The 72,089-nt window shown below is 42.8% G+C and overlaps 1 protein-coding gene across 1 annotated transcript; it reads left to right on the top strand.

The window, feature by feature from the left end:
* The first annotated feature begins 30,609 nt into the window (after positions 1 to 30,609).
* On the top strand, positions 30,610 to 58,389 carry LOC146862150 (uncharacterized). Its single transcript, XM_085643059.1, has 4 exons — positions 30,610 to 31,276; positions 31,742 to 35,292; positions 47,534 to 48,325; positions 58,274 to 58,389. The coding sequence occupies exons 2-4, from the start codon at positions 32,055 to 32,057 to the stop codon at positions 58,387 to 58,389; spliced, it is 4,146 nt and encodes a 1,381-aa protein (XP_085499185.1). The 5' UTR covers positions 30,610 to 31,276; positions 31,742 to 32,054.
* Positions 58,390 to 72,089: the final 13,700 nt, after the last annotated feature.

The raw sequence follows: 72,089 nt of genomic DNA, 5'->3' as shown, positions 1-72,089 counted from the left end.
AAGGATAAGGACATTAGTGTGAGCAGGATCAACATATCCAGTGAGGCTGCGGCAATGTATAGCCCAGCTTCAAGAACTTTGGGGCATCACTAGATGTTTTGGGAGCCTACATCACTGTATGAGGTACCTCGTTGGACTGCAAGTACCATCATGCAGCTTACCTGAGTTCAGCAGTACTAACGATATTCACCTGGTTTAGTAGGAGGAGCTAAGAGACTGGTTTTAAGGAGTGGTCTCTTAGTCAAAGGCAAAGCTACCAGCCGTTGAGACCGGCACTGAAGAATGCCATCATGGCCAGAAACGCGTCTGCCTAAAATTTTCACGGACTGCACGCCAGCGCTGAAAAGCTCAATAAATTGCTTTTGTTTTATCCGGAGCTGTGTCCTGCTTGTTTTTCAACTAAAGCGAGCATTGGTGGTGGATGTATAGCCGGTTTGCTGATCCCGGCCTAGGACACGCCCTCCCGGTCAGGAGCACCGCGTCTTTCAGCAAAACTTTGTTGGTGCAGTACGAGGAGTACTAACGCAGTGCCCCGCCGAGCGAAAACTATTGCCACCAGGCTGTGATTTGCACGAGGGGAGAGAGGAGGCAGCGAGTGGCTGCCTGATAAGGATAAGGACATCAGTGTGAGCAGGATCAACATATCCAGTGAGGCTGCGGCAATGTATAGCCAAGCGCCAAGAACTTTGGGGCATCACTAGATGTTTTGGGAGCCTACATGACTGTATGAGGTACCTCGTTGGACTGCAAGTACCATCATGCAGCTTACCTGAGTTCAGCAGTACTAACGATATTCACCTGGTTTAGTAGGAGGAGCTAAGAGACTGGTTTTAAGGAGTGGTCTCTTAGTCAAAGGCAAAGCTACCAACCGTTGAGACCGGCACTGAAGACGGCCATCATGGCCAGAAACGCGTCTGCCTAAGATTTTCACGGACTGAACGCCAGCGCTGAAAAGCTCAATAAATTGCTTTTGTTTTATCCGGAGCTGTGTCCTGCTTGTTTTTCAACTAAAGCGAGCATTGGTGGTGGATGTATAGCCGGTTTGCTGATCCCGGCCCAGGACACGCCCTCCCGGTCAGGAGCACCGCATCTTTTAGCAAAACTTTGTTGGTGCAGTACGAGGAGTACAAACGCGGTGACCCCCCGAGCGAAAACTATTGCCACCAGGCTGTGATTTGCGCGAGGGGAGAGAGGAGGCAGCGAGGGGCTGCCTGATAAGGATAAGGACATTAGTGTGAGCAGGATCAACATATCCAGTGAGGCTGCGGCAATGTATAGCCCAGCTTCAAGAACTTTGGGGCATCACTAGATGTTTTGGGAGCCTACATCACTGTATGAGGTACCTCGTTGGACTGCAAGTACCATCATGCAGCTTACCTGAGTTCAGCAGTACTAACGATATTCACCTGGTTTAGTAGGAGGAGCTAAGAGACTGGTTTTAAGGAGTGGTCTCTTAGTCAAAGGCAAAGCTACCAACCGTTGAGACCGGCACTGAAGAATGCCATCATGGCCAGAAACGCGTCTGCCTAAAATTTTCACGGACTGCACGCCAGCGCTGAAAAGCTCAATAAATTGCTTTTGTTTTATCCGGAGCTGTGTCCTGCTTGTTTTTCAACTAAAGCGAGCATTGGTGGTGGATGTATAGCCGGTTTGCTGATCCCGGCCTAGGACACGCCCTCCCGGTCAGGAGCACCGCGTCTTTCAGCAAACCTTTGTTGGTGCAGTACGAGGAGTACTAACGCAGTGCCCCGCCGAGCGAAAACTATTGCCACCAGGCTGTGATTTGCGTGAGGGGAGAGAGGAGGCAGCGAGTGGCTGCCTGATAAGGATAAGGACATCAGTGTGAGCAGGATCAACATATCCAGTGAGGCTGCGGCAATGTATAGCCCAGCGCCAAGAACTTTGGGGCATCACTAGATGTTTTGGGAGCCTACATCACTGTATGAGGTACCTCGTTGGACTGCAAGTACCATCATACAGCTTACCTGAGTTCAGCAGTACTAACGATATTCACCAGGTTTAGTAGGAGGAGCTAAGAGACTGGTTTTAAGGAGTGGTCTCTTAGTCAAAGGCAAAGCTACCAACCGTTGAGACCGGCACTGAAGACGGCCATCATGGCCAGAAACGCGTCTGCCTAAGATTTTCACGGACTGAACGCCAGCGCTGAAAAGCTCAATAAATTGCTTTTGTTTTATCCGGAGCTGTGTCCTGCTTGTTTTTCAACTAAAGCGAGCATTGGTGGTGGATGTATAGCCGGTTTGCTGATCCCGGCCTAGGACACGCCCTCCCGGTCAGGAGCACCGCGTCTTTTAGCAAAACTTTGTTGGTGCAGTACGAGGAGTACAAACGTGGTGACCCCCCGAGCGAAAACTATTGCCACCAGGCTGTGATTTGCGCGAGGGGAGAGAGGAGGCAGCGAGTGGCTGCCTGATAAGGATAAGGACATTAGTGTGAGCAGGATCAACATATCCAGTGAGGCTGCGGCAATGTATAGCCCAGCTTCAAGAACTTTGGGGCATCACTAGATGTTTTGGGAGCCTACATCACTGTATGAGGTACCTCGTTGGACTGCAAGTACCATCATGCAGCTTACCTGAGTTCAGCAGTACTAACGATATTCACCTGGTTTAGTAGGAGGAGCTAAGAGACTGGTTTTAAGGAGTGGTCTCTTAGTCAAAGGCAAAGCTACCAACCGTTGAGACCGGCACTGAAGAATGCCATCATGGCCAGAAACGCGTCTGCCTAAAATTTTCACGGACTGCACGCCAGCGCTGAAAAGCTCAATAAATTGCTTTTGTTTTATCCGGAGCTGTGTCCTGCTTGTTTTTCAACTAAAGCGAGCATTGGTGGTGGATGTACAGCCGGTTTGCTGATCCCGGCCTAGGACACGCCCTCCCGGTCAGGAGCACCGCGTCTTTCAGCAAAACTTTGTTGGTGCAGTACGAGGAGTACTAACGCAGTGCCCCGCCGAGTGAAAACTATTGCCACCAGGCTGTGATTTGCGTGAGGGGAGAGAGGAGGCAGCGAGTGGCTGCCTGATAAGGATAAGGACATCAGTGTGAGCAGGATCAACATATCCAGTGAGGCTGCGGCAATGTATAGCCCAGCGCCAAGAACTTTGGGGCATCACTAGATGTTTTGGGAGCCTACATCACTGTATGAGGTACCTCGTTGGACAGCAAGTACCATCATACAGCTTACCTGAGTTCAGCAGTACTAACGATATTCACCAGGTTTAGTAGGAGGAGCTAAGAGACTGGTTTTAAGAAGTGGTCTCTTAGTCAAAGGCAAAGCTACCAACCGTTGAGACCGGCACTGAAGACGGCCATCATGGCCAGAAACGCGTCTGCCTAAGATTTTCACGGACTGCACGCCAGCGCTGAAAATCTCAATAAATTTCTTTTGTTTTATCCGGAGCTGTGTCCTGCTTGTTTTTCAACTAAAGCGAGCATTGGTGGTGGATGTATAGCCGGTTTGCTGATCCCGGCCTAGGACACGCCCTCCCGGTCAGGAGCACCGCGTCTTTCAGCAAAACTTTGTTGGTGCAGTACGAGGAGTACAAACGCGGTGCCCCCGAGCGAAAACTATTGCCACCAGGCTGTGATTTGCGCGAGAGGAGAGAGGAGGCAGCGAGTGGCTGCCTGATAAGGATAAGGACATCAGTGTGAGCAGAATCAACATATCCAGTGAGGCTGCGGCAATGTATAGCCCAGCGCCAAGAACTTTGGGGCATCACTAGATGTTTTGGGAGCCTACATCACTGTATGAGGTACCTCATTGGACTGCAAGTACCATCATGCAGCTTACCTGAGTTCAGCAGTACTAACGATATCCACCTGGTTTAGTAGGAGGAGCTAAGAGACTGGTTTTAAGGAGTGGTCTCTTAGTCAAAGGCAAAGCTACCAACCGTGAGACCGGCACTGAAGACGGCCATCATGGCCAGAAATGCGTCTGCCTAAGATTTTCACGGACTGCACGCCAGCACTGAAAAGCTCAATAAATTGCTTTTGTTTTATCCGGAGCTGTGTCCTGCTTGTTTTTCAACTAAAGCGAGCATTGGTGGTGGATGTATAGCCGGTTTGCTGATCCCGGCCTAGGACACGCCCGCCCGGTCAGGAGCACCGCGTCTTTCATCAAAACTTTGTTGGAGCATTACGAGGAGTACAAACGCGGTGCCCCCCCCCCGAGCGAAAACTATTGCCACCTGGCTGTGATTTGCACGAGGGGAGAGAGGAGGCAGCGAGTGGCTGCCTGATAAGGATAAGGACATCAGTGTGAGCAGGATCAACATATCCAGTGAGGCTGCAGCAATGTATAGCCAAGCGCCAAGAACTTTGGGGCATCACTAGATGTTTTGGGAGCCTACATGACTGTATGAGGTACCTCGTTGGACTGCAAGTACCATCATGCAGCTTACCTGAGTTCAGCAGTACTAACGATATTCACCTGGTTTAGTAGGAGGAGCTAAGAGACTGGTTTTAAGGAGTGGTCTCTTAGTCAAAGGCAAAGCTACCAACCGTTGAGACCGGCACTGAAGAATGCCATCATGGCCAGAAACGCGTCTGCCTAAAATTTGCACGGACTGCACGCCAGCGCTGAAAAGCTCAATAAATTGCTTTTGTTTTATCCGGAGCTGTGTCCTGCTTGTTTTTCAACTAAAGCGAGCATTGGTGGTGGATGTATAGCCGGTTTGCTGATCCCGGCCTAGGACACGCCCTCCCGGTCAGGAGCACCGCGTCTTTCAGCAAAACTTTGTTGGTGCAGTACGAGGAGTACTAACGCAGTAACCCGCCGAGCGAAAACTATTGCCACCAGGCTGTGATTTGCGTGAGGGGAGAGAGGAGGCAGCGAGTGGCTGCCTGATAAGGATAAGGACATCAGTGTGAGCAGGATCAACATATCCAGTGAGGCTGCGGCAATGTATAGCCCAGCGCCAAGAACTTTGGGGCATCACTAGATGTTTTGGGAGCCTACATCACTGTATGAGGTACCTCGTTGGACTGCAAGTACCATCATACAGCTTACCTGAGTTCAGCAGTACTAACGATATTCACCAGGTTTAGTAGGAGGAGCTAAGAGACTGGTTTTAAGAAGTGGTCTCTTAGTCAAAGGCAAAGCTACCAACCGTTGAGACCGGCACTGAAGACGGCCATCATGGCCAGAAACGCGTCTGCCTAAGATTTTCACGGACTGCACGCCAGCGCCGAAAATCTCAATAAATTTCTTTTGTTTTATCCGGAGCTGTGTCCTGCTTGTTTTTCAACTAAAGCGAGCATTGGTGGTGGATGTATAGCCGGTTTGCTGTTCCCGGCCTAGGACACGCCCTCCCGGTCAGGAGCACCGTGTCTTTCAGCAAAACTTTGTTGGTGCAGTACGAGGAGTACAAACGCGGTGCCCCCCGAGCGAAAACTATTGCCACCAGGCTGTGATTTGCGCGAGAGGAGAGAGGAGGCAGCGAGTGGCTGCCTGATAAGGATAAGGACATCAGTGTGAGCAGAATCAACATATCCAGTGAGGCTGCGGCAATGTATAGCCCAGCGCCAAGAACTTTGGGGCATCACTAGATGTTTTGGGAGCCTACATCACTGTATGAGGTACCTCGTTGGACTGCAAGTACCATTATGCAGCTTACCTGAGTTCAGCAGTACTAACGATATTCACCTGGTTTAGTAGGAGGAGCTAAGAGACTGGTTTTAAGGAGTGGTCTCTTAGTCAAAGGCAAAGCTACCAACCGTTGAGACCGGCCCTGAGGATGGCCATCATGGCCAGAAACGCGTCTGCCTAAGATTTTCACGGACTGCACGCCAGCGCTGAAAAGCTCAATAAATTGCTTTTGTTTTATCCGGAGCTGTGTCCTGCTTGTTTTTCAACTAAAGCGAGCATTGGTGGTGGATGTATAGCTGGTTTGCTGATCCCGGCCTAGGACACGCCCTCCCGGTCAGGAGCACCGCGTCTTTTAGCAAAACTTTGTTGGTGCAGTACGAGGAGTACAAACGCGGTGCCCCCCCGAGCGAAAACTATTGCCACCAGGCTGTGATTTGCGTGAGGGGAGAGAGGAGGCAGCGAGTGGCTGCCTGATAAGGATAAGGACATCAGTGTGAGCAGGATCAACATATCCAGTGAGGCTGCTGCAATGTATAGCCCAGCGCCAAGAACTTTGGGGCATCACTAGATGTTTTGGGAGCCTACATCACTGTATGAGGTACCTCATTGGACTGCAAGTACCATCATGCAGCTTACCTGAGTTCAGCAGTACTAAAGATATCCACCTGGTTTAGTAGGAGGAGCTAAGAGACTGGTTTTAAGGAGTGGTCTCTTAGTCAAAGGCAAAGCTACCAACCGTTGAGACCGGCACTGAAGACGGCCATCATGGCCAGAAACGCGTCTGCCTAAGATTTTCACGGACTGCACGCCAGCGCTGAAAAGCTCAATAAATTGCTTTTGTTTTATCCGGAGCTGTGTCCTGCTTGTTTTTCAACTAAAGCGAGCATTGGTGGTGGATGTATAGCCGGTTTGCTGATCCCGGCCTAGGACACGCCCTCCCGGTCAGGAGCACTGCGTCTTTCAGCAAAACTTTGTTGGTGCAGTATGAGGAGTACAAACGCGGTGCCCCCCGAGCGAAAACTATTGCCACCAGGCTGTGATTTGCACGAGGGGAGAGAGGAGGCAGTGAGTGGCTGCCTGATAAGGATAAGGACATCAGTGTGAGCAGGATCAACATATCCAGTGAGGCTGCGGCAATGTATAGCCCAGCACCAAGAACTTTGGGGCATCACTAGATGTTTTGGGAGCCTACATCACTGTATGAGGTACCTCGTTGGACTGCAAGTACCATCATGCAGCTTACCTGAGTTCAGCAGTACTAACGATATTCACCTGGTTTAGTAGGAGGAGCTAAGAGACTGGTTTTAAGGAGTGGTCTCTTAGTCAAAGGCAAAGCTACCAACCGTTGAGACCGGCACTGAAGACGGCCATCATGGCCAGAAATGCGTCTGCCTAAGATTTTCACGGACTGCAAGCCAGCACTGAAAAGCTCAATAAATTGCTTTTGTTTTATCCGGAGCTGTGTCCTGCTTGTTTTTCAACTTAAGCGAGCATTGGTGGTGGATGTATAGCCGGTTTGCTGATCCCGGCCTAGGACACGCCCGCCCGGTCAGGAGCACCGCGTCTTTCATCAAAACTTTGTTGGTGCATTACGAGGAGTACAAACGCGGTGCCCCCCCCCGAGCGAAAACTATTGCCACCAGGCTGTGATTTGCACGAGGGGAGAGAGGAGGCAGCGAGTGGCTGCCTGATAAGGATAAGGACATCAGTGTGAGCAGGATCAACATATCCAGTGAGGCTGCAGCAATGTATAGCCAAGCGCCAAGAACTTTGGGGCATCACTAGATGTTTTGGGAGCCTACATGACTGTATGAAGTACCTCGTTGGACTGCAAGTACCATCATGCAGCTTACCTGAGTTCAGCAGTACTAACGATATTCACCTGGTTTAGTAGGAGGAGCTACGAGACTGGTTTTAAGGAGTGGTCTCTTAGTCAAAGGCAAAGCTACCAACCGTTGAGACCGGCACTGAAGACGGCCATCATGGCCAGAAACGCGTCTGCCTAAGATTTTCACGGACTGCACGCCAGCGCTGAAAAGCTCAATACATTGCTTTTGTTTTATCCGGAGCTGTGTCCTGCTTGTTTTTCAACTAAAGCGAGCATTGGTGGTGGATGTATAGCCGGTTTGCTGATCCCGGCCTAGGACACGCCCTCCAGGTCAGGAGCACCGCGTCTTTTAGCAAAACTTTGTAGGTGCAGTACGAGGAGTACAAACGCGATGACCCCCCGAGCGAAAACTATTGCCACCAGGCTGTGATTTGCGCGAGGGGAGAGAGGAGGCAGCGAGTGGCTGCCTGATAAGGATAAGGACATTAGTGTGAGCAGGATCAACATATCCAGTGAGGCTGCGGCAATGTATAGCCCAGCTTCAAGAACTTTGGGGCATCACTAGATGTTTTGGGAGCCTACATCACTGTATGAGGTACCTCGTTGGACTGCAAGTACCATCATGCAGCTTACCTGAGTTCAGCAGTACTAACGATATTCACCTGGTTTAGTAGGAGGAGCTAAGAGACTGGTTTTAAGGAGTGGTCTCTTAGTCAAAGGCAAAGCTACCAACCGTTAAGACCGGCACTGAAGAATGCCATCATGGCCAGAAACGCGTCTGCCTAAAATTTTCACGGACTGCACGCCTGCGCTGAAAAGCTCAATAAATTGCTTTTGTTTTATCCGGAGCTGTGTCCTGCTTGTTTTTCAACTAAAGCGAGCATTGGTGGTGGATGTATAGCCGGTTTGCTGATCCCGGCCTAGGACACGCCCTCCCAGTCAGGAGCACCGCGTCTTTCAGCAAAACTTTGTTGGTGCAGTACGAGGAGTACTAACGCAGTGCCCCGCCGAGCGAAAACTATTGCCACCAGGCTGTGATTTGCGTGAGGGGAGAGAGGAGGCAGCGAGTGGCTGCCAGATAAGGATAAGGACATCAGTGTGAGCAGGATCAACATATTCAGTGAGGCTGCAGCAATGTATAGCCCAGCGCCAAGAACTTTGGGGCATCACTAGATGTTTTGGGAGCCTACATCACTGTATGAGGTACCTCGTTGGACTGCAGGTACCATCATACAGCTTACCTGAGTTCAGCAGTACTAACGATATTCACCAGGTTTAGTAGGAGGAGCTAAGAGACTGGTTTTAAGAAGTGGTCTCTTAGTCAAAGGCAAAGCTACCAACCGTTGAGACCGGCACTGAAGACGGCCATCATGGCCAGAAACGCGTCTGCCTAAGATTTTCACGGACTGCACGCCAGCGCTGAAAAGCTCAATAAATTGCTTTTGTTTTATCCGGAGCTCTGTCCTGCTTGTTTTTCAACTAAAGCGAGCATTGGTGGTGCATGTATAGCCGGTTTGCTGATCCCGGCCTAGGACACGCCCTCCCGGTCAGGAGCACCGCGTCTTTCAGCAAAACTTTGTTGGTGCAGTACGAGGAGTACAAACGCGGTGCCCCCCGAGCGAAAACTATTGCCACCAGGCCGTGATTTGCGTGAGGGGAGAGAGGAGGCAGCGAGTGGCTGCCTGATAAGGATAAGGACATCAGTGTGAGCAGAATCAACATATCCAGTGAGGCTGCGGCAATGTATAGCCCAGCGCCAAGAACTTTGGGGCATCACTAGATGTTTTGGGAGCCTACATCACTGTATGAGGTACCTCGTTGGACTGCAAGTACCATCATGCAGCTTACCTGAGTTCAGCAGTACTAACGATATTCACCTGGTTTAGTAGGAGGAGCTAAGAGACTGGTTTTAAGGAGTGGTCTCTTAGTCAAAGGCAAAGCTACCAACCGTTGAGACCGGCATTGAAGACGGCCATCATGGCCAGAAACGCGTCTGCCTAAGATTTTCACGGACTGCACGCCAGCGCTGAAAAGCTCAATAAATTGCTTTTGTTTTATCCGGAGCTGTGTCCTGCTTGTTTTTCAACTAAAGCGAGCATTGGTGGTGGATGTATAGCCGGTTTGCTGATCCCGGCCTAGGACACGCCCTCCCGGTCAGGAGCACTGCGTCTTTCAGCAAAACTTTGTTGGTGCAGTATGAGGAGTACAAACGCGGTGCCCCCCCGAGCGAAAACTATTGCCACCAGGCTGTGATTTGCGTGAGGGGAGAGAGGAGGCAGCGAGTGGCTGCCTGATAAGGATAAGGACATCAGTGTGAGCAGGATCAACATATCCAGTGAGGCTGCGGCAATGTATAGCCCAGCGCCAAGAACTTTGGGGCATCACTAGATGTTTTGGGAGCCTACATCACTGTATGAGGTACCTCGTTGGACTGCAAGTACCATCATGCAGCTTACCTGAGTTCAGCAGTACTAACGATATTCACCTGGTTTAGTAGGAGGAGCTAAGAGACTGGTTTTAAGGAGTGGTCTCTTAGTCAAAGGCAAAGCTACCAACCGTTGAGACCGGCACTGAAGATGGCCATCATGGCCAGAAACGCGTCTGCCTAAGATTTTCAGGGACTGCACGCCAGCGCTGAAAAGCTCAACAAATTGCTTTTGTTTTATCCGGAGCTGTGTCCTGCTTGTTTTTCAACTAAAGCGAGCATTGGTGGTGGATGTATAGCCGGTTTGCTGATCCCGGCCTAGGACACGCCCTCCCGGTCAGGAGCACCGCGTCTTTCAGCAAAACTTTGTTGGTGCAGTACGAGGAGTACAAACGCGGTGCCCCCCGAGCGAAAACTATTGCCACCAGGCTGTGATTTGCGCAAGGGGAGAGAGGAGGCAGCGAGTGGCTGCCTGATAAGGATAAGGACATCAGTGTGAGCAGGATCAACATATTCAGTGAGGCTGCGGCAATGTATAGCCCAGCGCCAAGAACTTTGGGGCATCACTAGATGTTTTGGGAGCCTACATCACTTTATGAGGTATCTCGTTGGACTGCAAGTACCATCATGCAGCTTACCTCAGTTCAGCAGTACTAACGGTATTCACCTGGTTTAGTAGGAGGAGCTAAGAGACTGGTTTTAAGGAGTGGTCTCTTAGTCAAAGGCAAAGCTACCAACCGTTGAGACCGGCACTGAAGACGGCCATCATGGCCAGAAACGCGTCTGCCTAAGATTTTCACGGACTGCCCGCCAGCGCTGAAAAGCTCAATAAATTGCTTTTGTTTTATCCGGAGCTGTGTCCTGCTTGTTTTTCAACTAAAGCGAGCATTGGTGGTGAATGTATAGCCGGTTTGCTGATCCCGGCCTAGGACACGCCCTCCCGATCAGGAGCAACGCGTCTTTCAGCAAAACTTTGTTGGTGCAGTACGAGGAGTACAAACGCGGTGCCCCCCCGAGCAAAAACTATTGCCACCAGGCTGTGATTTGCGTGAGGGGAGAGAGGATGCAGCGAGTGGCTGCCTGATAAGGATAAGGACATCAGTGTGAGCAGGATCAACATATCCAGTGAGGCTGCGGCAATGTATAGCCCAGCGTCAAGAACTTTGGGGCATCACTAGATGTTTTGGGAGCCTACATCACTGTATGAGGTACCTCGTTGGACTGCAAGTACCATCATGCAGCTTACCTGAGTTCAGCAGTACTAACGATATTCACCTGGTTTAGTAGGAGGAGCTAAGAGACTGGTTTTAAGGAGTGGTCTCTTAGTCAAAGGCAAAGCTACCAACCGTTGAGACCGGAACTGAAGACGGCCATCATGGCCAGAAACGCGTCTGCCTAAGATGTTCACGGACTGAACGCCAGCGCTGAAAAGCTCAATAAATTGCTTTTGTTTTATCCGGAGCTGTGTCCTGCTTGTTTTTCAACTAAAGCGAGCATTGGTGGTGGATGTATAGCCGGTTTGCTGATCCCGGCCTAGGACACGCCCTCCCGGTCAGGAGCACCGCGTCTTTTAGCAAAACTTTGTTGGTGCAGTACGAGGAGTACAAACGCGGTGCCCCCCCCCGAGCGAAAACTATTGCCACCAGGCTGTGATTTGCGCGAGGGGAGAGAGGAGGCAGCGAGTGGCTGCCTGATAAGGATAAGGACATTAGTGAGAGCAGGATCAACATATCCAGTGAGGCTGCGGCAATGTATAGCCCAGCTTCAAGAACTTTGGGGCATCACTAGATGTTTTGGGAGCCTACATCACTGTATGAGGTACCTCGTTGGACTGCAAGTACCATCATGCAGCTTACCTGAGTTCAGCAGTACTAACGATATTCACCTGGTTTAGTAGGAGGAGCTAAGAGACTGGTTTTAAGGAGTGGTCTCTTAGTCAAAGGCAAAGCTACCAACCGTTGAGACCGGCACTGAAGAATGCCATCATGGCCAGAAACGCGTCTGCCTAAAATTTTCACGGACTGCACGCCAGCGCTGAAAAGCTCAATAAATTGCTTTTGTTTGATCCGGTGCTGTGTCCTGCTTGTTTTTCAACTGAATCGAGCATTGGTGGTGGATGTATAGCCAGTTTGCTGATCCCGGCCTAGGACACGCCCTTCCTGTCAGGAGCACCGAGTCTTTCAGCAAAACTTTGTTGGTGCAGTACGAGGAGTACAAACACGGTGCTCCCCCAAGCGAAAACTATTGCCACCAGGCTGTGATTTGCGCGAGGGGAGAGAGGAGGCAGCGAGTGGCTGCCTGATAAGGATAAGGACATCAGTGTGAGCAGGATCAACATATCCAGTGAGGCTGCGGCAATGTATAGCCCAGCGCCAAGAACTTTGGGGCATCACTAGATGTTTTGGGAGCCTACATCACTGTATGAGGTACCTCGTTGGACTGCAAGTACCATCATGCAGCTTACCTGAGTTCAGCAGTACTAACGATATTCACCTGGTTTAGTAGGAGGAGCTAAGAGACTGGTTTTAAGGAGTGGTCTCTTAGTCAAAGGCAAAGCTGCCAACCGTTGAGACCGGCACTGAAGACCGCCATCATGGCCAGAAACGCGTCTGCCTAAGATTTTCACGGACTGCACGCCAGCGCTGAAAAGCTCAATAAATTGCTTTTGTTTTATCCGGAGCTGTGTCCTGCTTGTTTTTCAACTAAAGCGAGCATTGGTGGTGGATGTATAGCCGGTTTGCTGATCCCGGCCTAGGACACGCCCTCCCGGTCAGGAGCACCGCGTCTTTCAGAAAAACTTTGGTGGTGCAGTACGAGGAGTACAAACGCGGTGCCCCCCCGAGCGAAAACTATTGCCACCAGGCTGTGATTTGCACGAGGGGAGAGAGGAGGCAGCGAGTGGCTGCCTGATAAAGATAAGGACATCAGTGTGAGCAGGATCAACATATCCAGTGAGGCTGCGGCAATGTATAGCCCAGCGCCAAGAACTTTGGGGCATCACTAGATGTTTTGGGAGCCTACATGACTGTATGAGGTACCTCGTTGGACTGCAAGTACCATCATGCCGCTTACCTGAGTTCAGCAGTACTAACAATATTCACCTGATTTAGTAGGAGGAGCTAAGAGACTGGTTTTAAGGAGTGGTCTCTTAGTCAAAGGCAAAGCTACCAACCGTTGAGGACCGGCACTGAAGACGGCCATCATGGCCAGAAACGCGTCTGCCTAAGATTTTCATGGACTGCACGCCAGCGCTGAAAAGCTCAATAAATTGCTTTTGTTTTATCCGGAGCTGTGTCCTGCTTGTTTTTCAACTAAAGCGAGCATTGGTGGTGGATGTATAGCCGGTTTGCTGATCCCGGCCTAGGACACGCCCTCCCGGTCAGGAGCACCGCGTCTTTCAGCAAAACTTTGTTGGTGCAGTACGAGGAGTACAAACGCGGTGCCCCCCCCGAGCGAAAACTATTGCCACCAGGCTGTGATTTGCGCGAGGGGAGAGAGGAGGCAGCGAGTGGCTGCCTGATAAGGATAAGGACATCAGTGTGAGCAGGATCAACATATTCAGTGAGGCTGCTGCAATGTATAGCCCAGCGCCAAGAACTTTGGGGCATCACAAGATGTTTTGGGAGCCTACATCACTGTATGCATTGGTGGTGGATGTATAGCCGGTTTGCTGATCCCGGCCTAGGACACGCCCTCCCTGAAGGTGCACCCCGCTTCATCGATCCAGTTGTCGAAATAAGTGGCCCGAAGTCTTTTCCCGCGAAGATCCCCGCCTCCTGACGGCTGCGACGGACTGATGCCCTGACTGTCGACCTGTTTTGGTGCCTGGCGTAGTCCTTTGTACGGCGAGACGATAAACGGGCCTTCCTGGTGCCGCCATTGCTCTTTCAGTTAAGTATTTGTGGGTCGCTCCCAGTGTTACTTTGTTGTTTGCATGGTTCCATTGCATTTGTGGTTCTTAGTTGTTGGTTCTTAGTTGTTGGGTTTTATTTGACGATTGCAATTGCCAAAAACCGAGGGCTTTGCATTTTTGTGCAAGGACATCCTAATTCAATAGCCCTTGAAGTTTGTAAACTCGGTTAGTGTGCACGATGCCTGGCCGTAGTACTTTGTTTGGTTTCCTTAAATGTTGCAGAACGGATTCCCGGCTGGAGGATTCATGCCCGATACCTCCGGTTGGAACTCCAATTTATGAGCTCTATAGCCGCCACGGCGTAGGTCCTATCGTATATAATGAATATTGGGTTTGCTACACTAAAAATGATGGCGTTCTTAGCTGGCCATCACATGGTAGTTTCGAAACTGCCGTCTTAGATAATCTTGAAGCTAAACTGTTTAAAAAGAAGGCTAGGCCAGCCATGTTTGATTCCTTCCGGTTATGGCGTAAAGAGGCCAAGCAGAAAGAAATCAAACAGATTAAGAAAAATAAGAGAGAAGGTGTTATTACGGTGATGCGAAATGCAGAACAGTATCAGCGAGACAAAGATGAGAAGGAGCAGGAAGTTAGTGCTCGACTTCATCATATGGCGGTGGATAAGTGTTATCCGGTGTTACCGTCTAAATCTGATAAGACGGGAGAGGAAGTGATAGAAGATTCGCTATTGTCTTATTTGTTGAAATCACCACCTCCCTATGCTCCGGATACCGTGGGTCCTATGATTCTTCCTATTCCTCAACCTGCTGTTTTGGCGGCTGCTGGTCAGCCCGTCGTTCCTCCCGCTCTCCCGAATCCTCTTGTGCCGCAAATTGTTCATCCTCCTTTACCGGCTTTTCTTCCTACTGCTCCTTTGCCAGTCCCTCCTCAGCCGTATAGTGTTTGAAACATTTTCCCAGTTTAATGCGCCCACACAACGATTCGTGTTTGAGGAAATGTGTAAATCGTTGAGGGAAGAGTGGGATCATGATGTGGTCGATAATGTACCGTCTGAGGTTTCTGAGCTCCAGCATCAATTTACAACTGGTGTGATTGTAGGGGATAAGGTTCGAGGTGCTCTAGAACGCCTGTTATCCTTTCGATGTACAGTGCAACCTCGAGCATTGTTTAAAGACGAGACTGAAGAGTGGATCGCAAAACCTGGTCAGTATCCTATGCGGGAAGTTCCCCCAGTATGGTTGCCAGGTGATCCTAATGCTAATCCTGCTGTCCCAGGACGTTTTCAGAGAGTTTGGATACACCTCCCTTGGAAGCGATCGGAAGTTTTGCAGGTGAAGCAAACTTTGCCCGATCCCCGTAAAAATCCTGCAGGTTATTATAAGGAGATGTCCCAACTAGTGGATGCTACTGTTATGAATCTTGCCGATATAGACATGTTGTTCGGTAATGTAGTGCCTCAGCCGATTTGGGCGAAAATCCGTCATGAGAATCACGCGGCTGAGTTAGGCGGTGACTGGGCTGCCCTTGCGGTGGCAGACGCCCAGCAAGTTGGTGGGGCTAAACCCGAACAGCTTATTGTGGATTTGCCCCAGAGGATAATTACTCTTATGAAAACACTTATGCCAGCAATACGCGTTAATTGGGACAAGTTGTCCGCGTGCAAACAAAAGAGGGATGAGAGTGTCTCCGACTTCTTTACGAGATTTGAGGAGGCGTTTGTTGATCATAGTGGTCAGGACATGAGTTCGGAGGGTGGTCAGCGGTTGTTTGTTGATAAATTTGTATTGAACTTGTTGCCCGAACTTAGCAACAAGTTGAAGAATTCTGAGAGTTCGTGGGCTGTTTCTACCACTGCTCAGATATTGGCCACGGCCCAATACTACGAAAACAGAGAGAAGGAAGAAAGCGAAAGCGCAGATAAGAAAACGAAGGATCTTAAAACTAAGGTCTTATTGCAGCAAGCGTATCCTCCGCGCTCGAATTACAATGACTCGCAACAGTCAAATCGATCACAATCGCAGTTTTCTAGATCACAGGTGCGTAATGACTCTTCCGCACCTCGCTTTGTGTTGGGGTATAATCAATGTGCATATTGTCGGGGTGAGGGCCATTTGAAGTTTAATTGTCCAGTTTTACGTGACAGGAACAATGGTGTTTCGGCTCGAGGAGGTCGTAGTGGTCCTCAACAAGCTTCACGTGGTAGAGGTCGCGGCGTTACTCAGAATCAGACTGAGCGTTGTGCCACTTCCTCAGACTCGCAGAATTGTTTCGATCGACGCGATCTCTCGTCTGGTAGATCTGCACAGTATCATGTGGATGACTATTATGTCGAGCATGATGTTGATGCGGACGGTATCTACTAGGACAGCCATAGACAGAGGAAGGGAGAAGTATCAGTTCCGGTTGATCAGAGAGGGCCTTATGTCGCAGTTGCCACATTGGGTGTCGTTGAGCCTTTTCTGTTGGACACTGGTGCAGCGAAAAGTTCCATCATGCATTCGAAACTCCCTGGCGCGCCTTTGTCTGGCTTAACGAATGTTTCCGTTGGATTCTCTGGCGCCCCCGATAGCAATCCAGTTTCTAGTCCCTTGCCCCTTATGATTGGGACTCATGAGTTAGAAGCTCCTTTGATTTTGACTACAGGTTGTGGTGAGAATCTTTTGGGCTTGGACTTGTTGAAACGGTTACATGCGACTTTGTACTGCTCTCCTACGGGAGTGGAGCTTACATTGGGTCAGAGAGTGATTTCCCCTATGTATCTGTTGATCGATAAGCTCCCACCGGAATTGAGTACTCTTCCGGCTTCTTTGTGGGCGACAGGTCCCAATGATGTGGGCCTGCTGGATATACCATCTTATGTTGTTCAATTGAAATTCAACGCGCGATTACCGCGCATACCCCAGTATCGTATCTCCCTTGATGGTGAACGGGCACTATTAGCGATCATTTACGATTTGATCGATAAAGATGTTATTGAGGAAACACGAGGTAACGTGTGTAATAGTCCTGTGTTGCCTATTTTGAAGCTAACTGATCCCTCCAAGCCTCCTGTGTACCGTCTAGTTATTGACTTAAGGGAGGTAAATAAAATTGTTGTCCCACAGTTTCCTGTGGTGCCCGACATTACAGCTTTACTGACTCTGATTCCAGCCTCTGCATCATGGTTCTCGGTAATCGATCTGAAGAATGCGTTCTTTAGCATTCCGATTGCTGAGGAAAGCCGAGATTTGTTCGGTTTCTCATTAGGTGGTCGTAGCTTCCGGTTCAAACGTGCACCTCAGGGCTACTGTGAGAGCCCATCGATCTACAGCCAAGCTCTTAAGAGTCAACTTGATGCATTTGTGCTGCCAACTGGTGCGGCCTTGATTCAGTACGTTGACGATCTGTTGGTAGCTGCAGACACTGAACAAATTTGCAACACTGCTACTGCGTCACTGTTACAGCATCTATGTGACTTACATCACAAAGTGTCACCTTCTAAATTGCAATATTGTTGTCAAGAAGTAACCTACCTAGGTCACTTATTGTCAAAGGCGGGAAGAAGGTTGACCCCTGAAAGAATTGCAGCAATTGCTCGAATGACTGTGCCAACAACTCAGAGAGATGTGCGTGCCTTTCTGGGTATCACGTCATACTGCAGACAGTGGATTCCAAATTTTTCACTGTTAGCGAAGCCATTGATAGCTCTCACGTGCAAGGATGCTTCGACTCCTTTGCCATGGATGGAAGAATGTCAGAAAAGGTTTTCTGAACTTCGTGATGCGTTGTGTTCGGCTCCTGTGTTAGGTACTCCTGATTACAGCAAGCCATTTACACTATACGTCCACGAGAGGGAAGGTTGTGCGTTGAGTGTTTTAACGCAACAATTTGGTGGCAAGCAGCGCCCGTGTGCATATTTTTCCTCGACCTTAGACCCGGTAGCTAGAGCGTTGCCGAGTTGCTTGAGGGCGACGGCGGCAGCTGCGGCGTCTATTCGACAATCCGCAGGTCTTGTCATGGATAATATGCTCATAGTGATGGTTCCGCATGCAGTTGACACTCTCTTGAATCGTACAAAAACTCAACATCTGACGAGTGCAAGGTTGTCTGGGTATGAGCTGACCCTTTTGGCAAGTCATATACAGATCAAGCGTTGTAATGTACTGAATCCGGCGACATTGTTGCCGACTAATATGGATTCAGATGATGTACCACCACATGATTGTTATTTACGAACTGAGGAAGAAACAAAGGGTCGTGTGGACCTGAAAAACACTCCATTGACAGATCCCGATGGTACTTTGTATGTTGATGGTTCTTGTTTTAAATTGCCGAATGGAGATGTGACGACTGCGTACGCTGTAGTGACGTTGAGCACGATTGTGGAAACTGCAAGATTGAATCAGAATTCAGCGCAAGCGGCAGAGTTGATTGCATTGACAAGGGCATGTGTTTTGTCTAAGGGAAGGCGAGTGAATGTGTTTACCGACAGTCAGTATGCATTCGGTGTTGCGCACAGTTTTGGAAGACTGTGGAGAGAAAGAGGATTTATGACATCGCATGGTACGAAGATCCAACACGGGCAGCTCGTGAATGATCTTTTGGATGCGCTTACATTGCCTAAACAGGTGGCGATCGTTAAATGTAGTGCGCATCGAAAAGTGACGGATGATGTTGGTCGTGGTAATGCATTTGCGGATGAGATTGCTAAGGAAACGGCTAAGAATCTTGCAACTCGAATGTATGTGACAAGTTCAACGAGATGGCCGACGGAAACTGGTATGTGTGAGGACACTGTTGAGAGTGTGAAAGCAATTCAGAAAAAGGCTACTGAAGCTGAAAAGACCAAGTGGAAAGAAAGTACGGGGAAGTTGGATATGCATGGATGTTGGGTTGACTTGACGGAACGTCAGAGGTGGATGTTACCAGATGCGTACGTATTAGCTGTCGTGACGATGGCTCATGAGTTGTCCCATATTAGTGCGAAAGGGATATGTAAGTTCTTGTCCCCTGTATGGAAGAATGATGGTATTGCTAAGTGTGCTGAGAGAGTGGTTAAGAATTGCATGGTGTGTTTGATGCATAATCCTGGCAAGGGCACCCCCACTCCACCTGGTCATTTTGCTCCCCCTGTTTGTCCCTTTGAGGTTATCCAACTGGATTTCATCCATATGGAGAGATGCAATAATCTGAAGTATGTTTTAGTTGTGGTTTGTGCGTTCTCCAGATGGATCGAGGCCTATCCTCTTAAGGATAACACTGCCCTGTCCACAGCGAAAATCCTACTGAAGGAATACTTTCCTCGGTATGGAATGCCACGGATTGTGTGGTCAGATAATGGAAGTGAGTTCGTGGGAAGTGTGATGCAGAGTGTGTGTAAGGGCCTTGGAATTCGGCAGAAATTCCACAGCGCCAATCATCCTCAGGCAGCGGGTTTAGTTGAAGGGTACAATGGTACCCTGAAGTTGAAACTTGCAAAGATACAAGCTACGACTGGTCTATCATGGCCTGATGCCTTGCCTCTGGCTCTCTTATTGACCAGAGCGACTGTACACTCTCGAGTAGGGCTCAGCCCATATGAGATTGTGTTCGGCCGCCCTGCGAACATTTGGGGAGTCCCGAGACCTAAGGCCTTTGATAGTCTTGAGTATCCAATGCTGATTGATTATCTTCACGATTTGACCACTAAACTGAGGTTAATTCACCAACAGGTCTTTGAAGCTCTACCGGCGCAGACAGAGGGTCCTGGACATCAGGTCCGGCCAGGCGATTGGGTCGTTACCCGAAATTTTGGTCGAAAACGTAACTTGGAGCCAAGATTCGTGGGACCCTTTCAAGTCTTGTTAACAACGAGGACTGCGGTTCGATTGGAAGGCAGGAAGAACTGGGTTCACGCCGGCCACACGAAAAAAGTCCCGATCCCCTCACCAACAGACGGTTGGGTGAGAACTGGGATTGCGGCAACGGAAACTGAGACCCCTTTAAGCTTTGTGCCGTTTAGTGATGCTCAACCTATAGGAGACAATTTGTCGCTGCCAGACACACTTGTGGAGTCATCAGTAGCAGAGAACCCAAGGTCTGAATCGTCGTCCACTCCATCGAACACTGTTGCGCCAGCTGAACAATTGTTTGTAGAGCAGACTCGACCTGGAAGAAGTCGATACTTTCTTCGTCCACGTAGCAAGGACTAATAAAAATTAGTTTTATATATTTTTTCCTTTTCTGGTGCTATGAACATTATGGACAATTACATCCTTTCTTTTTGAGTTTTTTATGTGCTTTTCACCGCTAAGAGATTTGTATTAAATTTGAACGTTTTGAGAAAACCTACCATCCGGGTTACCGTAGGGCCGTGCGGGTACTCCTTTCTGTTTAGCAGGTTTCTGATACTAGGTCGGTTACTTTTGTCGATTCCTGGGAACTCCTGGGAATTGATAATCGCTACTCAGAATGAAGTGCGTCAAGTACGTCACGGACGGTTTGTAGAGGATGGCATTCTCTAAGCTGTTGGAAGTAGAAAGGATGTCGGCGCAAAGATCAAAATTACATAATATGGTACAAACAAAATGTTTTCTGTTTCAGGTATTCCTACTGTTTCTGACTGTGTCTATGCTATTGGTGGGCGGAGTGTATTTTGGAATACAGTCGTTATTGCCTTCTGTTTCACCTTCTCTTTCTCCTAAACTAAGCTCCATCACCACTGTTTCCCCACATTCTTTTCATCCCTTGCCTCAACACGAACAGGTTAGACGTGCGGAATTCATGAATAACTCCTTCGTTCAACTCCTACATCAGCATCAGTTGGTGATGAATACTACCAACTGTTGGTGTGTGGGTTAATGCCACATACCATGGATAGGGGTATTCCGTATCTGGTCCTTCCTTACAGCTCCCAGGGTTCAGCTCGAGCATTCCAAACTATGTTTCGTAGTGCACTAGATTCCTACCCCAGTCGGGAGCCACGCTCTGTCAACTTTGGTCCTGGTCCGTACCACAAGCCTTTGGCGATAGCGATTGCGGATTTAGATAGAGATGTTTTTGATGCATCGCTTATCCCAGATGAAGAGGTGCAAGCCTATAAGGATCTGAGTGAGGCCGAGTATAGTACGTCAGTAGGTGATAGACAGCTCAAGAGTTCGTCCCCAATATGGATTGTACCACACCTCAGTAATTTCTGCTTGAAAGGTTTGGGTCGAAATCCGAGAGCACAACTTGGGAACAGTGCTTGTACTGACACGTATGTCCTACCGATGCTCTCTTCCCCTGTTTTTCTGACTGCTAAGGGCACTTATTTCGTATGTTATGAACGCGCATATACATGGTTACCCCGTGATTTTTCGGGTACCTGTTATATTGCGAATCTTTTACCACCGACTTTTACAGTTGCCTCAGACTATCACAAGACTAGAGTTGTGAGAGGCGTTATTAGCAAAGAGGATACTGCCGGTCAAGAAGCAGGAGATTTCTTTAAGGGTTTCTTGCCGTTTTGGGGACCTATGGTTAATAGTAGGAACCTAAGACAGTTGACCCGTGTAGTCGAATCGACTGCCAACATAACTGCGAGTGCCCTTGGTAATTTAACAGCTGAACTTCAGGCGGATAGACTCATGACGTTGCAGAACCGGATGGTTCTACATGTTGTTCTCGCAGATAGAGGTGGTGTGTGTAAAGTTATCCATTCGAGTTGTTGCATTTTCATTCCTGACAATGCTCCAACTGTCTACCAAGCCATCTCAAAGTTGCACAAGATTTCCAAGTCCATACACGTGGACGAAGGTAATTGGACACTTCTAGGATGGTTTTGGGGTTTGATGTCAACTTGGGGTTGGAAGATTCTGATGATCGTAGGGGTTGTTGTAACGTTTCTATTCACGTGTTGTCTTTGTGTACAGTGTGGTCCTGCCTTATGTGGCCTTTGTGCTACAACGTGTATAAGACGGCCATCTGTTACCAAGGAGACATTGATGGATAGAATGATGTTCCAGCAACAGCTGAACGATCTGATGAATATCGAAATCAATTCCGATGATGACTAATGCTTGCCTACATGAGGGCAAAAGGAGCGTCTGAGGTTCCGTGCCAGACGGAATGACACTTTTTGGGTGTTGCTGAATATGGATGAGTTTGGTGTCTACGAACCGCAAATGACGAGTTTAGTGGGTGTACGCAGTTTCGCTACGCAACCACGTATGGTTCGTCTCATTTTTGGGTTTGTCCATCCGAACCCTTGGGTTCCATTTTAGATGCGGCATCCATTTTGTTTCTTGCCCTCCAGTAGCCAGCGAACGGACCTTGTCCGCTCTGTGACCCTGGGACTCCCAAGCTTACACGAAGGACACGTGTTTCTTTGAGGGTGACTTTTATGATAGGGGAAATGACACGGCGAAGGCAGATGGCCCCGCTCGAGGCTCATCTTACCGTGCTAGTCTATTGTTTCAGTCGTGCATGCATTGGGCACGAGATCTTTGATCCTGTTATCAAGTTTCCGTTATTACTCCCAACACTCTTTTCTAATCTGTCGTGCATCCTTGTTCTTTCTTTGCATCTGTTTTTGTCCCTTCTCTTAATGTGTTTACAGTCAGAATGGAATGTGTTTAACTGTGGGATGATATGTTTTTACAGTTGGGAACCGGCAATGCTGCTGTAATTATGTTCCGGCCTCCTGAAACATGAACGCGACCCTTTTGAAGTTTATTTTGGGAACTGAGTTGTAACCTTTGTTTGCCATGTTGTGCAATGGCAGAAATATGTATAAAAGGAGCGATCCACTTTTGCAATTTGAAGCAGTCTCCGAGAACCTACACGTTGTGTACTTCTTGTGATTTCTGTATCCCTGCAGTAAATAAACGCTGATCTTTGACGTCGCTGGAAGTGTCCCGTGTCTCTGTGTTTTGTACGCCAGAACAGGTAACCCACGAAGGTTTCAGGTGTTGTCCCCTGGCACCGCTGGGTCTTAGAATAACCCAGTCCTTCAACTGAAGATGGCCATCATGGCCAGAAACGCGTCTGCCTAAGATTTTCACGGACTGCACGCCAGCGCTGAAAAGCTCAATAAATTGCTTTTGTTTTATCCGGAGCTGTGTCCTGCTTGTTTTTCAACTAAAGCGAGCATTGGTGGTGGATATATATATATGCAGGACAGGTGGCAGCACATGTTCACGTTGATTTCTACAAAGCGGGGCAGGCATGTCGACGGACCAGTGCACGAACCCACTTGGGGAACACTTTTGTACTTTATTCATGAGGGTCAGGAGCGCACCCACTTGGGATTACCTCAGCGCACTACAGTTACCAGAAGGCTTAGATTAAAGCCACGCCCACTGGGACAGGTAATTTTGAATAAAAGTGCGCGAGAAAAGACTGCTCTTTTTCCGTCATGTTGCCACTGATGAAAGGAACAATGAGACTCCTGAAACGCGTCTGGCGCTACGATTTTACCGATGCCTGTGTGCTGTTGGCTGCCTGCTTGCAAGTTTTCAATAAATGCTGTGAACTACGATCTTCTGGTGGTTCACTCCTTGGGGCTAACCTGCGATGTTGGATATATATATATATATATATATATATATATATATATATATATATATATATATATCTATTACCTACTGGCGGTCGCCAGTAGGTAGTTATAGTTAGGACCACGTTTCCATAGGAAAACCTCAACATTCTATTTTGAATAACTTTGGCGCCGGTCGACGAATCCTCGCGAATTTCTCAAAATAGGTGGGGCGCTACGCTCCGCTCCTACCCTGAAAGTCTCGGGGGGATCCGTCAAGCGGGGGCTGAGATAAAAGGGGGGTCCCAAAACGCGTTTTTCCCATGCATTTTTCCATAGGACCTTTAGAACGAGCTACAGCCCGAACGGCTGAACAGAATTACTAGAAATTTGGCAGAGAGGTAGTCCGTAGGTCAAGGAAGTGCCTTTTGTAGGTTTGGTGTAAATCAGTTCAGTTGATTTTGAGAAAATAGCCTTTAAATCAATATATATATCTGAGCCAGCTTACGGTACGCTTACCGTACGCTTACGGTAAGCGTACGGTGGCGTGCGCGAGCGCGATTCTGATTGGCTCTTAGATCTTAGTAAACATTCGAATCGGCCGAAACCAGGAAGCGGCGGCCGCCATTTTGTGTATTTCACTCTGAAAAAAAAGAGTGAAAACAAGGAAAGGGGGCAATGAGGAGAGTTACAGACCCCCTAACAATTGTAAGGGGGTCAAAGAAGGACAGAAAAGTACAAAAAAAACATTTATTGATTTTAAAAAAAATCACGGGGTACGCGTACGGTAAGCTCACGGTAAGCGTACGGTAAAAAAAATAAAAATAAATAAATGAAAATCAGATTTAAGAGTTTAGAAATTAGGGAGCTCTAAAAAGAGCTGTTGTGTTTATGGAGTCATTTTTTTAGTGGTACCTACAAGTAAGTACCGATGCAGAGTCTAAGGTTCAAGAGGAAGACTCTGTTCCCTTCATCATTGAAGTGCACACCATCTCCTCTATAAATGTCTTGCATGTCGTAACGCAAGTTGTTGTGGTAAATGGCACCCATACCATAGTCACGGAGGAAAGCAGAAACAGATTTGTTGACGTGCTTTCTTGCTTTGTCAATCTGTGGACAGAAATGATTGGACCAGTTCCATTTTTGCCTTTGGCATATGTTGGAAAACACAAAGGCAGTTTTAGGGAAAAGTGTAAACAGTTGTGCAAAGGTGTCCTTCATAAGCATTTCCAGACCTACCCCAGTCAAAGTGCCTAGGTCATTGCCACCACAGTGCACTATTATGAGGTCAGGGTGTTGGATTTGCATGAAGGATTTCACCAATGGCATCAATTGGTGCCACTTTAACCCTCTCTGACCAATCCATTTAATGTCTACATTTGGCAAAGCAAGGTCTCTCACCATATCTGTTTTCTCTGCAAACTTTTCACTCCAGAAGACATAGCTGTGCCCTACAATCCACACTGTGAACATCTTCAAAGGAGAACTGGATGCACTCAGGAGGTGTCTTTCAGTAGAATGGCAATATGAAAAGAAAGACAGTTTGGAAATGGAGGCATACATATTTTTTACAAAACAAAAAGAACTGATTGGCTGTTTCATACCATTCTAGAAAAAAAACTAGGCTGTATGTGAAAATTAATAGAAGCATGTTTTGTATTGGTACAAAAAAATGTGTAACCAAAGAACAGTACTATGGATTTGCAGTTAGGTTTGAAAAGTCAAGCACTCTTGCTCTGTGGAATTGAAACATTGTGTGTCGAACTTCTGACCTAACTGCACACAGCAGTGTTCCATGAGCTGTTGCTATGGTAGCAGGCAGAAGTCAAGTTGGGGGAAGGGTACTAGGCAGAAGTCAAGTTGGGGGCAGGGTACTTTTGGAAAAGGGTTGGTTTTCAACCAATAGAAATGTGTCATTACATTTGAAAAAAAGGGGGAAGCACTGAGATTTGAAACTTACATGTATATGTGTGGAAAAATAGAGGGAAAGTTTGCCATTATCTGGTTCTGCTGAGAGGAGAGAGGTGTACAGAACAGAGATCCTGGCTCTGATAATCTGCTGTTTGAGTGACACATTTCTTTCACAACTAACTAATTTTAAAGGTGAGTTTACAGTTTGAGAGGGGATGTATGTGGTAACTTAAGAAATGAATAATAGAAATGGGAATTGTTTTTGTTGTAGTTACACATGGTGGATTCATAATGTGTCAGTCTGTAAAAGAGATTTTCACTTGGCCCGAAAAAAAAAGAGCAGTAAGTGTGCTTTCAAATTGGCAAAGAAATTTCGTTTTGGCACTAATGTGAAAACATGACTGTGTGTGCATAGAAGAATTATAGGCAGAAATGTATTGCGTCTTGCTCTGGTGATTTCACAGTTGCAGTAGATGGAAAAGAGGAGCGAATTTTTGGGGGAAGAAGCAGAGGTTTAGCACACACCCATGTGCTTGCCATGTATAGTCATGCACAGTAATTAGAAGCGAGTGGGGTTTTCAGGTTTAAGTCTGTAATGCAAATACATTCAGCATCACTAAGGCTGGTTGCCCCTGCTGGAGTGTAGGCAGTCACAGAGAATACACACGGTGGTGGTCTGAAAAAAAAACTGCTTGGACATGTGCATTTAAATAAATTAAAAAAAAAGGTTTCAGAATGTGTCAGTCTGTAAAAGTGATTTCAAATTGAAAAAAGAGATATACACTTGCCCCCGAAAAAATAAGAGCAGTAAGTGTGCTTTCAAATTGGCAAAGAAATTTCGTTTTGGCACTAATGTGAAAACATGACTCTGTGTGCATAGAAGAATTATAGGCAGAAATGTATTGCGTCTTGCTCTGGTGATTTCACAGTTGCAGTAGATGGAAAAGAGGAGCGAATTTTTGGGGGAAGAAGCAGAGGTTTAGCACACACCCATGTGCTTGCCATGTATAGTCATGCACAGTAATTAGAAGCGAGTGGGGTTTTCAGGTTTAAGTCTGTAATGCAAAAACATTCAGCATCACTAAGGCTGGTTGCCCCTGCTGGAGTGTAGGCAGTCACAGAGAATACACACGGTGGTGGTCTGAAAAAAAAACAGCTTGGACATGTGCATTTAAATAAATTTAAAAAAAAAGGTTTCAGAATGTGTCAGTCTGTAAAAGTGATTTCAAAGTGTAAAAAGAGATTTTCACTTGGCCCGAAAAAAAAAGAGCAGTAAGTGTGCTTTCAAATTGGCAAAGAAATTTCGTTTTGGCACTAATGTGAAAACATGACTCTGTGTGCATAGAAGAATTATAGGCAGAAATGTATTGCGTCTTGCTCTGGTGATTTCACAGTTGCAGTAGATGGAAAAGAGGAGCGAATTTTTGGGGGAAGAAGCAGAGGTTTAGCACACACCCATGTGCTTGCCATGTATAGTCATGCACAGTAATTAGAAGCGAGTGGGGTTTTCAGGTTTAAGTCTGTAATGCAAATACATTCAGCATCACTAAGGCTGGTTGCCCCTGCTGGAGTGTAGGCAGTCACAGAGAATACACACGGTGGTGGTCTGAAAAAAAAACAGCTTGGACATGTGCATTTAAATAAATTTAAAAAAAAGGTTTCAGAATGTGTCAGTCTGTAAAAGTGATTTCAAAGTGTAAAAAGAGATTTTCACTTGGCCCGAAAAAAAAAGAGCAGTAAGTGTGCTTTCAAATTGGCAAAGAAATTTCGTTTTGGCACTAATGTGAAAACATGACTCTGTGTGCATAGAAGAATTATAGGCAGAAATGTATTGCGTCTTGCTCTGGTGATTTCACAGTTGCAGTAGATGGAAAAGAGGAGCGAATTTTTGGGGGAAGAAGCAGAGGTTTAGCACACACCCATGTGCTTGCCATGTATAGTCATGCACAGTAATTAGAAGCGAGTGGGGTTTTCAGGTTTAAGTCTGTAATGCAAAAACATTCAGCATCACTAAGGCTGGTTGCCCCTGCTGGAGTGTAGGCAGTCACAGAGAATACACACGGTGGTGGTCTGAAAAAAAAACAGCTTGGACATGTGCATTTAAATAAATTTAAAAAAAAAGGTTTCAGAATGTGTCAGTCTGTAAAAGTGATTTCAAAGTGTAAAAAGAGATTTTCACTTGGCCCGAAAAAAAAAGAGCAGTAAGTGTGCTTTCAAATTGGCAAAGAAATTTCGTTTTGGCACTAATGTGAAAACATGACTCTGTGTGCATAGAAGAATTATAGGCAGAAATGTATTGCGTCTTGCTCTGGTGATTTCACAGTTGCAGTAGATGGAAAAGAGGAGCGAATTTTTGGGGGAAGAAGCAGAGGTTTAGCACACACCCATGTGCTTGCCATGTATAGTCATGCACAGTAATTAGAAGCGAGTGGGGTTTTCAGGTTTAAGTCTGTAATGCAAATACATTCAGCATCACTAAGGCTGGTTGCCCCTGCTGGAGTGTAGGCAGTCACAGAGAATACACACGGTGGTGGTCTGAAAAAAAAACAGCTTGGACATGTGCATTTAAATAAATTTAAAAAAAAGGTTTCAGAATGTGTCAGTCTGTAAAAGTGATTTCAAAGTGTAAAAAGAGATTTTCACTTGGCCCGAAAAAAAAAGAGCAGTAAGTGTGCTTTCAAATTGGCAAAGAAATTTCGTTTTGGCACTAATGTGAAAACATGACTCTGTGTGCATAGAAGAATTATAGGCAGAAATGTATTGCGTCTTGCTCTGGTGATTTCACAGTTGCAGTAGATGGAAAAGAGGAGCGAATTTTTGGGGGAAGAAGCAGAGGTTTAGCACACACCCATGTGCTTGCCATGTATAGTCATGCACAGTAATTAGAAGCGAGTGGGGTTTTCAGGTTTAAGTCTGTAATGCAAATACATTCAGCATCACTAAGGCTGGTTGCCCCTGCTGGAGTGTAGGCAGTCACAGAGAATACACACGGTGGTGGTCTGAAAAAAAAACTGCTTGGACATGTGCATTTAAATAAATTTAAAAAAAAGGTTTCAGAATGTGTCAGTCTGTAAAAGTGATTTCAAATTGAAAAAAGAGATATACACTTGCCCCCGAAAAAAAAAGAGCAGTAAGTGTGCTTTCAAATTGGCAAAGAAATTTCGTTTTGGCACTAATGTGAAAACATGACTCTGTGTGCATAGAAGAATTATAGGCAGAAATGTATTGCGTCTTGCTCTGGTGATTTCACAGTTGCAGTAGATGGAAAAGAGGAGCGAATTTTTGGGGGAAGAAGCAGAGGTTTAGCACACACCCATGTGCTTGCCATGTATAGTCATGCACAGTAATTAGAAGCGAGTGGGGTTTTCAGGTTTAAGTCTGTAATGCAAATACATTCAGCATCACTAAGGCTGTTTGCCCCTGCTGGAGTGTAGGCAGTCACAGAGAATGCACACGGTGGTGGTCTGAAAAAAAAACTGCTTGGACATGTGCATTTAAATAAATTAAAAAAAAAGGTTTCAGAATGTGTCAGTCTGTAAAAGTGATTTCAAAGTGTAAAAAGAGATTTTCACTTGGCCCCGAAAAAAAAAGAGCAGTAAGTGTGCTTTCAAATTGGCAAAGAAATTTCGTTTTGGCACTAATGTGAAAACATGACTCTGTGTGCATAGAAGAATTATAGGCAGAAATGTATTGCGTCTTGCTCTGGTGATTTCACAGTTGCAGTAGATGGAAAAGAGGAGCGAATTTTTGGGGGAAGAAGCAGAGGTTTAGCACACACCCATGTGCTTGCCATGTATAGTCATGCACAGTAATTAGAAGCGAGTGGGGTTTTCAGGTTTAAGTCTGTAATGCAAAAACATTCAGCATCACTAAGGCTGGTTGCCCCTGCTGGAGTGTAGGCAGTCACAGAGAATACACACGGTGGTGGTCTGAAAAAAAAACAGCTTGGACATGTGCATTTAAATAAATTTAAAAAAAAAGGTTTCAGAATGTGTCAGTCTGTAAAAGTGATTTCAAAGTGTAAAAAGAGATTTTCACTTGGCCCGAAAAAAAAAGAGCAGTAAGTGTGCTTTCAAATTGGCAAAGAAATTTCGTTTTGGCACTAATGTGAAAACATGACTCTGTGTGCATAGAAGAATTATAGGCAGAAATGTATTGCGTCTTGCTCTGGTGATTTCACAGTTGCAGTAGATGGAAAAGAGGAGCGAATTTTTGGGGGAAGAAGCAGAGGTTTAGCACACACCCATGTGCTTGCCATGTATAGTCATGCACAGTAATTAGAAGCGAGTGGGGTTTTCAGGTTTAAGTCTGTAATGCAAATACATTCAGCATCACTAAGGCTGGTTGCCCCTGCTGGAGTGTAGGCAGTCACAGAGAATACACACGGTGGTGGTCTGAAAAAAAAACAGCTTGGACATGTGCATTTAAATAAATTTAAAAAAAAGGTTTCAGAATGTGTCAGTCTGTAAAAGTGATTTCAAAGTGTAAAAAGAGATTTTCACTTGGCCCGAAAAAAAAAGAGCAGTAAGTGTGCTTTCAAATTGGCAAAGAAATTTCGTTTTGGCACTAATGTGAAAACATGACTCTGTGTGCATAGAAGAATTATAGGCAGAAATGTATTGCGTCTTGCTCTGGTGATTTCACAGTTGCAGTAGATGGAAAAGAGGAGCGAATTTTTGGGGGAAGAAGCAGAGGTTTAGCACACACCCATGTGCTTGCCATGTATAGTCATGCACAGTAATTAGAAGCGAGTGGGGTTTTCAGGTTTAAGTCTGTAATGCAAATACATTCAGCATCACTAAGGCTGGTTGCCCCTGCTGGAGTGTAGGCAGTCACAGAGAATACACACGGTGGTGGTCTGAAAAAAAAACTGCTTGGACATGTGCATTTAAATAAATTTAAAAAAAAGGTTTCAGAATGTGTCAGTCTGTAAAAGTGATTTCAAATTGAAAAAAGAGATATACACTTGCCCCCGAAAAAAAAAGAGCAGTAAGTGTGCTTTCAAATTGGCAAAGAAATTTCGTTTTGGCACTAATGTGAAAACATGACTCTGTGTGCATAGAAGAATTATAGGCAGAAATGTATTGCGTCTTGCTCTGGTGATTTCACAGTTGCAGTAGATGGAAAAGAGGAGCGAATTTTTGGGGGAAGAAGCAGAGGTTTAGCACACACCCATGTGCTTGCCATGTATAGTCATGCACAGTAATTAGAAGCGAGTGGGGTTTTCAGGTTTAAGTCTGTAATGCAAATACATTCAGCATCACTAAGGCTGTTTGCCCCTGCTGGAGTGTAGGCAGTCACAGAGAATGCACACGGTGGTGGTCTGAAAAAAAAACTGCTTGGACATGTGCATTTAAATAAATTAAAAAAAAAGGTTTCAGAATGTGTCAGTCTGTAAAAGTGATTTCAAAGTGTAAAAAGAGATTTTCACTTGGCCCCGAAAAAAAAAGAGCAGTAAGTGTGCTTTCAAATTGGCAAAGAAATTTCGTTTTGGCACTAATGTGAAAACATGACTCTGTGTGCATAGAAGAATTATAGGCAGAAATGTATTGCGTCTTGCTCTGGTGATTTCACAGTTGCAGTAGATGGAAAAGAGGAGCGAATTTTTGGGGGAAGAAGCAGAGGTTTAGCACACACCCATGTGCTTGCCATGTATAGTCATGCACAGTAATTAGAAGCGAGTGGGGTTTTCAGGTTTAAGTCTGTAATGCAAATACATTCAGCATCACTAAGGCTGGTTGCCCCTGCTGGAGTGTAGGCAGTCACAGAGAATGCACACGGTGGTGGTCTGAAAAAAAAACTGCTTGGACATGTGCATTTAAATAAATTAAAAAAAAAGGTTTCAGAATGTGTCAGTCTGTAAAAGTGATTTCAAATTGAAAAAAGAGATATACACTTGCCCCCGAAAAAAAAAGAGCAGTAAGTGTGCTTTCAAATTGGCAAAGAAATTTCGTTTTGGCACTAATGTGAAAACATGACTCTGTGTGCATAGAAGAATTATAGGCAGAAATGTATTGCGTCTTGCTCTGGTGATTTCACAGTTGCAGTAGATGGAAAAGAGGAGCGAATTTTTGGGGGAAGAAGCAGAGGTTTAGCACACACCCATGTGCTTGCCATGTATAGTCATGCACAGTAATTAGAAGCGAGTGGGGTTTTCAGGTTTAAGTCTGTAATGCAAATACATTCAGCATCACTAAGGCTGGTTGCCCCTGCTGGAGTGTAGGCAGTCACAGAGAATACACACGGTGGTGGTCTGAAAAAAAAACAGCTTGGACATGTGCATTTAAATAAATTTAAAAAAAAAGGTTTCAGAATGTGTCAGTCTGTAAAAGTGATTTCAAAGTGTAAAAAGAGATTTTCACTTGGCCCGAAAAAAAAAGAGCAGTAAGTGTGCTTTCAAATTGGCAAAGAAATTTCGTTTTGGCACTAATGTGAAAACATGACTCTGTGTGCATAGAAGAATTATAGGCAGAAATGTATTGCGTCTTGCTCTGGTGATTTCACAGTTGCAGTAGATGGAAAAGAGGAGCGAATTTTTGGGGGAAGAAGCAGAGGTTTAGCACACACCCATGTGCTTGCCATGTATAGTCATGCACAGTAATTAGAAGCGAGTGGGGTTTTCAGGTTTAAGTCTGTAATGCAAATACATTCAGCATCACTAAGGCTGGTTGCCCCTGCTGGAGTGTAGGCAGTCACAGAGAATACACACGGTGGTGGTCTGAAAAAAAAACAGCTTGGTTTCATAATGTGACAGTTTGTTATACAGATTTTCACTTGCCCAAAAAAAAAGAGGAGTTTGTGTGCATTCAAATTGGCAAAGAAATTTCGTTTTGTGACTATTGTGAAAAGAAATGTAGTAATATATTTAAATACAATAAAGAATTTTTTTTTTAGTTTTTTTGCAGGTATTGCTGAAGAACAGTGAACAAAATTTAAGATGCCTACAAAATCTCGAGTTCAAAAAACGCTAAAAAAAAAACTATATTTGAGGACAACTGGAGGACCAAAGTTAGTAGAAGATGCTGATGTTGGGAAAAAGAAAAAATCTTCTGGTAAGCAAAAAAGACAATTCCTAAACAAAATATTGAAAACAAACAAAAATGTACAAAATGTCTGTTCTCGGAAAAATGTAACAAAACCTACAGAACAGCAAAAAATTGAGGATTTAGTTAATGCAAATATACCTTCTGCAATTGAAAAGTTTAACATAAACAGAAAAACAGCATTTAAAGAGATACGTAGAAAAATGTTTCAGAGAAGAGTTATGTCCAATTTGATAAAGGATATAAAGAAATATAAGCAAAAGGCTAAATATTATAAGAGAAAAAAAGAAATTGAAGCCATTGCAGCAAAGGCATTAGAATTAAAAAGGAAACTATTCATATTAATTTTGAATAGGATGCGTACATTAGATAAAATGGTTAATGTACTGAAATCACAAAGCAAAAGCAAAAGAGTAGTGAACAGAACAAATTTTTGTAAAGTGTTTTTAGGAAAGTGGATGCATAGCTCAAGTAGTGAACCTTTTTTTAATGAAGAGAGCTATTTTCAAAGTAATAGTTTGCTGCATGCAGTTGACACCAGAGGTCGTTCATACGAAGTAAAAAATGGTTGCATAATGGAGAAGGAGATAATGGTTCCAAGAGATGAGGTACAAGTGATGGCAGATGAGGCAATGGGGAGACGTCCTAAAGCCCCAGTGTACACTTGGAATTGTAGTAGTATTTGCACTGTGCGTCAGGAATCTATTGACAGATTTCGAGAGTTTCTAAGAGAATATAGTAAAAAAAGTGTAAAACAAAAGATTAAGGTGCTTCAAAGTCTGGATCCATGCAGAGTGAGAGAGAATACTGGTTTGCAGGGTCATTCTCTTGCTTGTCTATCTAGAAAAGTGTGCAATAGTGTTTTCCATCATTTTAGGATGCTGGCTGTTCATCATACTGAAATGAGAAAGTTTGTGAGACGGTTGTATTTTGCCAAAAGTCCAGCAATAAAGTTAAATGAATTGAATAGGGCTCTGTTCCGAGGAACGGTATCAGATGTAGAGAAGGTTGTTGATGAAATTCAGTTTTGTTACTTTGGTCCTGAACAAAACAGTGCAGAGAAGGACACAGTAAATGAGGCAGAAGTGGAAGAGAATGTAGAACCTTGTGTAAGTAAGACATTTAATGATCACATAACAAAATTTGCAATAGTCTCTAATGAAAGACCAAATGTTACTTGTATTTGTTGCCGCAGAACTCATTATAGAAAACAAACTAGGAATGTTGATCTCTACAGAAAGAGTGAAAATGAAGATAATTATAAGTGGATGGATTTTGCAACATATATATTTCTTGAAAATTGTTTTGAATTGGGTGAAGATCAGCGTATTTGTAAATACTGCTACAACAAGTTAGAGGAAAATAGAATGCCGACCAGAGCTGTACATAATAATTTAGAATTGGATGCTATTCCTGCTGAACTTTCTGAATTAAATACATATGAGTCTATACTCATTCAATGTGTTCATCCGTTCCAGACCATAGTACGTATGGAGCCCAAAACTGGTAAATTACCTCCTTCAGATTTACTGAGAGGTTTAAAAGGTAGAGTGGTGTATTTGCCCTTGGATTTGAAAAAAAATATGGAAACTATTGATGCGGATACTTTGGAAACTGAACCATTAATTATTCTGGTTAATGGTGTACCTACAAAGAATAAGAAGATTTGGCAGGAGCTGGTAGATGTGCGGAAAGTACAAAGAGCAAATTTGTATTTGAAAAAAAATAACAAATGGTATGAATCAATTTATATAGTAGAAGAAGAAGAAGAAGAAGATTTACAAGGAGATACAGAAACACCAAGTGGACAAATTGAAAAAGTGGACAAGTCAAAGGAAGAAGAAATTTATGAACATTTTAGCATACATCCTCTCCATTCGAAAGAAGTTATGGGAGACAATATTGATCTCTTTCAGATGAAGAAAGCAAAAGGAAATCCCGTGAGTGTATGGGAGGAGAGCTTGGAAGCTCGATGTTTTCCCCAGCTGTTTCCTAAAGGAAAAGGAGGACGATACGATGAACGTCCGGAACAGATTCCAGCTTCTGAGTATCGGACTACAAGACTATATGCTGAAGATCCCAGATTTCGACAAAGTATCCCTTATTTGTTCCATCTTTTATTTGAAAGCGACTTGTCTGCACTGTCTTATGCAGTAAATCACATTTTAAAAAGTGGAGTACATTTACAAAATGTGTCTGCTAAGGATTTTATGGAGAAAGTGCAGCACCGAGATGATCATTTGGAAACACAACTGATCAATCTGATGGCTTGTCAGCGTGGGACAAATGAATATTGGTACCGACGCCATGGTGAACTAAAATGCATGTTACGCAATTTAGGAACACCAACATGGTTCCTTACCCTAAGCTGCGCCGAGTACGCTTGGGATGATTTACTGGATTTTCTACGAGAGGCCAATTCAAACATTGAAAACATCGAATACAAGACAGCAGGAGAACTGTGCTCATTGGATCCGGTTAATGTTTGCAGATATTTCAATCATAGATTTGAGGCTATGATGTCCTTCATCTGCAATAAAAAAAATCCACCCCTTGGAGAAGTAGTGGATTTCTTTTGGAGAAAAGAGTACCAGGCAAGAGGTGCTCCTCATATTCATATGCTGCTGTGGATCAAGGATGCCCCAAAGTTTGGAACAGATACTGATGAAGCAGTGTTATCTTACATTGAAGAATATGCAACATGTGCTATACCTAAAAGCACAGAAGAGTACAAGTTAAAGGAGCAAGTTCTACGTTTCCAAAGTCATCGGTGTGGAAAATACTGTCGACGGAAATACAAGAGCAAAGAAAAATACTACACTAAATGTCGATTTGGATTTCCTAGACCTGTTCTTACAAATGGAAGAGTCAACAGTTTTATGTCAGCTGTGAGACATACTATCACAAGAAAATCACCTAAGAATACCTACAACCTTAAAAGAAAAGAAGAATCAAAAAATATAAATGACTACAACCCAGTCATTTTATCCATGTGGAACGCTAACATGGATATACAGTATGTTGCTGACAATTCCATTGCTGTTGCTCGATATGTAACGTCTTACATTACGAAATCAGAAAAAACAGAATTGAAGGAAATGTGGGAAGAGATTTCTCACGAGAAGACTGTCAGTAAGAAGCTGTACAGTTTCAGTTTGAAGATGTTATCGCATCGAGAAATTGGATCCTACGAATGTTCAGATAGATTATCTTCTGCAAGTCTCTACTCGAAGTCAAGAAGAATAATTTGGGCAAGTTTAGGCCTTGCAGCAATGAGAAATCGGGTACTGAAATCTGTTGGAGAAATTGAATATTTGGCACAGTTCGAACCTGAAAGTACAGATATATTGAAAACAAACATGTTGGACACATATTATCCCAAGAGAAGTCATCATCTGGAGAACATGTGTCTCTATGAAGTGCTGCAGAACTACATTTATTCACGGAAAGCTGCAGAAGACATCAATAATTGAAAATATAAAGTCGTTGGTGAAGAAGGATGTTTGGTGAAGCAAACCAAAGGAAGTTTGATAAATCACCGGAAGCTGAGTTGCGACACTACCGACAAGAAAGAATTTTACTACTTGGCTCTTTTACAGTTGTTTAAACCATGGCGTTCAGAGGATGAACTACTGGGAGAATTCCAGAGCTATGAAGATTCTTTTAATGCTTGCAAAGACAGCATACAATGCAGTACATTCTCAACTTATCTGCAAATGTTAAATGAAGAAATTGAACAGGAAACTACAATTGCAGCAGAAATTGCTAGAGACAGTTCTCAGGACAGCCAAAGTTCAGGAACATACAGTCAAGATCCCCTAGGACAACCAATCGTTGAAAATGAAGCATCAATAGCCATGAATGAAGTGGAAACGGCTATGAATCAAGCTCAAGAAGAATTTATAGACTTAGAAAATTTGGAAAGACAACTGAATCAAGAGCAGCAACAAATTTATGAAGAGATCAAAAACAAAATTGATCACGGATTTCTACATGAAAAAAAAGAGTGCTCATGCACATCATTTCATCCAATCAGGATGTATGTAAGCGGACAAGCTGGCACTGGAAAAAGTTTCCTAATTAAAGTCATCAGAAGCTACCTAAAGCAAAAAACAGATTCTACTTTGTCTTGTGTGGTTACTGCTCCAACTGGGTTAGCAGCATATAACATAAAAGGAATCACCTTACATCGTTTGCTAATGTTACCAGTGGAGCATGAGAACAAAATACAATTCAACAAGCTAACTGGAGAAGCATGCTTGGAAGTTTCAAGAGTATTGAAGAAGATGCAAGTTCTCATTATTGATGAGGTGAGCATGGTATCAAACTTAATGCTTGCCTTTGTGCATTTAAGAATGCAGCAAATTTTGAAGACAGACTATGACGTGTTATTTGGTGGAAAACACGTCATAGTTTTTGGGGATCTTTTGCAACTTACTCCGGTTAAAGGACAACCAGTGTTTAATACTGTGACACATGAAGACACGAAGAAGTCATTGGGAAGCATCGGTAATACAAATATTTGGTCCTTCTTTGAGTACAAGGAACTTACAACTAATATGAGGCAAGCAAACGATGAAGAATATGGAAGTATTCTGAAAGATATCAGGATTGGACTACTCACAGAAGCTGGCAAAAAAGCATTACAGACTCGACTGCTACATAATTTATTTCCAAAGGAAGAAATAGTTGCAGAGAAGATATACAAGAACATTGCAGAAAACAAAAGTGTCATCTGCTTAATGCCAACTCTACGTGAATGCTCAATATTCAATGAGGAGCTTTTGAAATTGGAAAAGGAAGAGATCATGAAATTGGAAGCAGTGGACAAAATTGAGGATGGAAGAATTACTGTCACAGTAACAGGCAAACTGAAAAATAAATTGGACTCACTAGAGAAGAACATCTCCAAAACAGCAGGATTAGAAAAAAATCTATATGTTTGCATGAACTGTAGAGTGTTTTTAAGGAGAAATTTGGATGTTGAAAAAGGCTTAGTAAATGGAGCGATGGGAAGAGTTGTGGGTTTTATTAATTATCAGAAAAAAGATGGAATTGAATGGTTAAAAATAAAATTTGATCAGATAGAGGAAGTTAAAGACATTTGTCGTTGTTCAGTTCGTTTCATGCTTGTGAAAGACTTATATGTACGTAGGAAGCAGTTTCCGTTTTCTCTAGCATATGCTGTAACTATTCACAAGTCTCAAGGATTGACTGTAGATTGTGCATTTGTGAACATTGGATCTAGTGTGTTCAAAGAAGGTATGGCATATGTTGCTTTGTCACGAGTCAAAACATTATCAGGTTTATTCATGATAGACTTCGATGACTCAAAAGTTAGTGCTGATACAAACTGTGTAAAGGAGTATAATAGATTAAGAAGAAGCTATGCTCCTCATTTAGGTCAGTATCCTGTGTTGGAGAAACGTGTAGTTTCTCGTAAAAGGAGAAATGAGAATATCTGTAATGAAGATGTAGAGAAGAGGAAAAAAAAGAGGAGTGATGTAATTGCAAGCAAAAAGAATAAGGAAAATGAAGAACAGGTTGTAGGATGTCATTTTGAAAATAGCTCTGGTGTCAACTGCTACGCAAATGTAGTGCTGAATGTTGCTTTTTATCTGGAAAGTTTGCAAGAGCAGATAATAATAAATCAGGGAAAAAGATTCTGTTCAGAGCTCAGTCTCCTTTTTCAAAAGCTGAGTAAAGATAAAACTCAAATAGAAAGTGCTACTGATATTAGAAAACTTTTAGATGTATGTTCAGGACGAACACAGTTTTCTCAAAATGAACAGCAAGATGCTCACGAATTTTTGATGTATTTTCTTCAGGTAGTGGAAGAAGAAGGAGTTCCCATTGACATTTTTTTTGGTCTCTCTTATAAATGGGAACATAGTTGTGATAATTGTTATAATATAAGTGGTTCTATTGTTGATAATGAAAGGTTTATTTATTTGACATTGCCAGAGAGTAAAACAGTCACTTTTGCAAACTTAGTTAAAGATGCTAATCATAGCATGAAATGTGGTGAGTGTAATTCTGACATGTTATCAACATTAATTTTAAGGGAATACGGACAGTATGTAATTTTAATGATGCAACGATGTAGAGCTGATGGATCAAAATTGGATACTTTAATAAAGAAGTTTACAGGACAGCAATTATCAATTTCAGGAAAAACTTTTGTAACTGTTGCAATAATTTTCCATGATGGACCTACTGTTACTTCTGGACATTACACAGTTTATCTAAAATGTGAAAAAGGATGGACACTGTGTAATGATTCCCAATTGATTTTCAAACAACGTTTGCCTTTTGATTTAGCAAATTCCTATCTAATCTTCCTGAAACCTAAATTTTAGAGAGACTTGGCAAGATCTGGACAAAATAATTTTACCATTTTACAGGATTACCATTGCAATTTTGTAGAAAAAAGATTTTTAAAATTATCATTTGGCCTAAAGGAAAGATAACCAATTGTAATGTGGACTTTTTAAATTTTTAATGCAATTTTGAAAAACCAATAATTTAGAGATTATCGGTAACTTCTGCACATTTTAAATTTTGGAATGTTATTGGACTGCCACTGGAAATTTTTTCAAAAATAATTTCAAAAATTACTATTTGGCCATGTGGAAAAGTAAGCAATTCTATTGTGGACTAAATAAATTATTCGAAAAATTTTCGTGAACCAAAATGTTACAGAGAATCGGTGAGATCTGGACAGATTAAACTTTAGAATTTTAATGGTTTTCCCTTGGAAATTTATTCCAGGGAAAGAATAAAAAATACTATTTGGCCTAAAGGAAATAAAATCAGATGTATTTTGGAGTTATTTGAGATATATTATTGTGAATGTACTTCTGAAACAAAAATATCAGACGGTATTTTAAAGAAAAAAGTATTGTTTTTAGATGACATTTTTTAAGAATAATATGCATTTCTGTAATGATAAGTTTAAGTGAGAAGAGATTCTGGGCTTTTTTAATACAATCTTTGAGATTGTTATTTTTTTTTGCCCGCTGTAAAATGATGAATGCAATTGCTTTCACAATTTATAGTGAAATGCAATATATTCTGAAAACAGCAAAAATAAGGCAAAAATATTTTTTGGGAAAAAATGTAAATATGTGTACTGTATTATAAAATGTTTTAAAAATATTAATACTTTTTTCTTTTTTTTCAGATCGATATAGAAAATTTTCGTAAACTACAACCATTTTAAAAACTATTTTTTAAAAAAACAAATGAATAAATATTTTTTTCAGTGAGTATGGTAAGTCAATAGTAATAATTGTAGTCTTTCAAGGACCTTGTAATGTGAAAAATGATTTTTAGTGTTTTTTTTAAAAAATAAAAAAAAAGGTACGCTTACCGTACGCGTACGGTAAAAAAAAAAAAAGTTTTTTAAAAAAAATGTAAAAAAAAGATGAAAGATAAGGTTGGCTCTTAAAAGAACCGTTGTGTTCATGCAGGGACAGAGGAAAGGAACCACGGGAAAATCATTCAAAGCTACAAATGTGCTGATCTATTTTGTTATTCACTAGGGAAACACTGGTCTCCCTATAACAAATTAGAGCTTTACAAAATGTGCAATGAATATCAACCTTCCGAAATCGAGGGTTCATTTCCAGAGGGCCAGCAAAAGGAGATTCTCCCCCCACAGATGAAGGGCTCACCTGAGCTGCAGAAGAAGGAGTAAGCTCTGCAGGTGATGGTCCAGGCTGAGCTGCTGTGGATGTACTGGCTCGTCTTTCTGAAGAGTTACCTCCAAAAAGTTGAGCATGTGTCCTTTTGTGTACATCCTTGAGGTGCCTCATCATGGTGTGATTCCCAAAGGAATACTTCCTGTCAGGATTACCTCTAGAAAGTACACGCTGACACAGCTTGCAAGTAACTAAGGGTGCATTCACCTTTTGCTGGCCTTCTGGAAAAGTAAAATAATCCCAAACATAAGAAGGTTTTACTTTCCTCGCTCTCTGCCTCAAGACAGTGCTGCTGGTGCTAGCCTCACTCTCAGAAGAGCTCTGCTGTTCTGCCATCGTATCCCAAAGACAAACCAGCTCCTTCTCCCAAGGGATCACAAGCAGAAATGAGGGGAATGGGTGTGGTGTAGGAGAGTTCTAGAACTGAAAGTAGTTTCAACCAATCAAAAGTTGTGTTTCAAGATCACATGACCTACCGTACGCTTACGGTACGCTTACGGTGCGCTTACGGCAAAAAGTACGCGTGCGCGTAAAAAAGACACGCGCTTGCGCACATGCGCATAACAGTCATTTCCCGGCACTTCCGCGTAACGTGCGCGTGTTGCGTAAGCGCGCACGCGTCCCACGCGCAGTACGCGCGGCTACGCAAAGTGCGTAACTATACGCAAACAGCGTAGATAGATTACGGACGTTGCGTAAACCGTACGCTTACCGTGAGCTTACGGTACGCGTACTATAAAAAAAAAAAAAAAAAAAATCTGGAAATAAATTTTACATGTTTATTTTAAAAAATATATATAAAAAAAATATTTAAGGATTTTAAAAATTAAAGCATAGTCTTTATAAAAGATAAGAAAATTAAAATAAAAATATGTTTGAAAAAAATGAAGAATATAAAAAAAAAATAGCATTTAAAAAACCTTGCAAATTCACTGAAAAAACCATGGGTTTCACACACGTTATAGTTAGGAATTAGCATTTAAAAAACCTTGCAAATTCACTGAAAAAACCATGGGTTTCACACACGTTATAGTTAGGAATTAGCATTTAAAAAACCTTAGAAATTCACTGAAAAAACCATAGGTTTCACACACGTTATAGTTAGGAATTAGCATTTAAAAAACCTTAGAAATTTAGTGAAAAAACCATAGGTTTCACACATGTTATAGTTAGCTGGACATTTTACTCGTAAAAAACCAATGAAATTGCCCCGTTATAGTTAGTTCAGCTAACTATAACTCGCGCGCCCGCAATGCACTGCTGATGACGTCACATATTACATCACTCATGACATGGTCAGTGACATCACTCATGACATCACTGATGACATCTCAAATGACATCACTGATGACATCACTGATGACATCATCTAGTGAATGTGTGTTATTCTGAAAATTAAATATGTTTTATATATGTATATCTCATGGTCGATGGAAGAATAAATGGGTATATAAGTGTCTAAATGGATGATTTGTTTTTGAAAAATTGATTGTGTAACTGACTGATTAAGTGTATCATAGTGAATACATGGCTTAGTGAATAATGTTTAAATATGTAAATATCTGTATCAGTCTCTCACTTTGTGTATAAGTGGCTGCATGGGTTGGTGAGTAGCTACATGGGTGCCTATTTAGGTTATTAGTTGTTTTTTTGAGTATCAGTCTGAGTGTCTGCATGGTTCGGTGGGGGGTATTACGTAGTGCATCGGTGCATGAATGAGTGACTCACTGTTTGTATGTGTTGAACACAGCATGTGTGCAGGACTGTATGGGTGGATGAGTGTGTGTATGGGTGTGTTAGTGAGTGAATGACTGTCTCAATAGTGTCTTCAGGAGTAACTACATACGTTTTAAACTAGTATATGTGACTATTGGTGTATATATGTGAGTATATGTGAAAGTGAGAGATTGAAAGAGTTCCTGTATGAATAAGTATGTGTTTCTATAAGTGATTGTTTAAAAGACTAAGTATGTGTAAGTTTCCGTAGAAGTAAGTGTGGTGGTGTGTGTATAACTGTATATGCAAGTAAATGTATGTTTGATTCTTTATTAGCATGAGTGACTATGTGTGTGAGTAACTCTATGGATGAGTGGCATTGTGTAACAGGATGTATAGATGTATGAGTACATATGATGAGTGAGTACATGTATGAGTGACTGTATAGGACTGTTGGTGAATGAGTGGATGTGTATGTGGATCTTAGAATTACTGAAGAGGTTGTTGTAACTGGTATTGGTATGTCCATTGTTTTGAAATTTTTAGTCTCTATTTTTGAATGTGTGTATCAAAGCTTATATTAAGGTGAGAGGAGGTCTGCCACTCTATCACAAGGATGATGTCATCAGTGAGGTCATCAGTGATGTCATTTGAGATGTCATCAGTGATGTCATGAGTGATGTCACTGACCATGTCATGAGTGATGTAATATGTGACGTCATCAGCAGTGCATTGCGGGCGCGCGAGTTATAGTTAGCTGAACTAACTATAACGGGGCAATTTCATTGGTTTTTTACGAGTAAAATGTCCAGCTAACTATAACATGTGTGAAACCTATGGTTTTTTCACTAAATATATATATATATCAGACCAATTATATCATCAATCAGGAGTTTTCATGAAAACGTATTAAAATACGTACATTATTACCTACAATCCTATGTATGTGCTCTACCCTCATACATTCAAGACAGTACAGACTTTTAGAGACACATCTTTGATATACAGTGGGATCCAGATTTTCAGATGGTATGTCTGGATGTAAACTCATAGTACACCAGCATACATCACAAAGAAGGAATAAATGCCATACGCTTTTTCTTGAAAACAAGACCCATTCAAAATCAGACACTAACACACCCACTCAGAGACGCACTCACACACTCAAGCACCCAGTCAAAGATCCCACTGAAACACTTACGTTGTTACAGACACATTCAGAGACTCATACATGTTTTTCTAGAGGTATTTAGATAGTGATGTATCTAGTGTAATAGAATCAATTATATAGTTATACATTTTGAATGTGCTGGTGGCTATTGAATTTCTGCTTTTGTTTTGCACAATTGCGATGTATTGGTGAGTATTATGAAGTTGTTGCAATTTTTTTTTTAAATGGATAGAAAAAAATGAGCAATATTTTGGGCACTAGAGTAGCTCAAAGACGAGCCTTTGTGTTAATTTTGTGTATATGACAGCTACACATAAGACCAGATGCAAGGTTTCAGGTTGCTGAGAACACCCTGTTGCCTTTGTTGGGAACTGAACTCCATCACTTCTATAGATTCCATGCATGTCAAAACGCAGGTTCTTGTTGTAGCTAGAGACCATGCTATGGCCTCTGAGAATGTAAAGCAGTTTTACTAACATGTTTCCTGGCTTTGTGAATTTGTGGACAGAACTGTTTAGACCACTTCTATTTGTGCCTTTGGCATATGTTGGAGTATACCAAGACAGAATGAAAGAAAAGTGTCATTAACCCCTTCGGTGCTCATGACGGAATGGTTCCGTCATGACCCACGGTTGAGCTGTGCTCATGACGGGACCATTCCGTCATGACCACGCCCGCGCAAGATTCCGTCAGCACAGCGGCGGAATCTGCGCAGCATCGAAGGGGTTAATTGTGCAAAGGTATCCTTCACTCGGATTTCCAGTCCTACCCCAGTCAGTGTGCCTATGTAATTGCCACCACAGTGCAGGTCAGGAGTTTGGGAATCTACAATGCTTTTAACTAAAGGCAGCAATTGATGTCACTTCAACACTCTCTGGTCAACCCAAGTAATGTCTACATTAGGCAAACCCAAGTCTCTGTCAATGCCACTTTTATAGCTGCCTCTGTAGCGCAAAAGACATAACTGTGGCCCACAATCCACACTCTAAACATTTTGAATTGAAGCAGCAGTAGCAGACTGGAAAAGGGTAGAGCTGAATGAGTCCGTTTTAAAAAGGAAAGGCACTTAAAATGAAGCTGGGCTTCTGGTTTTAAAAAAACATGTTTGATTGGATGCTGTGAATATGGAGGTGAATAAAATTAGGTAGTGTCTTGGAAGTATAAAAACCCAGATTTATGATTGGCTGCAGGAGAAATAAAAAAGTGTAATGCAGACTTGGATATGCTTTTAATTCTGTACTGTAAACCACACCAGCAGCATCTCCTTTTGTAACTATTATACCCCTTATAGGATGTACGGTGAACTTGTGACCAACTGGTTCTAGTGGGTTGCTATGGATACGGTACTAAGGGTGTATTGGGGGAAGGAAATTAAAGAGAGAGTTGTCTGTTTTAAGAAATTAGAGATCTTTAGACTTATTGTTGTGTAACAAGTATTACATTATCTAGTGAGAGCGTGCTAATTAAGTGTACTGTACTATTAAAGTTATAAAAGTAGCATGCTAAATAGGTTTTTGGACTCCTGTTCATTATCGTGTATTAGTTGCGATGATCACAACCTATTGCATTGGGCTTCTTTGTGAAAGTATATGAAAGGGTTAAGACATACTAACCATTCAGAGGTGGAGTTACAAAATAAAACAATGAAAGATATGTTTTATTTGCTGCCTTCTGCACTATTAAAGAGAGTGCAAAGTTGAAAAGGGGATGAAACTGAGTTGGAAATCCCAGACTGACCTGCTGACACTCAAACATTCCCAACTTGCAAGAGCATTGTTAAAAGAGCATAGGCTTTCCAAGACTAAGCCCATAGCCCCCGCACTTAAAATGTATAACCTTAAAGTAGGTTCTTCAGTGTTGTACGGGGTGGAACTATGGGGTTTTAACGACTAATCCTCCTTGGCGGCTGCCCGAAACAGATTTTTAAGAGCTTTGATTGGCCTTCCTCAGTCTACTCCACTGTGGACTTTATATCTGGATTTGGGATGAAACAAAATCATGGACCAGGCACGATTTAGACCGGTAGCTTTCTGGAGAAGACTTTGGACCACTCCGGAGCTCTCCCCGTATGCCCAAGCTTTTTCTGAAGTCAGGGCGTTGGGTTCCATAACTTAAAATACCCTGGATAAGGAATCTAAAGCACACTCTGATTAGTATGAGCAAACTGTGGGTGGGTCCAGAAGTTACCGCTTTCCCCGCTAAAAATGACTTGAAAGCAGCCTATTGGAGTATGGTTAGATTGCACCAATTTACACAACACCATTGCAGCTCCTTGATACGTGTTTTTATCGATCACAAACACAAGCCAAAACTAGAACCATACTGGGACATCATTACAAGACCTACTGACGGAAAGTTGTATCATCAGTTCAGGGTGGGTTCTCTTCCTACCAAAGTGTTTATCAAAAGCTGGTTACCCCCTATAGATGATAAATGTCCTTTTTGTCCAGCCGAGATTGAGTCACTGGCTCACATTTTCTTTGTATGCCCTGCCTATAGGCCACCTAGGTACAAATGGATGAACCCTATTTGTAAGAACATGGGCATCAGAGTAGCTATGGAGGGTCTTAGGATTTTGAAAACCAACACTGATGACCCTATTGTCATAGCAGTGGCTACATTTCTGAGTTGGTTGTGGGTCATTTGAGCGAAAAAGTTGAGGGTTTGCTAACACAACCTTATACTTATGTAGTCTCTGCCCCCTTGTAGCAGCTACTTCTACCAATTTGTCATAGTTTACAGTAATTCACATGTATCATGCACAAATTCCTTTATTGTCTTTTATGCCGGTTGTAAAATTTCTGTGATTTTAGCTATTTATATGAAGTATGATCCATTTTACAGACAATCTGAGGTAATATCTCACTGTATGTATCTCTTATCTATTTTATTTATTATGTATTTTAACGGTTTTTCTGTTTATTGGTTACAGTGGTCATTGTGGTACAGTGCTAGGCCATATGTTTTATTGATGCACCTTGTCTTTATGATTTTTTTGTTAATCGAAATAAAGACATAAATAAACTGAAACTGAAACTGAACTGAAAAGGTTGCCATTCATGGTTGCTGTGTATGAGAGTGGTGGTGTTCTTATGCTTAGTTTTCTACATCTCCTAAGAGTATTGTTTGTATCTGATAAGAGGAATATTTGATCAAAAAACACAATTTTCATATGTATTACATTTAATTTGGAAAAATAAATGATTGCAAAAGGTATGTGTTTGGGAAAATGTTAAAAGACAGTATAAAATATTTTTTCACAAATATTCAATCTACCTGAGATAATCTATGAGTGGTAGCGTGAGTGGTTTTATATATTTAGGGGCAGATTTACAAGCCCCTTGCGCCACTTTTGTGTAATTTTTTACATGGGAAAAGTGACGTAAGGGTGGCGCAAGGTGCTTGTAAATAAGCCCCTTAGTTTTAAAAATGAGTAAGACGCTTTATGCGTGTATAAGTAAGTAAGAGTTTGTCTGATGTGCAGACTAGGTGTATGAGAAGCTGTTTCACAAGGTGCTGACCTGGAATTGTATATGGTGCATCTGCTGTTGTACTGCATGGTCTAATCACTAGAAAAAAATCTGCACATTGAGGATGAAACTAATACTTAACAATGTATTAGAAGATGTGGAAAGATTTACATGTTTATATATGATGTGCTGCTCAAAAGAAATGTTTTTCTTTGACTTCTGGGACGTGTAGTCCTGTTGATTGTTTTTTAAAAACATAAGGACAAGACAGAGAATTGAAAGGAAAACATGCATTATAGGGGAGCTCTTTACAAACTTACTGTAGGGGCAGAATTTGGCAGAATTTGGCGTGGTGCAGGCTGCTGGTTCCTGCGTCGGACACCGGGCTGCTCCCTTCCTCCCGCCGCCGCAGCTCTTCTCATCGCGGCCGCAGTGAGGAGGACAGGGACCACAACCCCCAGGCTCCCTTGCGGCCGGAAAGCCGCCAACGACGTCTGCGCGCACTGAGGCGCATTTAATCTCCGCACTTCCCCGGCAGAGCGGGAGCTCTTTACAAACTTACTGTAGGGGCAGAATTTGGCAGAATTTGGCGTGGTGCAGGCCGCTGGTTCCTGCGTCGGACACCGGGCTGCTCCCTTCCTCCCGCCTCCGCAGCTCTTCTCATCGCGGTCGCAGTGAGGAGGACAGGGACCACAACCCCCAGGCTCCCTTGCGGCCGGAAAGCCGCCAACGACGTCTGCGCGCACTGAGGCGCATTTAATCTCCGCACTTCCCCGGCAGAGCGGGAGCTCTTTACAAACTTACTGTAGGGGCAGAATTTGGCAGAATTTGGCGTGGTGCAGGCTGCTGGTTCCTGCGTCGGACACCGGGCTGCTCCCTTCCTCCCGTCGCCGCAGCTCTTCTCATCGCGGCCGCAGTGAGGAAGACAGGGACCACAACCCCCAGGCTCCCTTGCGGCTGGAAAGCCGCCAACGACGTCTGCGCGCACTGAGGCGCATTTAATCTCCGCACTTCCCCCGCGTCGCGGGACCGCGCGCGGGCTAAGCCCGGGCAAAGGGCGGGCCCTCTGAGGCCCTCAGAGGACCGATTGAGGCCGGGACGGGCCACCCCACTAACGCGTAAGACTCTACAAGACTGTATTATTAATTACACGGTGGGGGTAATTTGCCCAATGTACGGTATTTCGGTCCTGTAGTATTGTTTTTAGCTTGTTTATATTTGGTACATATTCTGGCCATCAGGCAGCATCACATCACAGGTGCTGGTGTTGCCACACTGTGGGAAAATTTAATTAAGTTTAATCTAAGTTTTAGGATTTTCCAGGGGTATGTCTAACATGGCTAAAGTAGTAGCAGGCAGCAAATCCACGACAACGGCAACGTTAGATAACTATTTAGTTAAAGTTGTCAACAAAATTAACAGTGATAGGCGCAAATCTTCAGGCCATGGATCAAATTTAACAACTACTAGCCCTTTGTCCAACAACACAGTCACTTTAGTCTCCTCTCCATCTCAACCTACGAATTGTTTAAATGGGATTAATGATTTATTAACCATGGATGATCATTTTCCTAGTGAACAAGAATCATTGGAAGTTAATAGAGACTTAGTGACTGATGTTAATGAGACCGTAGAAGACTCTCCGGACCGGCCAACCCAGAGAGTGCTAAGATCCCGTAAACGGACCCATCTGAAACAGGGTGGCCCACGAAGTACTCATAAAAAGACGGGTCCTGTTCCAATAACTCAGGTTATCAAGGAATCAGCCACCTTGAACAACCCCACGGCCAAGTTAGATTCTTATCAACTTGATTCCTTGTTAGGTCTTTTAGAGTCCAAAATCTTGAAAATTGTTGAACCCTTAGTTACCAAGATTGGCAAACTATCTGATGAGATTGAAGGCCTACGTAATCTTTTGGCATGTAGGCTTAATTCCCCTGGAAACATGACCAGAGCAGCAGAGGGTCTACCTGTCTCTGCTGACACCTCTAGGCCCTCAAAGGATACTCTAAATAATATAGCTCCATTGGTCGTCGAATCCACAGCAAATGAGAGTAATACTTCACCTCCTGGAAGCTGCCCAAGCAGTAACAACGCAACGGCAAGTACTTACTCAGGAGGAGTAAAACCAGATCTCCCCCCTGACTGTGCCCCATTTGTTGTAGTGTTAACAAATGATCCCCCCTTGAAGGACGTCGCCCAGAACTCTCTCACCGAAACCCATGAATCCCTTAAAAATAAATCTGTCTCGTGGCTGAATAAGAATTATGGCTTTCCAGCATACTTATCTCATTCGATTTTAACCACGAGAAGAGTTTCCTGGGTTGGGCGCTCACGCAAGACTATAAAGGGGGATTGTGTAGTAATAAACTTTAGAAATCCCCACATAGTGCATAATATCTTATCGAAAGCTACTCTGCTCCCTCACACTGGCGAGGGTATTACCCTTCATTCATTGGGTTATTTCTATAAACAACAAACAAATTTACCCCGTAGTGTTCCATGGGAGGCCGGAACAAGTAACCCTGAAAGCCAGCTTCCTCAAGGTTTTGTTATTTCAAATCGGTTCCAGGCTCTGAGTAACTTAGATTCCAATGATTGACTGCACTCTGTTGGGGCCACTACAAAACCCATAATGGAAAAATCATCCTCTATAGAGGGAGAGGACACGGTTCTCAGTGGTTCTGTGCAAGTCACAAGTAGAGAGGGCACCCAAAATGTTACGTCTGTATTGGGGACTGTCAATGATGAAAGAGTGGGTGCTACTGTCAGTCCCCCGCGAACGCCTCTAGGCACAAGTGTCCTTAGCTGGAATATAGCTGGCCTAACTAATAAAACTCATGACCCTACCTGGAGGGACAGTCTATTAGGCCACGAAATTATTGGCCTACAAGAAACTTGGGACACTGAAAATACCTTTTTGCTGGATGGGTTTTCTGCTTTTTGGTCACCAGCAGTGGCCTCCAGTAGGGGGAGGGCTAAAGGTGGACTTTTAACCCTTATTGCACTGACCATTGATGGTAAATACAGTAAAGTGGAGACAGGCTCGCCTCACTGTTTAGCAGTAGAAATCCACTCCAATTTAAATGGGATCTGGCTCATTGTAAATTTTTATAACTAATTTATTCAGAATATGCCAAATGAACATTTACTCAGTCTATTTGATTTTTTACAAATGTATAATGAATCATGTAAAAATCCTTATTCGGTTGTTGTGCTCGGTGATTTTAATGTTCATCCCTGTTTTAAAAATTGTTTTATATGGGACAGTCTGGGTCCACATAATCAAGGTAATCTACACTTTGAACACACACCACAAGGGATATTGTTAGATGAGCTCCTAGTTGGGAATCATTTGGTCTACCCCGTCAATGACATTAATGACATCCCGACCTATAAAGGATGTGGTACAGGATCCACTATTGACTACATCTTTGTTACACCTAACTTAGCTGGAAATGTAAGTCAATATAAGGTTAAGTGGTCTATCCATAGTGACCACAATCCTGTCCAGTTAACTTTCACTGATGATCTTAAAAAAAGAAAATCTGATAATTCTACTGTCAGTACACTGGGCATAAGGCCAACTGACCAAACTCGACGCCTGAAATGGTGTCAGCTGGTCCCAGAGGATTTCACTAAAAAATTGTGGGACACGGTAGGGGATGAAATACTTTTGTGTTCACAGGACGGGATTTGTAGTGATGCAGTTCTGACAGCCTATGATAAAATTTGCTGTCAGGTAAATAGTGATCTCAAAAAAGTAAGCAAGGACAAACCCAAAATTGGGGAGAAATGGTTTGATCACAGCTGCTCATCTTCCCAACGGAAGCTTATGTTAGCTCTTAAAGCGGTTCCCCCTGACAGAGCAGAAATTGCCATCTGTAGGAAGGCCTACAAAATGGCTCAGAAAAAACGTAAAAATGAAATTAGGGATGAGGCATGGAATGAACTCCTGTCAATTGATGTCATCAAAAATAGTGCGAAATTTTGGTCTATTGTAAACAAGCCTTTTTTTAACGGTAAAAGCAATACCGAGCTTGAATGCAATATCCAAGAGGATGATTGGTATACTCATTTTAAACAGGTGTATGATGGAGATGGTTCAAGGGCAGGGCCCTTATTTAACTCTGATAGTTATACTTTGACCTTTACAGAATCAGAGGTGACTAATGCTATTTTGCAAATGACAAGTAATAAGGCGCCGGGACCTGACGGAGTCCCGGCTGATCTTTTTAAATCAGATATAAAACTCTGGTCCAAAATCCTTTTTAATGTTTTTACAAATGCCTGTCAACAGGGCCTCCCATTAACGTGGGCGAAATCGGTCATCGTTCCTATTTTTAACAAGCATTTGCAATGCAATAGGTCTCGCATTTGCAAGAGTTTAAGCTACTGGCACTGTAAATGACAATACTTATTATTTATGTTTTAAAAACCAACACATAAATAAAAGGCATTGTCATTTACAATGCCAAATAGCTCAAACTCTCGCAAATGTGAGACCCATTGCACTGCCACAGTGAAAGCGCGCATGGCGCTCTGGTCATACATAGAAGCAGCAACTAAGCTGCATTTGATTGCAAGCCCTGAAGTAATCAAGAGAAACAAAAGAGGACACAGAAAAGTTCCCCCTGTTTGGATGATAAAAGGACTGCCTCCAGAGATTAAACTTCCCCTCCTTCCTGGGTGCTGTCTAGGTCATTATCCCACTGGAAGGCGTAATACAGGCTCATACAGCCGCGTGTGTCGTACTTAAAGGATTGCCTCCGAAAAGCAGCCGAGTTGAGGGTCATTTCGAGAAATCTGGACGTACAATTCAAACACGACTGTCTACTACAAGCCGAGCCATTCTGACAATCATAAGTCAAAAAAAAAATCGTCATAGCATACTAATGCTATATTAAAATGTGAAAGACTAGTTTGTCAGGGCATGCATTGTCACTCTTTTTTTTGCTGTCTTGTACTACCTAAGAAGTTTAAAGGCGGGGTTTGGGGGGGGGGGCACTCTTAGCTTCAGCCTCTGTCCAGTGTGATTTTCAAGGTATGGCTTATAAATCAAAGCACCAACTTAATATGCATCCTTCTTGTCTTGAGTAATAAATGTGGTGGGGCAAAGACGAATATCGAACCCAGCATTGAACCAAAGTCACAAAAGCGAGTTTTAACTTAGAGTAATGTACTCGAATATTGAACAATAATGAAACAGATTGTACAATCATGTACAATCAGTACTGAACATCAGTTTTAAAACATTTATTGACCAACATTGACAGGTAGGCACTGCCCAAATCCGTGGAAATGGTTTTATATTCAGAGAATTCTGATTTCTTAATGAGTGCAGATTTTACAAATTCCTTGTACATTTTGGAAACTGCTCGCATATTCTGAATATTTTGGAAACTATTTTCAGATGTGTTTCTAGACCTGCACTTGCAGGCAAACAGAGCACCCAGAATCAGAAAGAAATGAGAAAATACTGAAACAGGGAGGGCGGGCTTCAGCTAGTATCATATGCTAGGAAAACTACTTGTAGCGATTGAGGCATTTGTTGTGCAGCAGCAAAGTTGAGTTGCAGGCTAACCTCAGGGGTCGTTACCTGAGGAGTCAATCTTGAGGAGAAACAGCCCCGTTCGCGGCGCTCAGTCTCCCAGCGGAGGCTCTCCCCTTACACTCGGGGCTTTCTCCCATGCATTTCAATGGTGGCATCTTGAGCACCCAGGCTCTAGCGCTGATATGCATGCAAAGGGATCCGGGGGGGATGTGGTAAGATGTGGGAGGGCCAAGAACCCTGGCAGCATGCTTTGCCAATGCAGAATTTTAGGCTCTGGCAATTATTTTTACTGATGCTGCATCAACAAAAAGAGAAATGATTATTGCCAATGCTGAATAGCATTGGTGAAAAAAAAAGTCCAACAGTATGTAAGCTCACATGTCATCACACATATACACATAGGTGGCATGACGCTGCAGCGACTCACCATGAGTGTGTTTATGCTTTCATGCATCGACATGCATGTGTGCACTTAAGTTATGTAGGGTTGTTGCTATCACTGTTAAAGCAGGTGAAGTGGCACTGGGCCCCAAGGTCACAGCTCAAGCAATGGTGGGGGGGGGGGGTTCTTCCTTGCAATAAGACCCATGGCACACTGGCTACACCACTTAAGGAATGACAAAGCCGCCATTTATGTTTTCTTTGCAGTTCCAAGATGCTTCTTTGCCAATCTTGAAAGGGGTGAATAAAAAAATAAAAAAATAGGTTAAATATGCGCAAATGACCCTTTTCATAAATGAGTGACATAGCAGCATATTGCAGTTGCTGGATAGGGACAACATTTTAAAGGGATATGATGGGAAGGGATGGGGAGCAATGTTAGTTTGGGCTGGGTGGGTGAAACTAAACATTGCTGAGTGACGAGAGTAACAGGTGGTAGGTGAGGTGATTTCAAGCGCTAGATCGAAGCGCTGTAGAAAACTAATGTTGCCAGTTGTGGGTGTGCCGGCAGAGGAGGCTGGGTCTGCGCACGAAAGTGAGTGATCGCGATCGCGATCAAAGCGGCCGTGCGGCTGCGAAAGTGAAAGTAAGTGCGGCGCGCGCGCCCGCGCACATGCACTGTAGCTCTAGGCTTGCCTGGTAGCACTTTTTGGGGCCCACATACATAATGTCTCTTCGAGCCAGCGCATGCGCTGGGCTCAGCGAGATGCGCTGGGCTCAGCGAGACCTAAAAAAAGCGCTATGATGCAGCCAACACAGGCAACATCATAGCGCTATTTTGTGTTAGGAGAAGCAGGGAAATTAACTCACCTTGGGGGTGAAGAGACTCAGCTTTTGCTCAACATTCTGTGATTCTGGCCTTTCAATGACTTTCAGACATGATGAACAGCAGATGTGCTGATGGACAGCACCGCTAAAAGACATTCAAAATTGACGAGGAAAATAGCTCGGGCACTGCCAATTGGCTGGAGAACCCGCACGTGAACGAGTTTGCTGAAGATTTAGACTACGCCTCCTTACAGGAAAGCCATTCATTTCCGAAGCCATCTTCCTTGATTGACTTAAGTGAGGGTCAGTTGTTAAAAGTGCTGCATGGATCACCAGTTTCCTTTAGGGACTCATTCAGGAAGCACTCACCTGAGGCTAGAGTAGAGCTCGCGGCTAATCACGGCGGCGCAAGGTCATTCCTGTGGGTGACTGACTTCACCGTAGTCTCCTCTCGCTGTCCCCCTCTTAAATCTTGTGAATTTGCAATGGATCGATTTACACAAGTGCTGCGTTCACAGCCAAAGCTCAACATATTGTGTATGCGCAACTGCTTTCCGAGAATGTAAACGCTAACCTGGGAAAACATGACTAAACCCCCACCGAGGCCATGGTTGCATTGTAGGGAGGAGACATTCTGAGGCTACAGCAGGGTGAGGGGTACACGGTTAAAGCGCTGCAGCTGAAGACGGCCTCTCCTAATCAAAAGCTCATGTGAGTTTATTTGGGAGGGATTCATGTCGGAAAGAAAAAAACATTCATGAAGGGCTGATGTGATTGGTAATCGAATATTAAATACAAGAAAAATAGCCTTTCTGTAACGAGGCCCGATTAATAACCCCCTGGTGGCCTGCACTTGTAAAACTGGTTTAATCTTCCTGAGTGTTTTTCACCAGATGTTAGCTTGATCGCGATCAAAGCGGCCGTGCGGCTGCGAAAGTGAAAGTAAGTGCGGCGCGCGCGCCCGCGCACATGCACTGTAGCTCTAGGCTTGCCTGGTAGCACTTTTTGGGGCCCACATACATAATGTCTCTTCGAGCCAGCGCATGCGCTGGGCTCAGCGAGACCTAAAAAGGGGGATAGAGGCGACCCGAGCTGTTATCGACCAATTTCCCTCATAGACTCCTCAGTGAAAGTTTTGGGGAGGGTTGTCCTCGCCCAACTAAACGATTGGCTAGAGGAATCTGGAAAACTCTCTATGGTCCAGTATGGATTTAGGAAAGGGATGGGCACCATAGACCAATGCTTAAATCTACAACTCTTAATTGGTAAATACACGGTGGCCAAGAAAGGAACCTTGTTGGTCGCCTTTATGGACTTGTCCTCGGCCTTTGACCGTGTAAATAGATCCAAACTATGGCCCATGCTCCTTGCACTTGGTGTAGATAAAGGCATCGTCCACTTTTTAGCGGACCTACATAGAGAGTTAATAGCTACAGTTCGCTACGATCAAAAGGGTAACTGTACTAAAGATATACCCATATCCTATGGGGTCAGGCAGGGGTGCATTTTGGCACCTCTCCTTTTTACACTGTATATAAATGATTTAGACAAAACCCTTATCGCCTCATGTAAAGATATCCCCCATGCAGGGAAATATTTAGTCCCTGCCCTTTTATATGCTGACGATGCCGCCCTAATCGCTAGAACGGGAGTGGGCCTACAGGTATTGTTAAACTCATTTGCCGATTTTATGAAGGCTCTGGACTTATCTGTTAACTTTGTCAAATCACACGTCATGGTCATTGGCCCTAAATCCGCTAAATCTAAAACCTTTTTATGTGGGGGTCATCAATTATCCAGGGTCTCTTCTTTTCCTTATTTGGGTGTTCTTTTTGATGATCGAGATTCCGGGGTAACCCAAATAATGGCTAAAAAGATTGTGTTTTCAAGAGCAACAGTAGGTGTTCTGGGCTTTGCCAGAAAACTGGGAGCTAGACCAATGAAGGCCCTTATCCAGGTGTACAAAGCTGAGTGTCTCTCCATAGCTTTGTACGGAGCTGAGGTCTGGGGCATTAACAACGCCAAAAGCATTCAGACTGTTGAGGATAGATTTTTAAAAAACCTCCTCTCAGTCCCGATCTCAACCGCCAACTATATTGTCCATCAGGAACTTGGTATCGGTTTTCTTGAAGACAGTATTGCTTTGGCCCTGATGCTTGAATGGATCAGCATTTGGCTTAACCCGAATTTACATTTGAATCACACTATTTTGAGAGACTGTCTTTTGCTTGACCATGGTCTGCACATACCCTGGTTGAAATATATTCGGAACCTGGCTAAAAAGCTTGGTAGACCAGAGCTGTTTCTTTCTCCTGAGACCCTGGTAAAAGGTGACATTAATTGGTGCAAAGAAACTCATATGTACATATCTACCTCGGTAAGGGAAGAAAAGGAGCTGGTTAAGGGTTCCGTTAGGACCCATCAGCTCTGTAAAACAACACCTTTTATGGAACCCTATCTTGGATATGTAACAAATGCAAATCACCGTTTTCTTTTAACCAGATTTAGATTGAATCAACTACACCTATTGATTGGAGTCAAGAAAGACTGGAAAAGGGCGTTGGACCCTGGCCCTTGTTCCTGTGATAACTTTTCCCCCCAGGATATAATACACCTTTTTTTCTTCTGTGAGCACTTTATTGACATCAGGAAACGTTTTTTGATCCCTATATTAAGAGATAAAGGCTTTGTTCAAGTGAGACCTGCTTTTTTGTACCTACAGCTTTTAAACAATGTTTGGGAAACTTTAAATATTGCAAGTTTTTTAACTGTGGTAATTCGTACCTTGAAGAAATGAACTGTACCCTTTTTAATGTTTTTAACTGGACACGTCACCTTGTTAAAATAATTGGCGTAACTGTGTTTCTTTTAAAGCTTGGTAATTCCCCGATAATGAAATCCTTGTTTTTACTATGTATTTATTGTTGTATGCTTTTATGGTTTGCACTTAATCCGAATAAAGATTTTATGACTGACTGGCATTATAGGTATAGATCACACATGAATCTGTGAAATGTGCCAGCTATGTATTAGATACCCTTTAGAGCAGGTTTGTATGTGCTTAGCTGGTAAGATTTGCTCTTCCAACTAATACTAATTTTAATATGTAGTATGAGAGTAGTAGGCATAGTTAAACTTGCTGTGTTTAAACATGGCTCAAGTGTATTACTCCTGACCCTGTCTCTGCACTCTCATTGTAGCTTCACTTGGCATGTAAAAGCTGTTTGTCAAGTGTCAAATGCACATTTTAGTACACACAAGTAACATTTGAGATACACTGTTGGTAGGCTATAAAGCATGATGCTTTGTGTTTAAAAGATGAGAGGTGTCCCTTTCAGTTCAAAAAGATACTTGTGCATTTTCAAGCCTCTATGCCCATTACTAAATAGAGTATGCCACCCATAAAAACAAATGACATAAATGTTCATAAAAACATAGAGTCTCTCCCTCACATGATCAAACAGCTGTAGAAGTACTTAAAGATTCAGACACATACTCAGAAACACCTTCTCTGTGCAGCAGTATCGAAGGCAGTTGTCAATTCAGGTACATACCCCTGTATTTCCTAACACAGGCACTGAGGTATTTGTTCAGCCACTTGTGTATACATTTAGAGATACTAAAACAGATTATCACATACCCAAAAATGTACTTAAAAATCTCATAGTACTGCTACAGTTGTGCTCCTACACTCACTCAGATATGTAGGCAAGTAGTGACACAATCTTGTCACCTATGCAGACAAATAGTCCTTTAAACATGGGTCAGGCCTACTAGTTAAGAGCTTGTCTATGCAGTTTCACTTGGAGCTTTGCTTAGCATGTATAAGCTGTTTGTCAAGTGCCAATTGCACATTTTAGGGCACACAAGTCACCTCTGAGATACACTGTACATAGGCTATAAAGGATGTATGACGTTACAACGCACACTATTACAACGCATGCACTTACAACGCATTTTTTACAACGCATAATCCATTACAACGCATGACATTACAACGCATGACACTACAACGCATTTTTTAAAAATACCTTTACAACGCACTACCATTACAACGCATACTACCTTTACAACGCATACCATTACAACGCATATTATTAAATTACATTTAAGGTAAGTATTAGATAGTATAGGGGTAAAAATTACTATTCTAACTCCAGGGGGTGCAACAGTAGGGTAAGTGTTGGATAGTGTAGGGGTAAAAATTACTATTCTAACTCCAGGGGGTGCAAAAGTAGGGTAAGTGTTGGATAGTGTAGGGGTAAAAATTACTATTCTAACTCCAGGGGGTGCAACAGTAGGGAAAGTGTTGGATAGTGTAGGGGTAAAAATTACTATTCTAACTCCAGGGGGTGCAACAGTAGGGTAAGTGTTGGATAGTATAGGGGTAAAAATTACTATTCTAACTCCAGGGGGTGCATCAGTAGGGTAAGTGTTGGATAGTATAGGGGTAAAAATTACTATTCTAACTCCAGGGGGTGCATCAGTAGGGTAAGTGTTGGATAGTATAGGGGTAAAAATTACTATTCTAACTCCAGGGGGTGCAACAGTAGGGTAAGTGTTGGATAGTATAGGGGTAAAAATTACTATTCTAACTCCAGGGGGTGCATCAGTAGGGTAAGTGTTGGATATTATAGGGGTAAAAATTACTATTCTAACTCCAGGGGGTGCATCAGTAGGGTAAGTGTTGGATAGTATAGGGGTAAAAATTACTATTCTAACTCCAGGGGGTGCATCAGTAGGGTAAGTGTTGGATAGTATAGGGGTAAAAATTACTATTCTAACTCCAGGGGGTGCATCAGTAGGGTAAGTGTTGGATAGTATAGGGGTAAAAATTACTATTCTAACTCCAGGGGGTGCATCAGTAGGGTAAGTGTTGGATAGTATAGGGGTAAAAATTACTATTCTAACTCCAGGGGGTGCATCAGTAGGGTAAGTGTTGGATAGTATAGGGGTAAAAATTACTATTCTAACTCCAGGGGGTGCATCAGTAGGGTAAGTGTTGGATAGTGTAGTGTAATATTATGCGTTGTAATGGTATGCGTTGTAATGGTAGTATGCGTTGTAATGGAATGCGTTGTAAAGGTAGTTTTTAAAAATGCGTTGTAGTGTCATGCGTTGTAATATCATGCGTTGTAATGGATTATGCGTTGTAAAAAATGCGTTGTAATGGTAGTGCGTTGTAAAAGTTGCGTTGTAAAGGTTGTTCCCCGCTATAAAGCATGGTGCTTTGTGTTTAAAAGATGAGGGATCTTAGTTTGAGTTCATAAAGTTACTTGATCACTTGCAGGTCCCTATGGCAAGTACTACACAGAGTATGTCAGCCATAAAGCAAATGACATACATGTTTACAAAAGAATAGAGTCTCTCTCCAACCTAGTCAATCAGCTAAAGAAGTACTTATAGATGCAGACACATACTCAGAAATACCTTCTTTCAGTATAAAGTCATATCGAAGGCAGTTGCAGTTACAGGTACTTTATCTGTAACTGTATTCCCTAACACAGGCACTAACTTATTTGTTCAGCCAATTGCATACACATTTAGAGAGACATAGAGGTACTAAAATAGGCTGTCACACACTGACACATTTACATTTACTTAAACATCTCATGGCACTGCTACAGGTGTACTACTACACTCACTCACATATGTAGGCAAGTAGTGACAGAACCTCATCCATCCAGACAAATAGCGTTTTAAACATGGGTCAGGCCTACTGGTGCAGAGTCTGTCTGTGCACTGTGACTACCAGCTTCACTTGACATGTAAAAGCTGTTTGCCAACTCTTAAACCTACTTTTCAGTATACATCTGTGACCTCTGAGGAATGCTGTATGTATGTCATAAAGTACTACACTTTGTGCTGTAGAGATTGACAGTTGTCCTATTCAGTTTCTGTAAGTTACTCGCACACTTTCAGACCCCTATGCCAAGCAGTAAGTAAGAGTATACCATCCATAATGCAAATGACATATATGTTTCCAAAACATAGAGCATCTTTCTTACTTACCAACTAGTGTAGAGGGTATCTGTACATGTTTAGGTCAGGACTGCTACTGCAGAGGGTAATGGTATCTATAATAAAATTGCAAAACTGTTTATGTTGGTAGTTATATATAACTATGTAATCAGATAGTACATAACAAAAAGCTAAATGCACCTATTTTTATTCCCCTTTTCAGGCATCAATTTCTATTTAACTACAAATTGAGACAAGAAAGAAACAGAAGCAAAGATACTATCTCCTCACAACTGAAAAACAAAAGGGGCAAAATGTGAAAGAGAAAAGAGCTGCTAGTTAGAGAACAAAGACATTTCTTAAAATAGTTTGTGCACATTGGGAAACACAGCTAAATCTAGTAAATGCAAAATAAAGTTTGAGATCAACTACGAAATGAGAAAAATAATATAATACAAGTAGTAAAAGATTAAACAAAAAAGGAGACAGTTTAAATAGACGGCGCATGCAGTTTAAGGAAATCAGAGTTAGAAAGTTCCATAGTAGAGTAATTAAGAATCTAATTAAAAAAATGAAGAACTATAAAAGAAGAGGAGAAGCAGTCAGATAAAAGGAACTGTTGAGGGGATAGTTGATAAGGCATTTGCTCTCAAGAGGAAGCTATCTATTTTGATTCTAAATAGAATGAGGACAACAAACGAAATAGTGTTGTCTATGAGGAAAAGAAGACAAAAGAAAAGACTTGTCCATAGAACTAGCTTTTGCAATGTTTTCAGCAGTTAATGGATACATACTTGTAGTACTGAGCCGTTCTTTAATGAAGAAAGCTACTTCCAAGAGAATGGATTAGTGCATGCAGTTGATGAATCTGGACGATGTTATGAGATGAAGGATGCTACTCCTATTCCAAAAAAGGTGATGATTGCTAGAAGTGTAGAGGAATTGATAGCTGAAGAGGTACAGGAAAGACTTGGTATCCGCAGGTGTACTAGAACAGGTGCATCATCGGCACTTTGGGAAACCCCTCCAGCTGCAGCTATTACACCCTAGAAGCTACCTGACGCTAGGAGGTGCAGTGAACATAGGACCTGCATATTAGTGTCCTGGCGAAGGATACCTGCTTGGTAAATATATGTACAAGAAGCAATAAATACAGACCCAATCAGTACTGTATTAGTGCTGTATTAGTTAAACGTATCCAGCCGGACAGAGGTTCAATGTTTAATTTGGAAAAAATTATTAAGGATTCAGCACGCAAGGATACTGAAAGTGGGACACAAGCCTGTGTCCTACTACAAAGACATTAAGACATACAATTGGGAAAACATTTGAGGGAGGCTCAGGCAATGCTCACAGTTTGTTCTCAAGACTAATCATCAATTAAACAAACAAATCGCAAGGAACGACTCTACATAAACAAATAGTGACATCAAAGTGTATGTATGAGAAGTTTTGGGTGTCGACGACGTTTCGATCCGAGAGAACAATGCAAGGATCATCTTCAGGACATTAAATATGCATTCCAGTTAATACTTGCTTGGATAAAGGTCCTAGCGGGTTCTTGCAGGGTAAACAAATGCGGGGGTAGTGGGGATTACGTCCGGCAGTTGGGGGTCACAATGGCTGCAGTCAATATGGCATGGTTCGAGACCGGTAGCTGCCCGTAGTGTGGATGGCGATTGTATGTCCTAATTTCTTTGTAGTAGGACACAGGTTTGTGTCCCACTTTCAGTATCATTGTGTGCTGAATCCTTAATAATTTTTTTCCAAATTAAACATTGAACCTCTGTTCGGCTGGATAGGTTTAACTAATACAGCACTGATTGGGTCTGTATTTATTGCTTCTTGTTCATCTCTATTCTGCACTAGGGATCACTGTTGTGTTAAATAATTTATTCCCAAGGTCCCGTGCTGACTTTATTTGGGTAACCGTTGTTGAAAAAGGAGTGGGAAATATATGTAACACTGTCTTGCAGACTCTCTTGTTATGGTGAAACATAGCAGTGAGTAATCTGTTGCTTTCTACCCTGTAGGTGACAGCACATACGCTGTGTGCTCCTTCATACTAACACCATACCTAAATCCAAGTACCCCAAGTGAGCAGCGATATAATGCAGTGCACATTTCCACCCGCAACATGATTGAGCGGACCTTTGGCTTACTTAAAAGCAGGTTCTGCTGCCTCCACAAAACTGGTGTGGCATTGCAGTACAGACCAGATACCTGCTGCAAAATTGTGGCCACTTGTGCCATGTTGCACAACCTTGCAACTTCTAGAGGCTTACCCCTGGAACTCTCTGACAACGAGCCTGAGGAAGACAATCAACCAGGACAACCAACACAAACAGCACGTGGGCCAAGCACAGCAAAGGGGAGACTGAGACGTGCAGAAATTATACAAAATTATTTCTAAGGTGGGTAATGATGAGACAAGACACTACATGGTTTAATTGTTTCTGTTATTTATTATGACGAAAATGTGGTAGTGGTAATGCACACATACCAGGTGCAAACTTGCATTGTGGCAGTCAAAATTAGACAATATGACATTGACATGGAACTTGAATATCAGCCCTGACAAATGACATAATACTGGTTACCTCACCAGATTACAGTTTTTCTCTCAACGCCACACTACTTTCTGCGGTCACGCACTCCATTGGGCCGTTCTGTGGCTCTGTCACATCCCTTGTGGAGCCTTCTGAGGCAGAGGTGCTCCTAGTACTGCGCCTCCTGTATCTGGTCGCTGATGCCAAGGGACTACTTCCCTCCACCTAGTATATTGTTGTCCCCCAACTGAAGCATTCTGTAATTGCTCCGCAGCATTGGTGACCTGTATGAGTCCCCTGGCCACATCCCTGCAGCAATGGGTCATTTCCACCTGCATGCCCTTAGCATGGCGGGACAGCAGAGCTGTGGTTGTGCTCAGGTGGTTTATGGCCTTAGTGTAGCCATCTAAGTGCCCTATCAACTGATGATGCCTTTTACATTGGGACATATGGTCTTCCTGCATTACCTTGCATAACTCCTGGATGGCTTGGCTGACATTTGTAAAGTTCTCATTTGTTTCCCTCTGTCCTTCCACCACTGCTGTACTGAGCTCCTTCATGCTGTCCCTCATCTCTTCCATGTTTGTAGCCAAGTAACCAAGTTGTGCCTGCATTAAACGCATGTTCTTGTAATACAGGCGCTGCTCCTTCAACATTTGGGTCTCCAGCCCACCACAGACATTGGAACCATCATCTTCAGCAGCTTCCATGTGAGCCCTTGCCTTTTTGCCTCCGGCTGTGGAGATTGCTGTGCTGCATCTGTAATTAGGGTCTTACTGTGTGGGTATGCCAAGCCTGTGATGTCTAAGGGTCAGATTGGCTCTCCTCTTCTATTTCAAAGGCAGGTAGTGGTACCATTGCGGTCCTGCGTCTTGTGGGTGCAGGTATTGGGGTTGCTTGGGCCACTTGTGTCTCCTCTCCTGACTGGGCCTGAGTCTCCAGGGTGTCATGGCCTTCACCTTCATCAGACTCCTGCACAGCTGCATCAGTGATGTTAAACAGTGCAAGATCAGTTTGTTTGGTGGGCATGTTTGTCACATTGTGCATAGTTTGCTTTAATAAAGTTATTTTGTAACACACAGTGTCTAGATATTTCACTTGCTTGTTGTACTTGAAAGCACCTATGCTGTTTTGATCCCTCCTTGCCTTTCCTATTGGAGTTGCTATCTGCTAATCCCATAATGCATTTGTGTGTAGCAAGTAAAATGTGGACTGGAGTAGGATTTGCAACACTAAGCCTGAGCTAACTTGAGGGGTATTTCTTTAGATTTAGCATTGAATGGTCATTTGCATGCATCTTACCTTGTGAAGTACTGGCCTGTGTCGAATTATCTATCTGGGTAACTCCAACTACAGCTTCAGGTTAAAGTGTTGACTTAACCAGGTCCTCCAGGGGTGTATTGGCAGTGTGGGTCAATGATCCTCCTCCAGTCTTATTGGCATCTGCAAGCCTGGCAGCAACCTTTTCCTTGGCACGGCTCCGCAGGTCATTCCAGCGCTCATGCAGATCTTCTATGGAGCTTTGTGTGACCCTCATTGCGTTGATTCTGTATTAGATTCCAAGACAGATTTTGCGTTTAACCAACTCAGGGACCTGGAGTGACTGCTTCCCAATGAGTTTGTCACGGCTCTTTACAACTTCTTCAATGAGCACTTCACGCTCCTTCTCGCTGAACTTCAGCTTCCTCTTGCACTGTGCTGACTTCTTCTCACTTGTTCTAGAAGTCATGCTGATGTCCTTGCACTGGTTCAGATCTCCCAAAATGATCCTTCTGCTGTGCTCCTGCAGTCTGCCTCCTCCTCTGTTTCTCTCAGTACACAGGTGACAGCATGGGCTGCATCACTTCCTGGTTGTGATGTCATCATGCTGCATCAAAAAACCCAAATCGCTATTTGCTAATTGCAGATTCGCTCTATGCGAATCAGAATTTGACAATCACTAATAGCGATTGTTACAGATTCGCAAAAATTTTGTGACATGATTGAAGCATGGGCATTTGAGATTACTAAACAGCAATTCCTTAAAAAACGCTATTTGGTAATCACAAAATGGAACTTTGATGCATGTGTTCCTTAATGTTTATGAATCAATTTTAACAGGTCTATACATCCATTCCAAGCTACTGGCCATATGGAGCCAAATACAGGGTTAAAGAAAGGTCTTAAAGACAGAGTTATGCACTTGCCATTAGATTTCAAGCAGAATATTGAAACTGTAGGGGTGCAGAAAGATTTGGAAGAAGCACTTATTATTCTAATCAATGGTGTCCCTAAGAAGAGCACAAAAATATGGCAAGGGCTAGTAGATGTTAGTAACATAAAAAAAATTATATTTGGTACAAAATAATATTTATCATACAGATGTAGATGTTCTTCAAAATGTAGCACATATGGAAGATGACCCATCAACATCAAGAGGTCCGACTGAAAAGGTAGATAGATCCCAATCAGAGGAAATTTATGAACACTACAGTATCCACCCTCTGAATTCTAAAGAGATTTTTCGTGATGCAATTGATCTCTTTAGAAATTAAAGAAGCAGGAAGAGCTTCACTGAGTGTGTAGGAGAAAGGTTTTGAAGCTTGATGTTTTCCGCATCTCTTTCCCATAGGAATGGGTGGTAGGTATTGATGACCAGCCTGCACAGATACCAGCAGCCAAGTACAGATCAACTAGACTGTACTCAGAAGATCCTGGATTTTGGCTGCGTATTCCCTATATATTTCATCTTTTATTTGAGAGAGACTTGTCAGGCCTATCTTATGCAGTAAAACCACACTCTGAAGACAGGAGTAAATCTGCAAAATATCACTGCAAGCAAATTCGTGACCCAAATTGTAGGAACAGATGAGAATTAATTTGATGGCGAGTCAAAGTGGCACCAATGAATATTGATATCCTCATCACAGTGAGCTCCAATGCATGTTGAGAAACTTGGGAGCACCAATTTGGTTCCTAACACCCAGTCATGCTGAGTATGCATGGGATGGCCTTGAATTTCTGCAAGAAGCAAACTCAAGCATAAAAGACATCACTCTTAAGACTTCAGGAGAATTTTGCTCACTGGATTCTGGAAATGTTTGCAGATATTTTAACAACAGGTTTCAAACAATGATGGATTTTATCTGCAACAAAACTAATCCTCATTTTGGCCATGTAACTGATTTCTTCTGGAGTAAAGAGTATCAAGTTAGAGGTGCTCCACATTTTCACATGCTGGTATGCGTAAACGATTCCCCAAAATTTGGAACAGACATTGATGAGTCTGTCTTGTCTTTCATACAACAGTATGTAACATGCACCATCCCAAATGACAGTGCAGACAAGGGCTTGAGACAACACGTTCTATGGTTTCAAACACATAGTTGTGGAAAGTACTGTGGTCAACAATACAGATGCAAATGAAAATCTTACATGAGATGTTGTTTTGGATCCCTATGACCTGTCATCTCAGAAGGTAGAGTCAACAGCTTTTTGTCTGTGTTCAGACATACCCTGACACAGAAATTACGAAACAATATATACAAACTGAGAAGCACAGATGCTTCCAAGTATATCAATGAATACAATCCTGTAATTCCGAAGATGTGGAATGCAGATATAGATCTACAATTTGTTTGAAGACAACTCCATAGCTGTTGCTTGCTACATGACTTCATATATAACAAAATCAGAAAAGACAGAGATGAAAAAGATGTGGGAGGAGATTTCTGCAGTAAAGTGTTACCTATAAAGTGTACAGCTTCTACTTGAAAATGCTTTCCCACAGAGAAATAGGTTCTTATGAATGCTCGGACAGGTTGAGCTCAGCTAGTTTGTTCTCCAAGTCAAGAGGAATTGTGTGTGTAAGCCTTGCAAGCAGTCAAAATAGCGTACTAAAGTCTTTCCCAGAAATACAGTATCTCACAGATTTCAATCCAGAAAGAAGAGATATTCTGAAAACTAACATGCTGGATATATATTACCCAATAAGAAGTCCTCATTTTCTAAACATGTGTCTCTATGAAGTATTTGGGGAGAGGAGTTGGCCTAACGGCTAGGGTGGTGGACCACGGAGCTGAGGGACCACGATCGAGTCTCGGCAGAGACGCGCAACATCTTGTGATCCTGAGCAGATCACTTAATCTCCCTGTGCCTAACAAAAATGAATGTGTACTCATATAACACAACTGGTCCTCGTGTAAAGCGCTCTGATACCCGATACCTTTGTGTCAAGTTCACGCTATATAAAACTCAGTTAAAAAAAAGTACTTTAGCACTACACATATAGAAGTAATGTAACTGAAAACATAGAAGAAGGAAGCTATGGAGTATTTAGATTTGATGGCTGTTTGGTGAGACACAGTCACTAGATCAATCAATCAATCAGTGGCTTGTAAAGCATGGCTAGTCACCCGTGAGGGCCTCAAGGCACTGGGGGGGATGCTGGTCCCCTTCGAAGAGCCAGGTCCTTCTTGAACTGGGTAAACGACGCTGATTGCCTGAGGTGGAGAGGCAGGGTGTTCCAGCTCTTGATGGCGAGGTAGGAGAAAGAACTTCCTCTGGTTCTGGTCTTGTGGATCCTGGGGACGGAGGCTAGAGCGAGTTGGTTCAGGTATGATCGGCCCTTCATCATGTAGAGCTTTGTAGGCATGTGTGAGGAGGTTGAAGATGATTCTCTTGTTGATTGGGAGGTGTTGCGTGATGTGGCTGTGGTGGAGGATGTCGAGGACCAGTCTGGCTGCGGCGTTTTGAATTTTCCGTAGTTTCTTGAGCTGTTTTTGGGTGACATTGGTGTAGAGTGTGTTGCAATAGTCGAGTCTGCTGGTGATGAGTGCATGGGTGACCATCTTTCTGGATTCTGTGAGGATCCATCTGAATGTCTTTTGGAGCAGGCAGAGCATGTGGAAGCAGGTTGAGGACACAACAAGGGGAATTTAGTTAACCACAGAAAGCTTAGTTTCCAAACCCAAGAGAGAAGAGAGTTTTTCTACTTGCCACTTTTGCAGCTTTTCAAGCAATGGCGTACTGAATCAGAATTACTTGGAGACTATGTCTGTTATGAATATTCCTTCAACACGTTGAAAGACAGCATTGAGTGCTCAGTCTTTCCAACCTACCTGTAAATGCTGAAGATGAGATTGAACAGGAAAAAATTATTGCTAGTGAGAGAGCGAAAGAGAGTTCACAAAGCAGCCAAAGTTCTCCACCGGAGAACCAAGATCTTCTTGGAGAACCAATTGTTCAAAATGAAACAGCTATAGCTATGACTGAGTTAGAGACTGCAATGCAGCAAGCAAGAAAGGAAACAATGGATTTTGAAAACTTAGTAGAACAATTGAACAATGAAGGAAAATTCATTTACAGTGAAGTTAAAGATAAAATAGAACACACATTTCTCCATGAGAGAAAACAGTGTTACAAACCAATATTACTGTACATCAGAGGTCGAGCAGGCACTGGAAAAAGCTTCCTAATTAAATTTCTGACTGGCTATCTAAAAAAGACTACAAAATCAAAATTGCCATGTGCAGTAATAGCACCAACAGGATTAGCTGCACCTAACATTAACAGGGTTACTTTACATCGCCTACTAATGCTACCTGTTGAACATGACCATACATTAGAATACTAGATCTGGTGAAGCTTGCCATGAGGTGTCAAGAGTAGTGAAGAAACTGAAGATTTTAATAATTGATAAGGCCAGCATGGTATCCAACTTAATTCTTGCATTCATACACTTAAGAAAGCATCAGATTTTGAGAACAAACTAAGATGTGCTCTATGGAGGAAAACATTTGATTGTTATTTGGTTAGCAACTGCAATTGACTCCTGTAAAAGGACAACCAGTTTTCCAAACACTTGTACGTAATGAAACAAGAAATTCTCTAAGGAGCATCGGCAATGTAAATATTTGGTTAAACTTTGAATACAAGAAACTAGTGAAAAATATGCTTCAAGCCTCTGATGTAAATTATGCAGAAATACTGAAGGACATTAGAATAGGAGTCCTAACATTGGAAAGTCGACTTATGAAGAAACAATTTCCATCTAATATTAAAGCGGCTGAACAAATGCACAATTTCATTGAAGAACAGAAGTCTATATTTTATTTAATGCGAACACTTGAAGAGTGCTCCAAGTTTAATTAAAAATTAGTACAACTGGAGAAAGAAGATATTTTGGAAATTACAGCTATTGATACACTGGAACATCAGTGAGTCACAATGCTATTCACAGATAAACTAAGAGCAAAATGTCATACTTTGGGGAAGTCTGTCTCAAAAACTGCAGGATTAGAAAAGAGTTTATGCATAATTTTGCACCATAATTTAAATGTAGAGGAAGGTGCAATGGGTAAAGTAATTGATTTTATTAGTTTCCCAAATAGAGATGAGGTTGAATACTTGGCCATAACATTTGATCAAATTGATGGAGTGAACCGGATTGTCCGTTGTAATGTATGTTCTTTGCTGGTGGAAGACTTTTATGTGCGGCACCAGCAATTCCCACTCTGTCTAGCATATGGTGTAACTGTCCATAAATCACCAGTTTTAAGTGTAGAGGCAGCTTTTGTAAATATTGGAAGTATTGTATTTAAAGAAGAAATGTCATACGCCGCATAGTCATAGGTCAGAACATTGTTCAGTTTGTTTTTGATTGATTTTGATGAAAAGAAAAATTGGTTAAGAAGTGTATATGCTCCTCATTGAGGCCAATACCCTGTACATGAGAAACACATAATCTGTCCAAAACAAAAGATTACAAAAGAGTGTACAGATGCCGAAAAAAGAAAGGATACAAGGACAAAGTAGAAGCTGTCACTTGCTCCACTTTTTAATGACTGACAGAACTGTGACATATTCTGCTTCAGGTATTCAAGACATTTTAGATATACGTAGTGGATCATTAATGTTTACTCTCAACAGTCAAGAAGATACACAAGAATTTATTATGGTTATGTTTGGAGTTTTAGAAGAAGTAGATGTAAATTTTGATGATTTATTTGGAGAGAGTTACACATGGAACAATGACTGTGAAGATTGTGATTATTCCTCTACCACTAAAATAGATTCTGAGCGTCTTCTCTACTTAACATTACCCTATTCTAAAAGGGTGCTTTTTGACAAATTGATGAAGAATGCTAACCAAAATATGACCGGCCCAAGTGTAGATCAGATATTATCTCTACGTTAATCGTAAGAAGAACTGGAGATTTTCTTACACTAATGCTAGAACAATTCAGAGCAGATGGTTCCACATTGGAAACTTAAATTGCAAACTTTAAAGCTGGACAAGTATCAATTTCAGGAAGAATTGTTATTATTTCAGGTATCAGCCTAAACTTCAAAGCAAAACTTCCTTTCAGACTACCAAACTCTTATCTTTTCATTCTTCAACCAAAGTTCTGAGGAGCAATTGTGCATAAAAAAATCAGTGTATGGTATTTCTTCTAGGAAGTTCATCAGCCTTTTAGACACTATTTGGCTTATTGGCATTAAAGTCTTTTTCAAAATTCAACAGTCCTTTTATCTTCCATAAAATAATTGATAGCTATGACAGCTATATTGTGTGATTCAAGTCAGAAACTGAATAGATATAATCCAATTACAGCAACTGTAAGTTGAAACCAAAAACTGTGCTTGTAACTAAAAATGACCCCTTTTGTTTCATTAAGCAAGCTTCTATATACTATTTGTGGTAAAAACAACACTATGGGATGTTCTCTATATTGATCAGCAGTATTTAAACATTATCTGGCCTACCAGGGGTGATGTTTTTCAAAAGGATCACCAAAATTGAAGCGTGCTTTAAATTTATTTGGAAATTGTACCAGATATAATTTTAGAAATATTTTTAACATAGGTTTGTTTACATTGCTGTAGCAAGTCCAGAAAAAGCAATTCATTAACAAATTGTAGTGAGTACAATGCATAGTGTCACTTAATTATTGCAAAGTACTGTGCAGCTATGGGTTTTTTTCACAGTCCATTGATTGTTTTCCCCACTATTCGAAGATGATGCTTCAAACAGACCACTGTTTATGGTGAAGCAGTATGAAAATGGAGAACAGTAAAATAGTATAAGTAATGTGTTTTGATATAATTCTGGAATTTGAAAGGTTAAATACTAGCATATATTTATGTTCTTTTTCTTTTTCAATAATGGCTGCAGTTGAGTGTTGTTAAATGTCTCAAAACCCTTCCTCTTCCACAGACATATTGCTTACGGATATCCATGGAGCATGTTTTTAAACACAACATGCTCCTGCCATAGGTTTCCATTAGTTTCTTTTGCCTATTTTGTATTTAAAACTTTCAGTGTAGGTCAGCACCTTTACAGGCACTCACACAAGTACTTACTCAACCACACAGCTACTCACACACCCACACACTCACCGATATAGCCACTCATGCACCTAGTCACTCACCTATATAGTTACTCACATACTTAACCACTCTCTTATACATCCACTCCCACAACCACTCACTCTCCCATATGACCACTCACACAGCCACTCACACAGTCATACAATCACTCAAAGGCACACTCGCTCACCCATATGTTCACTGATACACACTCTTACTCATCGAAACAGCTATTTACATTCAACTCACCCATAGAGCCACTTTCACAATCACTAGCTCACCCATACACTCACTCCAATCCAATCAATCCAAAAAGCTTTATTCAACGTATTAGGTCATAAAAGCACATACAAAATACATCCAGAGCAGTTCCGTAAAACAACAGCTAAAATCTAATACACGCCAGAATGAATGGATAAATAAGATCACCGTAAAAGTACTATATACATCATAAGAACCCGTTAAAAATGTATGTAATAAAACTATATATTTTTTTTATAAAAATGATACAGTTTACAAATTAGAGAGCGTTATTGATTTAGGGCAGGCAATTAGTTCCTCATACTGTCCACTACAGTGACTATAATGGGTAGATATAAACTGTGTTCTTTTAACCTTGTGCTTAGTGGAGGAAACGTGATCTTATTGCCCACGTCCACCCCGTGAATTTTGCCATGGCTATGACAATCGTTGTTGTTGTGTCAGTTATTAGGATTCTCTCTGCTTTGCTAGACCTTCTTGTTCCTAAAAGCTTACAAATTGGTGTCAACCAGATACGGCGTGGAGCTTCGTATTCAGCGCAAACAAACAATAGATGGGCCACTGTTTCTTTACTAGACTGGCATGCAGGACACAAATCGTCACTGGGTTTAGCCCATCTAGTAGTAAATACTCTTAGTGGCAGTGTACCCACCCTAAACTGGAAATATAGTTTATGGTCATAGGGCTTTGTAATTAAATCCCAGTATGGTTCTAATTGAGGGATGAATTTGCATTCCAGGAATAACCCTGTTAGAGAGGACGACTCACTACTTCTGAGTGTGTTATACTGGACCATTTCCCAATACATAGCTTTCAAAATCTTTTTTGAGGGAAAGGTAGAATTTATTTAGTCCACCCACAATAAGTTCATACCAATGCTTGATAAAGTAGCTCTAACCTCCCGTAACCATTTTATTCGATGGGAGGTATCTGCCCTTATTATGTCTAAGAAACCAGCCGCGTATACTGCAAGCTCTGGAGTAGTCCAAAGTCTCTGCCAATACAAAAGGGGACGCAGTTTGGCTGTATCTGCGATTGGTTTCCTCCCAAGGTCATACAATACCGGGCATGTTGGGGTACTCTGCGTTAAGCTAGTAATTTTCCTAAAGAACCTATTTTCTGATAGTGTAAGCTTAGATATGTTCTCGTACCCCAGAGTTCTGTGTCATATAGGGCTGAACTAATTACTTTTGTGTTGTAGATCTCGACCGGGCTGATTGGCTTAGAATATGAGGTGTTATATTCCATGTGCAACAGCCCCACCAATTGCTGGTGTTTTAGGGATTCTAGGTTAATCTGGTGAGTCCAATTCAAGCCCCCCTGAATGTTTACCCCTAGGTATGTAAACTCCTTGACTTGCTCTAGCAGACGATCTTTCATTTTGATACACTCCTTATAAACCCTGTGAGGATTAAAGGCCATAAGTTTTGTTTCGACACATTAACCTTCAAGCCTCGCCTGGAAAAGAACTCCTCAAAGATTGTTAGAGCTCTCTGGTGGCCACTCTCTGTCTTGGAATTGATTAATGTGTCGTCTGCGAACATTAATATGGGAACTTTTTCGCCTGCTAGTATCAGGGCATCCGTAGGGATGGATCTCATACAGTTCACTATTTCATTGATATATAAGGAAAATAGTGTTGGTGCCATCACACATCCTTGACGCACTCCCTTTTCTACAGAGAAAGAATCAGTAACTTTGCCCTGCATACCCCATCGGATTTTAGCATTGTTGTCCTCGTGCAACCTAATAATGAGTGTCAATAGTTCATGTGGTATCTCCATTTCTTGTAGTGTCCCCCATAATTTGGCTAGTGGTACAAGGTCAAACTCTGACTTAAGGTCAACAAAAGCAGCATACAGGCTGACCTTACCCAAAGTCACCGTTTTCCAATAAAACAAGATAAACCAAAAAACTTGGTCTATAGTGCTAGTGAAAGCCCAAAACTCTGCTTGCAGTGGCGATAAAATGTTAAACTCATTAATC

The sequence above is a fragment of the Triturus cristatus genome, chromosome 2_2 (genome assembly GCF_964204655.1).
Source record: "Triturus cristatus chromosome 2_2, aTriCri1.1, whole genome shotgun sequence".
Lineage (NCBI taxonomy): Eukaryota > Metazoa > Chordata > Amphibia > Caudata > Salamandridae > Triturus > Triturus cristatus.
The sequence above is the reverse complement of the archived record's forward strand: the minus strand, read 5'-3'. Positions and strand labels throughout refer to the sequence as shown.

Excerpts from the sequence above, each read along its gene's own strand:
- LOC146862150 (XM_085643059.1), top strand. The coding sequence starts at position 32,055 with ATGCCTACAAAATCTCGAGTTCAAAAAACGCTAAAAAAAAAACTATAT. Across the intron at positions 35,293-47,533 it reads TTCTCACGAGAAGACTGTCA|GATTTTCCAGGGGTATGTCT; the intron begins GTAAGAAGCTGT and ends TCTAAGTTTTAG. Across the intron at positions 48,326-58,273 it reads CAGTAACAACGCAACGGCAA|GTCCCTATGGCAAGTACTAC; the intron begins GTACTTACTCAG and ends GATCACTTGCAG.